The 71,425-nt window shown below is 33.8% G+C and overlaps 7 protein-coding genes and 1 pseudogene across 8 annotated transcripts; 4 read left to right on the top strand and 4 right to left on the bottom strand.

Moving 5' to 3' along the window:
- Window positions 1–4,792: 4,792 nt before the first annotated feature.
- Window positions 4,793–7,180, top strand: LOC108478449 (3-hydroxy-3-methylglutaryl-coenzyme A reductase 1-like). The gene is made up of 4 exons (XM_017780909.2): window positions 4,793–5,899; window positions 6,008–6,189; window positions 6,278–6,624; window positions 6,715–7,180. The coding sequence occupies exons 1-4, from the start codon at window positions 4,914–4,916 to the stop codon at window positions 6,955–6,957; spliced, it is 1,758 nt and encodes a 585-aa protein (XP_017636398.1). The 5' UTR covers window positions 4,793–4,913; the 3' UTR covers window positions 6,958–7,180.
- Window positions 7,181–17,229: 10,049 nt separating this feature from the next.
- Window positions 17,230–18,218, top strand: LOC108484991 (uncharacterized). Its single transcript, XM_017788862.2, has one exon. The coding sequence runs from the start codon at window positions 17,326–17,328 to the stop codon at window positions 18,046–18,048; it is 723 nt and encodes a 240-aa protein (XP_017644351.1). The 5' UTR covers window positions 17,230–17,325; the 3' UTR covers window positions 18,049–18,218.
- Window positions 18,219–33,187: 14,969 nt separating this feature from the next.
- Window positions 33,188–36,904, top strand: LOC108477818 (probable L-type lectin-domain containing receptor kinase S.5). Its single transcript, XM_017780304.2, has 2 exons — window positions 33,188–34,708; window positions 35,802–36,904. The coding sequence occupies exons 1-2, from the start codon at window positions 33,391–33,393 to the stop codon at window positions 36,614–36,616; spliced, it is 2,133 nt and encodes a 710-aa protein (XP_017635793.2). The 5' UTR covers window positions 33,188–33,390; the 3' UTR covers window positions 36,617–36,904.
- A 1,552-nt stretch (window positions 36,905–38,456) lies between these two features.
- Window positions 38,457–43,698, top strand: LOC108479734 (AP-1 complex subunit sigma-1). The gene is made up of 8 exons (XM_017782494.2): window positions 38,457–38,569; window positions 39,548–39,634; window positions 39,817–39,908; window positions 39,982–40,090; window positions 40,178–40,213; window positions 40,694–40,780; window positions 40,869–40,936; window positions 43,428–43,698. The coding sequence occupies exons 1-8, from the start codon at window positions 38,567–38,569 to the stop codon at window positions 43,429–43,431; spliced, it is 486 nt and encodes a 161-aa protein (XP_017637983.1). The 5' UTR covers window positions 38,457–38,566; the 3' UTR covers window positions 43,432–43,698.
- LOC108479733 (phototropin-2-like) lies at window positions 41,563–49,116 on the bottom strand. 2 transcript variants are annotated; one of them, XM_017782493.2, is made up of 24 exons: window positions 48,746–49,116; window positions 47,600–48,302; window positions 47,171–47,353; window positions 46,983–47,074; window positions 46,610–46,883; window positions 46,219–46,435; window positions 46,033–46,103; window positions 45,804–45,910; window positions 45,669–45,718; window positions 45,456–45,560; window positions 45,301–45,360; window positions 45,109–45,198; window positions 44,934–45,010; window positions 44,751–44,835; window positions 44,458–44,538; window positions 44,102–44,205; window positions 43,950–43,999; window positions 43,744–43,850; window positions 43,517–43,639; window positions 43,096–43,147; window positions 42,874–42,986; window positions 42,426–42,566; window positions 42,199–42,317; window positions 41,563–41,853 (listed from the first exon to the last, which is right to left on the bottom strand). In XM_017782493.2, exons 2-23 carry the CDS (start codon window positions 48,286–48,288, stop codon window positions 42,201–42,203), a joined length of 2,988 nt encoding a protein of 995 aa, XP_017637982.1. In that variant the 5' UTR covers window positions 48,289–48,302; window positions 48,746–49,116; the 3' UTR covers window positions 41,563–41,853; window positions 42,199–42,200. The 2 variants fall into 2 exon arrangements, with proteins under 2 accessions (XP_017637982.1, XP_052879478.1); XM_053023518.1 differs by having other exon boundaries at window positions 48,638–48,754.
- A 2,298-nt stretch (window positions 49,117–51,414) lies between these two features.
- Window positions 51,415–56,128, bottom strand: LOC108477743 (tetraketide alpha-pyrone reductase 1-like; annotated as a pseudogene).
- Window positions 56,129–57,923: 1,795 nt separating this feature from the next.
- On the bottom strand, window positions 57,924–59,964 carry LOC108478868 (tetraketide alpha-pyrone reductase 1). The gene is made up of 5 exons (XM_017781325.2): window positions 59,670–59,964; window positions 59,411–59,580; window positions 58,861–59,049; window positions 58,503–58,665; window positions 57,924–58,408 (listed from the first exon to the last, which is right to left on the bottom strand). Exons 1-5 carry the CDS (start codon window positions 59,815–59,817, stop codon window positions 58,050–58,052), a joined length of 1,029 nt encoding a protein of 342 aa, XP_017636814.2. The 5' UTR covers window positions 59,818–59,964; the 3' UTR covers window positions 57,924–58,049.
- A 283-nt stretch (window positions 59,965–60,247) lies between these two features.
- Window positions 60,248–64,514, bottom strand: LOC108476907 (chloride channel protein CLC-e). The gene is made up of 6 exons (XM_017779275.2): window positions 63,704–64,514; window positions 63,417–63,620; window positions 62,859–63,325; window positions 62,150–62,695; window positions 61,485–61,693; window positions 60,248–61,099 (listed from the first exon to the last, which is right to left on the bottom strand). Exons 1-6 carry the CDS (start codon window positions 64,380–64,382, stop codon window positions 61,042–61,044), a joined length of 2,163 nt encoding a protein of 720 aa, XP_017634764.1. The 5' UTR covers window positions 64,383–64,514; the 3' UTR covers window positions 60,248–61,041.
- Between the last annotated feature and the right edge of the window lie 6,911 nt (window positions 64,515–71,425).

Here is a 71,425-nt window from a genome sequence, read left to right as displayed (position 1 = left end):
GAAAACAATTTCAATGAGCTTCCTCTCGGTTATCGAACAGGAAATGATAGATTGATTGCTAGGTGTGACATCGGTAACAATAACCAATTTATCAAAGAAATAGAGATTATCTTTGGATTGATGATCAAATTCATGAATCATGAATCAAAATTGAGATCTTACCTTTAACTAGATTTTAATTATATTGATTTTTCAAACTTTATTTTTAATTTCTCTTTTGGTAATTTTAATTTTGGTTATTTTATTTTATTTTTAATTTTAAATTTCAAAATCCCATTTTTTATTTTGTTTTGTTTTACTAAAAAATGGTTTATTTTACTAGTTTTTGTGAGTACGATTTTGACATCCTAACTCTTAGATCCCTTCATCTATATTATTAATGAAACTCTCATATAGGCCTTCTAGTAGGAGTAGTTTGACCTATTTAAAAAGGGTAATCAAGAAACAAAAGTCCCTTCTTTCATGGAATCAATGGCTATTAACTAAACACAAGATTGCACCAAGTATCTTTGGTGTTAGGCTCTTATACCTATTGAAAAAAAAAGTTTGGCCGTGTAAAAATTGAACGTCGATAATGATAATGAATCGCAAAGAAAGAGAAAATAGAACATATAAAATTTTACATGGAAACCCTTTTGGAAAAAAACACGAGCAGAGGAGAATAAAATTTACTATGTTGAATTTGAATGATTCAAGAGGGGTATAGACTATGTCTATTTATGGGTTTGTAAAACCATATTCTAATCAAAATCTAATAGAAGTAATGCAGTAATGTTAAAGCACCTTATTCAAATCAAATATCAAATAGAGGAAGTAAACTTCTATACGGATTTCACTTCGGGTCTCGGCCTTTGCCCTCGTAGATCCCCTTATCTTGCCACTTGTATTTTATTTTAACAGGAATTTAGGTCACACAACTCTAACAGGTTGTATAAGTGTCAAAACGAGATTCACTTATCAGACCAACACATTTAACAAGAGAAACCACAAGAGAAGAATGCAAGCACACGCACACTAGAAATGTTTACTTAGTTACCCATATATGTGAGCCTTACCCAAAGAATAAATCTACTATTGATTCACAATTCAACTTCTGATTACTACTCAATCAGTCAAAGAATCATTGTAGCCTTAAAGTTGCACTCATTCGTTGAACTCTCGCGGAAGTGAAATTACATCTGATAAATTCCTTATTAAACAAATAATTCTCTCTCCCTCTCTCTAAAGTTGAGGATGAAAAACTCTTTAAATAAATTCGTCAATGTAACTTCAAATGATGAAAAACCATTCTTAAAATAAAGATGAAGTTGACTTAAATCATCCTTGCATTACTCAATCATCTTGATTGGTAACTTTCGCGAAATATGAAGTTAAAATATCTTGTTTCTTATAATAAATCAAGTTGAGATTGTCAAAACATAAACACAATGCCTCCTAATGTTGTTGAAATTGTTGCAACATATGACTTAACATAAACAAAAAACAAAAGCAGATGCCTTAAATCAAAAGATTGCTCACTAAATTAAGAAACCCTACGTTATTTATTTTATTTTTTATTTTTACAAGTTTGCTGGTAAACCTTGTATATATAATATACTAAAATTTGGATGTCTTTAAGATATAGTCACCTTAATTTACCAACATTAAATAATTGTGATTCAGAATTGACTGAATGGTTGTTTCTTCACAAACACTTCCACTTTTATGCATGGATTTTTGTGGAGGTTTGAATCACTTGTGCTAACTTTGCCCAATTATCGATTATTATATACAAATATTTATATATATATATATATATTAGGGTTTCAACAAATTCATGTTGAGTTTTTTCAAAGATAAATGCTTAAAGTAATAGCCTTTTTTTTCAAAGGATGAAGTGTACAAGAAAACAGTCAAAAGTGACCATTTTCAAAATTAGCATTCAATAATTAAGTTGAGTAGTTCATGCACACATGTAAATTAGGGTTTTCTTTATTCAAATGGCACAACTTCGTTGAATTCTTCTTAAAATTGAAAGAAACCAATTGTAGTGTCGAGAAAAAGAATATTATAGTTAGGGAAATGTTAACTGGTGTTTAGTGGTATTGATTAATTATGATTTATATTTAAATATATATATATATATATATATATCTAGATAATTTTTATTTCAATAAAAAAAACATGTCACTTTATATGGTTTAGCCACTTGAATTTTATCCAACTATATATATTATGCCACTTTTGATATTTTTCAAATTTTGTTTAGGTTTGAAATATTATTGAGTTTAAAATTTAAAATTTATTTTTAAATAAAAAGAGTACTTATTATGAGTTATAATAATATATATATTCAGAATAAAATTAATTTTAATTCTAAAATTACTTCTATTAACAATATTTCTAAAATTAATGGAAGGTTGTAGAGCTGTTCAATTGGTTAACCGACCGAACTACCATTAACTGAATTAACCGATCCTTTTAAACCCTTAACCGTTAATCGAACCGAACTTTTTCAGTCCTAAATTTATATATATATAAATTTATTTTTGGTTAAAACAAGTATAAAACATATAAAAATTAATCGACTTAATCGATTGATTAATTTATATTTCTAAAAAATTAACCGAATCGACCGAATACTTATATATTATAATATTATTTATTAAATTTGGTTAATTCGTTTAACCGACCGATTTCGAACCGAATTAACCGTTAACCAAACTTCTAAAAAATTATTAACCGACCCCCGACTGAGTTAATTCAATTAACCAGCCGATTAACCGTATTAATTCAGTTTTACCCGAAATTTGTACACCCTAAAATATTGAAGGGTGAGATATAAATGCATATATTAAGTTTAATAAAGAGTAATCATAAATATAATATTTACCTTAGTTGTTGTTATAGAAAAGAAATTTACCCTTGTTTTGTTATACTAGTGTCCAAAGCTAAGGGAAAAGTCAAAGTTTCAAACAAATGGGAGTGAATAATCGAATATTATTGTAAAAAGGAGAGTAACCCACTCAATTCATATTTTAACAACTTGTATATCTAATATTTATTTATATCAATAAGTAAAAGTTATATTTTTCAAAATCATCCAACAAATAACTAGAATTTTTTTATTTAGTTTAATGTATATTTACTTAAGTAGACTATACACCAAATTGAACATTTTTATCATATGAAAATTACAAAAATAAATATAATTAATTGAGTCATACAATAGTGTAAATGGGAAATCATTTAAATCTCACCCTTTATTTGTGTTTCGTTTAGTTTGTGAATTTACTGAATTTTATTTTATCAGTAAAAAGAGAAAATAGCAAACAAGAGAAAAACGTTAGATCAAATTGACCTCTTCTAAAGGCCACATGATTATAAAACTCGCAAAGTAACCTTACACTCTGAAAAACACTCGACCTGAGACAAATAACCTCCACTCAAACAATATTAATAGACAACAAACGAAATTCACCACTAGGCTTTAAATAATAAAGGTCTCGTTATACCTGCTTTCGCTAGAGCATCAGCCATATCATTACCTTGCCGGTGAAAAACTATGAATTGAACTCGAACCAACTGGTTAATGCCGCAATCTATATCAATAAATAGATTTCATAATGTCCGTCTATAATTCCTTTTCAACAAGCAGTCTAAAGCAACACACAAATTAAATTCAATTACTAATGGGATTTTCACATGCCAACCCAAACCAATAAACAATTCCAAGGTTATCTTAATGGCTATTATCTTAGCCATTTTATATCCCCTAGTCACTATCAACCCAGAGAATAAAACACAAGCAACTCCTTTATCGTCTCTTAATACCTCACCACAACCAACTTTGTCCTCAAATGCTACAATTGTTACATTAAACTTCATCCACCCAAAAGGAGGTGGCTCCCAATGAAAAACAATCTTGTTTGTTGTGCTTCTCAAAGAACTACAATTCAAGGGGCCAACACCACCAATATCCCTCCATAAATTGAATATCTTCATGAACTACCCTTGCCCACATCAAAGATCTCATTTTAGAATGGTACAACAGTGTATCAAGAGTCGTCAATGTCTTGTCGAACACTTTATCGTTCCGTTCCAACTACACTGTCCAACATGATACCGAAATCGATATCAATCATAAGTTTTTTTAGAGCCTTGTCAATTTCACATCACTACATAGTGAAAAAATTTAACAAAATTCGTAACATATTTCTATTTAATACCCCACCAATAAAATTTTTTTAACCAAAATCCATCAACAAATTTGCATTGAAAGAAGGGACGATTTGCGTTCTCTATCTCTCCATCACACCAGGAACAATTATATTTTGACAGATCCAATCATACACCCCAACTAATCAGAAAATCCTTAGTTTAATTAACTATTCATTAATGTAACTTTTTATCTAAAAATATGTATTTCTAATATCATTTATATAACTATACAATTTTAACTTCCAAAGAAGTACAAATATATAAATTCAATCTAGTTGGCTCAAACATTTGAAAATTAAAATTTTTATTTATTTCTATTGAATAATTTAAAAGAATAAAATAAAAACAAATGCCATTAGTAATTATAAAATGGAAAATAAAAACATCCAAATTAGGGGTCGAACATGAAAGTGAGTTAAAATAATACTGTGCTGAATTCAAACCAGAACTCTCTTGTGTTGACCCCAAATGAAACACCCAAGAATCTTGCAACATGCATTGCCCACGTGCCCAATATTGTCTCTTTTCCCTCACGTGCCCCTTTGTCATATTTCATTTTGCTTCACGCGCTCTCACTTCTGCTCTCCACCCATGTTCCACCTTATATATACTCTTCCGCCACCTCTCCCTTCTCCACTCAACTCAACCTCTTAAAACCGAACCGGAACCGTTTCTAACTCTCGCCGCTCCCCAGCCACAAACACCCATCCAAAATGGAGGCCCGCCGGCGATCATCGACTAAACCGTTTCAATCTCTGAAGCCAACGAAGACGGTTTCAGTAGACGAAGATCTCACCAAAGCCTCCGATGCATTACCGCTTCCTTTGCATCTATCCAATGCTGTCTTCTTCACCCTCTTCTTCTCTGCAGTTTATTTCCTTCTTTCCCATTGGCGTGAAAAGATCCGGACCTCCACGCCTCTCAGCGTCGTTACCTATTCTGAGATCATCGCCATTCTCGCCTTCGTCGCTTCCTTTATTTACCTTCTGGGATTCTTCGGGATTGACTTTGTTCAGTCTCTGATTCTCCGACCGCAGACTGAAGTTTGGAACTCTGAGGACGATGATGAGGTAGCTGATGTTTTGCTTCGTAAAGAAGATGCCCGTAAAGTCCCTTGCGGCCAAGCTCTTGATTGCTCACTTCCTCCTTTGCCTCCTCCGGCACCGATTGTAACTGTTCAGAAAGTGTTGGATGAAAAGCCTGTGACAGTTTTAACCGAGGAAGACGAAGAAATAATTAAATCCGTTGTGGCGGGAACGACCCCTTCGTACTCTTTGGAATCGAAATTAGGTGATTGTAAGAGAGCGGCAGCGATCAGGCGTGAAGCATTGCAGAGACTGACAGGGAAGTCATTAGAAGGATTGCCTTTGGATGGATTTGATTATGAGTCTATTTTAGGGCAGTGTTGCGAGATGCCGGTTGGGTACGTTCAGATTCCCGTGGGAATTGCAGGGCCTTTGTTGATTAATGGAAGAGAGTACTCAGTTCCTATGGCAACCACGGAGGGGTGCTTGGTGGCTAGCACTAATAGGGGTTGCAAAGCTATTCATTTGTCCGGTGGAGCTACAAGTACTCTATTGAGAGATGGGATGACTAGAGCTCCTGTTGTAAGGTTCGGTACAGCTAAAAGAGCAGCTGATCTGAAGTTGTACTTGGAGGATCCTGACAATTTCGACACTTTGGCTGTTGTTTTTAACAGGTTTGTTTGTATTTTTTTTTTCTGGATTCCAGAACGTAATATTTAAATCAAGTTAATATTTGTAGTACTAGTTTGTCGAAAAATGTTGGATTTCTGGGTTTCTTGCAGATCGAGTAGATTTGGTAGGCTGCAAGGGATCAAATGTGCAATTGCAGGGAAGAATCTATATTTGAGATTCACTTGCACTACTGGTGATGCTATGGGGATGAACATGGTTTCCAAGGGAGTCCAAAATGTTTTGGATTTCCTTCAAACTGATTTCCCAGACATGGATGTCATGGGCATCTCTGGTGAGCTTACTTTTCGTAAACTTATATAGATACTATTCTTTTTTTTTTTTTGGAACTAGATCACTGAAGTTATGGGTGATGGATATAGGAAACTTTTGTTCCGATAAAAAGCCAGCTGCAGTGAACTGGATTGAAGGGCGAGGCAAATCTGTTGTGTGCGAGGCCATAATTAAGGGTGATATTGTGAGGAAGGTCTTGAAGACTACTGTTGAATCTCTGGTGGAGCTTAACATGCTTAAGAACTTGACTGGTTCAGCCATGGCTGGAGCTTTGGGTGGATTCAATGCCCATGCCAGTAACATCGTGACTGCAGTCTACATAGCTACTGGCCAAGATCCAGCTCAAAATGTCGAAAGCTCTCACTGCATCACAATGATGGAAGCTGTTAATGATGGCCAGGACCTTCACATCTCTGTCACAATGCCTTCTATTGAGGTAATATTGATTGTGTAGCCCTCTGATTATCAAACACAAGGGATTTTGATGAGCCATATTGTCTAACTATTATCTGATTTATGTTGTTAGGTTGGTACTGTTGGTGGTGGAACTCAGCTTGCATCACAGTCAGCCTGTTTGAACCTGCTAGGGGTGAAAGGTGCGAGCAAAGAGTCAGCTGGAGCAAACTCTAGAATGCTGGCGACCGTTGTAGCAGGCGCTGTACTTGCTGGGGAGCTATCACTTATGTCGGCACTTGCAGCTGGGCAACTAGTTAAGAGCCATATGAAGTACAATAGATCCAACAAGGATGTTTCCAAGGCTTCTTCCTAAACAACACATAATTGGACTTTCAAGATAGCACAAGGCAGCTTTGTGAAACCTGAATGAAATTAGCATAAAGCTGCAGGTCCCATCAAAGCCAAGGAGACATCATTTCTTATCAATTTTCTTTATTCATTTTGTATCTTCTTTTTCTTTTAATAAATCCATGTAATCTGAGATTTGTGTAAAATGATAAATTAAAATTTCCCTTCCATCATATCTTAGAGAAGAATTATGATTTTTGCAAACATAGATTGAGATCAGTGTCCAACCAGCCCATCTGACCAGTTAAGAATCGGTAATGTGTCATGGTCTGATTCATTGCACTTGGTTTTCTATATTTTCTTTTAAACTACTGAAATTTAATTGAGCTAAAAAACAATATATTAGTTATTACCTAAGTTTGGATTTAATTTCTTTTTTTCTCAACTTCAGTTTAGTTTCGGTGTTCAATTTAATGTCTAAATCAAATAATATCATGTGACTTAATTAATATTTACCACTTGTGCTCTATTAAAAAAAACTTTTTAATTAGGAAAAAAAAAAACCCTCAAGTATCAAATTTAAAAGCCGGAGTATCAAAGTGAGCATTAAACCTAAACTTAAGTACTAAATGGGGACAAAAACAGCTAAGTACCAAATAGTATATTAAGCCAAAAATAATTATAAAAATAATATTATTAAAATAAATAGTATAAAAATATGTATTTTGATATCATTATATTTATAAAAATATATAACTTATTTTAAACAATACACAATACATAAAACAGTTCTCTACCAAACACTACTACTATGAGGACCGGTATATTTCTAGTTTAATTTTGAGAAGACATAATAATTTGTTTGCTCTCAATTTTACCAAAAAAAAAAAAGTTATTTTAGTTTTTATTTAATATTTTTTGTCTCTTTTAATTATTGAATTTATATTTTTGTTAATAATCTCAAAATGGATGAAAAATTGACGTTTTTAACTTCTTGACATAGATTGTCACATAGATGATACGTAATTATTTAATTAATTTTTAAAATTTTTAAAATTATAAATATATATTTTATATTTTTTAAAATTTTAATTTTTAAAATAGTTTTATATTTTTGAATTTTAAAATTTTAAAAATTAATTAAATGCTAACGTGTCATCCATGTGGCAGTAATGTGTATGCAACGTCAGCAAAGTTAAGAAATGTTAACTTTTCCATTCATTTTGGGATGATTTGACAAAAAATGCAAGTTTAAGGGTTAAAAAATGTGAAAAATTAAATGGAGGGCTAAAATGATATTTTTTGTAAAGTTGAAGGGCTAAAAAATTATTATGCCTTTTGAAAAAGAAAAGAAAACAATTTTTAGATGCATAGATGGATTAAAATTTACCAATTTTTACAAAATCTACCAATTTTCAAGTTTGAAAAAAATCAGTTGACACAAGTATTTTTAAATGGGTCTAGGCATTTCTAGATCAATATGTCTTCTGACCAATTATAGAGTCATCATTTAGTTTTGAATCGCACTTTGAATCACCTGATTTTTAGTTTGAGATCTCAAATTATGACTATTTTAGTTAAGATTGTACGAACAAAATTTATGAACAGAATTACTGTGAGGAATTATGAGTTTCGATTTTAAGACTTAATTTTAAGTATACATGAAACTAATATTGTCTTTATTAGTTTTTTTTTTTTGCAAACTCTATGCATCACAATCATCCCAAATTTATGCAAAGCACATCATATAAGAAAGACACCATCGAAGCACAAAACCACCAAACCAAAGGTGATAACTACGGCAAGAAACTCCAAAGCTTAAACACCCGACCCATCAGACCACGGAAAACAACACACGGTACTCAAGCAAGAAGAGCGCCCATTCAAAGCCAAGCAACAGACACAATCAGATTACAAGGTCAGCAGCATTGGAACTTAGAGAAGCTTATATATTGCAAATACGACCCTTTGAAACTCCTATCTTCATGTTCAGAGATTCAGCTAACCAACCATCGCAAACCATATATTTGACACCTTCAGACTTTGACAAAAGATGTTCTACTGGGAAAAGCAGTCAACTTTCCCGTTGGAAGGTAACGACATTCCTTAAAGAGCAGCTTCCTGCTCAACTTCTAATCTATCAAATTCCTTTATCACCTCATTCTCATCTCCAATCCTTCTAATGGTGGGATTGGGTGGGTACTACTCCAATCTTTCTAATGGTGGGTTTGGATGGGTAGTACGTTTACTTACGGTTAGTATTAAAATAATTGTGACGATGAGATTAAATACTGTAGCGTGAGACAAAAAGTAAGCTAAACACATCACCTGTAATCACCCATTCAAACCCACCCAAAGTGCCAACATCTTTCCAATTTCTTGTTCAAATACGATTTAAGGTCAATTTAGTATTATATCTAAGAAATACTTTTAAGACAAAAAATATGTTTTGCAAATTTTTAACTTTTGCTTAAAAGTGTTTTTTTAGCTCAAAAATTATGAACCAATGCTAAACCAAGTTTTAAAACCGCTTTTAACCACTATTATAATATATTTTGAACAAAAAAAATTACATAGTATATTTAAATTTTATTCAAGCTAATTCTTAATTTGTATCATTATTTAAAATTATTTACACCAATATTTCATATACTTTATAATTAAATTAAATAAATTATTTTATATATAAATAATTTGAATGATTTGTAAAAAAAAAAAACTTATTCAAATACGACTGAATATAGACGGACTGAATAACTCAAACGTTTGAAGAGATCTAATTACATGTTCTTGGGCCAGATTGAGTCAAGGCCCAACCTCCAAAAATTTTTCAACCTTGAGCCAGTTTTGCCTAAATGACATATTTCACTGTTTAAAAATAATAAGAATTTTAAATTCATTATTAAAAATATTAATATATATTTTATAATTTTTATTATTTTAAACAGTAAAACAAGCCAAGTCAAGCTAGTACGAGATTAAAAATATAAGTCTGACTCTATACAAAAAAGATTAGGTTCAATGAGTTGTGCGGTCAATTAACAGCTTTAATTACCATTTAAGGAGTAAATAATATGTTACTGGAATTTTTTATTATTTTAAATTTTTAAAAAATGAATTTATTTTAAAATTTTAAAGAGTTTATTTTTTCATAAATTTTCAAATAATATATTATTTTTAAATTTTGTTTAAAATATGGAAATAAAACTTTTAATTTCAAATTTTTTATAATTTTATCAAATTAACAAAAACTGTAAATCTTGAGGGCTAAAAAGTAATTTTGTCGCTTTTTAACTGCTATACGAAAGTATGTGTATCAGATTGAATATTTGATGGAAGTTTATACTAGAATCACGCCGATAAGTGCGGATGTTTACTTTGTCTAGCTGAGATGAAATCATTGTGGAAAAGTTTTGAGAAGAAATTGAAAATCATGCAGGGAGTGACTGGTGAATTGCAAAAATACAAGAGATGCTGCCATAGATGGTAAATAGTTGGGTAATTAAACATCAATGCTGGCTGCTGGCCGCCGGCCGCCGGCCGCTGGCCGAGAAGTGGACTACACATCAAAAGAATCTCTATTATCATCTAAAATCCTAATCTATTTCCATCGATATTTGGGTTGTTATTAGCATAATCCAGATGATGCAATTGAAAATTCTCTTGAAGTTCAAGTCTGCTAAGTTGAAAGAAGCAACAGGTCGATGTTTTACACCTCTGAATCATGCTGCTACAACCTAATTTCAACACATCTATGGCCACAAACTAGTACACAAAATGATAGGAACCTTTTTGTCTTGTGTTGAAAACTAATTGACTGCACCAACCGAGTTGCTGCATTAAAAATATTCTAAATCCTGTTTTGGTCAGCACCACTTGTGCTTGTACAAATGTCTTGGCAATTTCGGCTGCTAATGTATCGGTGTCTAACACATATACTAAGATATGGGTATAAATTTGATTTTCAAATATATCAATTTTTTTTTTTTAAATCTTGACAAGTTTTTCGACATGGAATTTTGATTGTTAAAAGCCCATTTTCCTGTCTTAACATCCAAAAGCTCCGGATTGCAACAGCATTAAAACTTCAGACAAATGGCATCTACTTTGATGCTTCATCAACTTATAAACTGCAGCTTCCAATTGCTTTGTGATGCCAGACTTGGTTTCATGCTTCAACTGTAGTATAACATATCAGGTTTCAACATGTAAACATTGATGAAAATTGCATCTACATTCTTTCATATTACAAACTAGCTTTGCTCAACTGTTTTCTCCATAAATTGGAATATGGCTACTTTCATTCTAAACTCTCAAATTTCGTGTTTCATCTTTCGACTTCACGGCTGCTTATGTCATGGTGTTAGCATCCATTACTATTCATGATTGAGAATTAAAATTAATGAAAGATTCAAACCTGAGAGATTTAGAAGATATGCTTTGAGAGACAAATTTTACACAAAAAGTAGTGGGTTTATATTCTTTTTTGGGTTAAAATAATAAAAATCCCTAAATTAGATAGGCTTTTATGCTTTTATTTTATTATAGTACTTAAATAAATTTTTAATCTGTAATTTTCATTGAATTGAGTTCAAGTAGTAGATTTATTAATTGAAGTGAATTTATTTGCCTGATATCAAGGTTCGATCTACAAATTCGCCTACGTACTAGTATAGTGTGTGAGTTTTAACTTGTCTTGTATCAAAAATATTTCATTGAATTAACTTTAAATGTAAATATATGAGTATCGATCATGAATGTTTTAAGAAATATAAGAGTCGAATTAACATAATTTAGTTTGTTTTCATGCTCTCCTGGAAAGACAAAATTGAAACTTGATATAAAAGGTAGAAGAAGCTGGTTGAAGGGCGTTCACATAGATGTGTGTGAAAAGCCACTAGTATTAGAGATACATAAACAAAATTAATTGGAAGAATGTGAAGGAGTGATGGTATGCTCCATGCATGAGTTTCTAAATCATCTATATACTAGTCTTTATTGTGATTTTCGTTCTACCCGTTATCCTTTAGTTGGTAAATTTAATGAGTCATGATATCTCTTAAAAACGTACTTTTAATGATTATGTATAATCATGTCTATATGTCAACTTAAATACATTGTGATAGAATCGGATAAAACTTATATAATACAAGATTGACGAAGTATGTGGATTACACAATGTTATACATAGCTCTTTAGATAAGTATAGCTAGTACGATGAGTATCCGCAATGGGTGAAAGCTAATTCTAAAAAAAACCTAGAAACTTGTCCTTACCATGTAGGGAAGCTAATTCTTTTGTTTTCGATTCAATATAAATTATACTGTTTCTGTAAAAGAACCTCCTTTAGATTCACTGAATACATGTTAACCCATGAAAAGCATAATGATAAAAAAAAAATGAAAAAGAGACATGTGAGCTCAGGGAATTTCAGGATGCACGCAATAGATTGACAATGTTATTGTCTGAGTATCTCTTGCATATTGTACTGTTTGACCAACATGTGTGGTCATTATTATTACCTTGAATTTCCAAAAAGAATGAAGAGTTTTCTGCTTGCATTCGTCTCAGATGAACCCCATCCCGTGTCTGGTAGCACTCATCTATCTCCCAAATCCCACTGTTGCAAGCACAAACAAGCAAAGGTGTTTAATTTCCCGTCCATGTTATTAGCTAACAGACTAAAAACACAAAAAACCCCCTACGCATTTCAACAGGCTTTAGGTCCTGACTCACCGTCTAAACCTACTAAAGCGTCCAGGTTCTCTACTATTGGTCCTGAATGAATTAGTAGTAATACGGATGGTTATCTTAAAATGTCATCATAATTCTGTTATTGAAAAAGTTTTTAGAATGTAGTAAAAGCAAGATTTAGCATTCGAGGCTCAATTGTCATCTCTATGAATAGGGGCGAATCCAGAACAATTTGTTAGGAGGCCGAATGAAATTTTAATTTTTTACAGTCAATATTTTTATAATTTTTAAAGGATTAAATCTAATTTTTATAATTTTAGGAAGATTAAAGTACAATTTTACTTTTATTAATTTTAAATTTTTAAAAAAATTTAAGAATTTAAATAATAATTTTATATTTAAAGGGAGCCGAGGCCCATGCCAGCACTCTCTAGATTCCCCACTGTCCATAAATAGTATGCTATTGCTAATATTCATATCGAAAACATTGTTTGCCTTTCTTACATATTTTTTGCACAACAAATTTCTAAAACAATGGCAGGCTTGGACATAAATGATTTTGTTTGAAAAATTGTTATTGCTCGTTCCATGTATTGTTACAATGAAATTGTTTTTCTACTTAAGGTCATCGAATTGGACCATGAATACATTTCGTTTGTGTTGAGCTTGGTCCATCTAAGTGTGGCATAACACCCCTAGCTTGTTTTCCTCACCGAATTAGGATTACATAATATTACGGCATTTAACAATCAAATAACAATATAAACAATTCACATATTACTTTAAATACCAAATATTCAAAATCAATCATCATTCATAGCACATATACAAATATAGCTTTCTATTGAGCTTACAGAACCTAAAAATCAATTTGAAAATAATAAGGAATTAATGTAAAATAAAATAGAAAAATGTAGAAAAATTTCAAAACAGGGTCACATGATTACATAAAATTTATTTACAAGATTTATAGCAAAGGACGGTAGTGAGTTGACTCTAAATAACTATGTGTAACTTGTAAACAATACTAGATTATGGCAAAATCAAGATGTATTTAAAAGTAATTATGTAATAAATTTATTAAAATTTGATATAAAAATTAAATGTGTTGTAGTTGAATTGATAAAGTTGAAGCACAAAAACATTATGTTATCATAGGTTCAAACCTTGTCACATGAATATATTATTTTAGATTTATTAAAATATCAAAATAATATTTGTTGCTTTGTAAAATAAATGGACTCAATTGATGGGTGATATCAACTCAGTCAAACACATTATAATAGTAAGTATAATTTTTTTAACTTTATAAAAGATGGGCTTTTGGTAAATTCACAATTGAATCGAGATTCGATTATTCAAAATATGATAAAATAGTTAATAATACAATATTTAAAAATGAAATAAATTTTTATTGGAGAAGTCAGTAGGAATCAATCTCTTTAAATAGATATATTAGTGTAGGAACAAAGAATATGGTCCTAAAAGCTTTGCAAGAATACGTGAGAAATTGGTAAGTCAAATTATAATATTGAAGGACTAAAAGAGTAAATACTTTTAATTTTATTTTTCTTTCGAGTTTCAATTTTGAGTTTTAAATTTTGGATTTATTTTTATTTAAATTAAGCATAATTAATATTTATTTTAAACCTTTGAATATTTTTTACATCAATAATTATATATCATCTTATTATTAATTGATGGTGTATATATAAAATTTATATACCAATAATGCATTAAATATTCTTCCTAAATATAATAATATAGTATGTTAAAATTTATCGATTCTTATGATTCAATTTTATGATAAAATTTTATATTATTTATTATTTCAATTTATTATAAAATGTCGTTTTAAATTTGATATTTTTATTTTTTATGAATTTTAAATCATGATTTTAACTGCATATTTTAAATATTTTTATGAAATTAAAATGTTTACGTTTATACGTAAACATAAATATAGCTTTGAATGTCACTTTAATGGTTTCAGATGTTATTGGGTTTGAAAGAAAAAAGGTAGCGCCAAGAGAATCGGATGCCCAGCTTGTTTTGTACGTACGAAACACTTCAACAACGCAAACATCTTCTCTTCTTCTTTGGCGATAGTTACATACTTGAAAGAGTAAATCAAGTGCAGACAAGTCATACACATGTTAATCATCACATTAAATGAATGTTTTGTATTTGAAAGAGTATTCATGGCCGGATTTAAAGGCCCACTCGAAAAATGGGAGAATTTAGATAAAAATATAGGCTTGAAAAATAAGTTTAGATAAAAAATAAAGCCTGTTAAAAAACTGACCATGCTTTGAGTAAGACATTTTTTGCCCGGCCTTGGCCCGAATTCACTAAATAACAAAAAAAAAAATTGATTTTCTTTTTTGGGTTATTTTAGTGATATATTCTTGTTGTTTTCTTCTTCTTTTGCTACAATTTTACTATTATATTGTTACTATTTTGTTATTATTGTTTTATTATTAATTTTTTTGTTATTATTTTAGAGGCATTTGGTTGTTAAGTTACATCTACCTTAGTGTTATTTAAGTATACATTTTTAAAAAATTATTTTCAATTTGTTGGAAAATATTTATTTTAATATTTTTATGTATTATATATATAGTGCCTAGTCATGCCCGAGTTTCAAACATTTTATCCAAAGTAAAGCTTAGGCAAAATTTAGCCCATTTTTCGGGCTGAGCTGGGCCTAGTCCTAAAAATGAGCCTAAATTTTTATTTGAGCTTAACTCAACCCGACCCATGAACACCTCTATATTCAACTAAGGAAAAAAAGTTTAGAAAATAAAATTATTTAAATGCTTTTAATTTTAATTTTAAATAACATATGGCTTCATTATGCGCCCTAAGTTGATTCCAAATTTGCAGGCAAAATCATAATTTAACTTTTAAAGTTTACAAATTTTTTGAGTTTAGTTATTAATTTTTTTAAAGTTAAATTTAGTTATTAATTTTAAAATAAACTAAATTATTTTTTAATAAAAATATTGACTAAAACATTAAAATTTTAACAATATCGGTGTGGCAACTCACATGACTATACACTTGTAATTCATATTAACGTGATGTGACACTATTTATCTTACATACAGATTAATAAATAATTTAAAAATTATAAAAAATCCAAAAATAAAATAATTATAAAAATTTATAAATATTCAAAAAAAACATGAAGTACAAATATATGATTTGGTTGACATTATTTAAATATATCGAATAAATCATATATTTATAATTTCGTTTTCATTTTTTTCGTGTTTTATTTTTTTCATAATATTTTATTGTGTTTCAGTTTATCACAATAATTTGAGTGCAATACTATATATATATTTCTAGTATATCAATTTATCTGAAATCATGAATGTAATTTTAATATTTAAATAAAACTAGAAATCCTGATGAATTTTATTAATTTATAAAAATATAAAAGATAAAAGTACTCATATAATTATATAATTTATTTAGCAAATAAAATAATATTTTGATAATTCTGTCGTTGATTTGGACATGGTTGAGGAATTCAGTAATAATAATAATAATAATAAATAATATAGTTAATTAATATAATTAAATTTTAAGCCCGGTGATTGCCGGTAGAAATTTGGCAAGTGTAAATCTAGTCCTAGTAGTCTCACGAAGACACGTATACGAGTGTGTTTGACTCATGTTTTTTTTTTTTTTTTAAATCCTCAATAATCTGTCTTCTTACAAGACAATTTTGGGTTTTTCCTTCATTTAAACAGTGAAAAGTTTACTATTAAAAAAATATATATTTAAAGAAGGAAAAGGACAAAAAGAAACTAAAGCTAAAGCGAAAAACAAGCTTAAAGAGAAGTGGAATAGAAGGGGTTTCTTTGTAGTAGAAAAAAAGGGGTAGAGAAGGTGCTGTGAATTTATGAAGTCCAGGTAAGGCTCTCTCGGAGACCTTGCCCTTGCCCTTTAAATCTGCTTCTCTTATTAAAATTATCATGCAACAAATTGATGGAGATTATAGCTCCATGTCATGCTGATAACACATACACTTGCTTTTTGTTGGTAATCAAGTTTAAAAGAGCTGTGATATGACATCCGAATAATCCACGCTGCTACTTTTTTGTATTATTATGATGTTGAATTCCTTGTAATCATTAAAGAGAAGAGTGGGGCAATTTACGATACATGAAACTCAATTTGTTGAGGTCAGTGAACAGTCTTCCTCTTTATTCTTTTTGTACATTTTAAAGGAAGAGTATAGGTGAATTTAATCAAAGCTATCATTTCCCAAATTAGAATCTTTTGAATTAACCCTTCTCTCAATTCATTCATGCTCTAAACCAAAAAAGAAGAAGAAGAAATCATCATAAACTTACATTTCATCCTTTTCAATTTTGCTTTGTTAACTGTTTAATTTTTCAAATTAAGATCAATCCGAAATTCATATTGGAAAGATAGAAAAAACAGTATAGATGCTAAGATTCAAGCTTCAAAATTATTGTATATTATCCTATAAAGAAAATTAACCCTAAATGGACCAATTGGATCAGCTTAATGTAGTTATATTCTCAACCAGTGAAACTTAAGCAAAGAATCTACCTATAAGACCGTTCAAAGCCAAGCCAAATCAGCCTATCTGCTGCCTTGTATATAAGCGATGCCTGTCTTCCTTGCACCACAACTCATTCAAGTGAAGTGATAAAACACAATGAAGATCGACGAAGGAATCTCTAACCCCATCCATCCACACCACAAACTTAAGCTCGAATATACAGAGATACCCTTCAATTGTGATGGTTGTAAGGAAGTCGGCATTGGCCTCAAATACAGCTGCCGGCGATGTGAGTTCGACCTACACAAGGCCTGCGCTATGCCACCCCCTACCATCACTCATCCATTTTATAAAAAATGTGAGTTCCAGTTCAATTATAGACCCCCAGGGCAACATATGAGGATATGCGATGCGTGTAGAAACGACGTTCTCGGCTTCGTCTACCACTGCAAACGGTGCGATTTCGATCCTCATCCTTGTTGTGCCAACCTTCCCCAAGTCCTGGACGATGGTGAACATAATCTTTACTTGTGCTTCAAGCTATCGAGCTCGTGCCATCACTGCGGCGGAAAAGGGCCCGGTTGGTCTTACAGGTCTCAATGCAAGAGCTATAATCTTCATGTGGCGTGTGTTAAGGAGTTGCTGGTTGAAAGCTGGCAAGCCATGTACTTGAATGCTGATAAGAACAGGATTAGAGAGATACAGACCAGGATCCCGAGCCTCAGTGGGAAACTGCGAAACCATCATGGAGGAAGAGGGGGAAAAGTGATGAAATGTTGTCAAATGGCTGGTGGGGCTGTTCGTCTTATTGTCTCCGCCATTCTTGGCGATCCTACAGCTATAATTGGTGCGGCAGTGGCTGGTTTTATGTCCAAATAATATAAGGTCCAGAAGACAAAATTAAGCCGTATGGTTACTAATCAAATATAGGAAGTTTTGTCATTTCGATGTTTTACATGTAATTATAAGCCCAAGTCTGAGTGTCGAGGGTATTCTTGTTTGAAATTTATGAGTTTGAGTCATAATATGGATAATGCATTTTATATGAATGATTTGAAGAATAATAATTTTATATTAAAATTACAAAAAGTATAAAACATAAATATATACCTTAAGGAAACATCCATAAGGATCTCTAGTGCTTCTCCAGGAAATTAGATAGTAGGCTAAAGAAGAAAATTCTAAAATTAGCTATTTTCAATCTTATTTTTCATAAATATTTTTGCCCCCGTTGGGTTTATTATATTATGAATAAAACATGAATTTTAATATAAATATAAAAATTTCGTCTTCTATATAAAAAAAATACTTTAAAAAAAACATCAAATACCTCCATGTCAACATAGCAGCTCACTTAAATTGGGTAAAGTTATCGATAAGAACAGCCTCCTAGAGTCTCTCTGAACATTTAAAGAATACTAAAAATCTCTTTATACCAGGCAAAGGATTTCAGCCAAAGTGGGATGATAGTATTTCATTTTTACTTAAATTTTTAAATAACCCACTATCTCATTTAATAGGATTAAGGGATTTAAAAATAAAATAGGATATGCTTTTTTATTTCCATAAAATCTATTTTAAATCATTTTATTAAATATAGTAAATCGATTTCTTTTGGTAAAAAAAGACTAAGGAAATCGGTAAATAGATATTTTTTATATACAATATGTAAATTCATTACGGGTGATTTTAAAATAATGTTGATTTTTTTTTGAATTTAGTCACACTAATTAAAATAATTGTTCGAGTTAGTTATTGTCGTTAAAAATTCTGTTTATTCACTAATAATTATTGACGTGGCACATCAACCCGTTGCATAATTGACACGTGACAATTTTTAGCTTTGACTAAAGTTAAGGACTTCTCTATAATTATTTCAAAATAATTTTTTTTTTTGTTTATTTTCAACATGAGGATTTCAATGATGACAACATCATATTTTGAATAATCTTTAAGAAGAGGGAATCCAACGACGACGATGATGAACCATAACCTTATCTTCTTTAATGATCTCAACTACCAGCATAACACTACTGGCCACCCTACCATCACCAACGACGACGACTCTGTCTAAACTGTTACTTGTGGGCCAAATTTGTTGATAAGTACTACTTTTAAGTTTTTTTTTTATTAATTTCGTTATCGATTCTGATCATATATGCTCTTTTTGACACAATGCCTAGAACTACCCATACCCCTCCTTAACCCATAAATAAGATGATAATGTGCCTCAATGCACTCGAACCCACATCCTCCTGCATTGGCAACAATGTCCATGCAGATTAAAAGACTTAATCGACACTTTAAAGTATGTTTAAATTTGAGATAATCTTGATTACTAAAATCTAGGGAAAACAAAATAAATTAAATGCTCATGTTACTGGTTTCTTTTCCCTCAAAAGTGCTTATTGAAATTTACGGAAAAGATCATGGAACCATAGGGATGCGAAATGGAATATACCGTAGAAACCAGGGGCCCTAGATAGTTAGAATTTTCATCTGGTTAGTTTTAAAGCAGCGCGTGCTCACTAATGTGGAGCAGTGGGGTATAGGGTATGATAGTTCTTGTGATTTGTATGGGTATCATTTTGAAGACATCTTGTATGTTATCATAAATTGTCCTTCAACTAAAGAATTGTTTGGAGGCAGGTCATACCATAGATGAACTTTGTGGGCGTTTCTATGCAGGAGATCTTCATAAATGAATAGAGTCCAATTTGCTCAGTTCTTCTAAACCAAGATTTGGCGAGGTTGTTTGGTCGAGCTTGTTCGGATTGCTTGCCAGACGAATTTGGAAGAACCAAAACCTTTTTATCTTTCAGGGGATTCCATGGAGTGCTGACGAGATAGTAAAACTTTCCTTCTCCTGGGCAAAGCAGTACAATGCCTCCTATAGGAGGATTCCGCCTAAACAACAATTGCCGAGGTCAATAGTCCTAGAAAATTGGTTTAGTTTATGTTTTGATGGTGCGATGTAGGTAGGTTCTAGAAATGCTACAGCTAGAGGAGTCTTACTAAATGGAAAAGGCAAGTGGATCATGGGCTACAACAGATTATTAGGTGAATGTTATGTTTTTTATACTGAATTGTGGGGCATCCTTGATGGGTTGGCTCTCATCCAAGATAAGCAATTTGCTAGGTGATGATCCAAACAGACTATTTGGAGGCGGTCAAAGCCATTCAAGTTTCTTCCTTCGATGCTTCGAATTATGCTCTTATTAGAAGAATTCATCAACTTTTAGCCAATATTGGAGTTTAGGGCATGCAACGTATATCTAGGGAGTTCAATAAATTTATTGATTGTATGGCCAAAAGGGCTTTTAATACCAGACAAAATCTGAAGGTTTTTGAAGACATTTAAATGGAGGTTCTAGCAATCACTCTTATTGTTAAAGCAAGCGACAGTCTAGCTCAAAGTCTTTATGTATAGTCAGTTTGTTTATTCAGTTTGTTTTATTTTCACTAAAAAAAATATTAGATACCATTTATACTTAGATATTACAGTTACTAATTTTTTTACCCAATTAATATTTAGGTACTTTCACCAAATTAAACTAAAAATGATACTAATTTTATTAAAAAAAAACTATAAAGTCTATAAAAGAAATGAAGTTAAAAAAATTGGGGCCAAACATAATTTTTTTCCCTTTTTTAAACACTAATTATAATATCAAAATAAAAACTTTTAAAACTTCAAAGGGCTTTAAAGAAAATTTTTAAATTTTAGGGGGGCGAGAGACACTACCACCCTACCCAAAATTCGCCTATTTTGTGAAGGCAATTTTGTTAAGAAAACAACGTTATTCATATATAAAAATATCCTTTTCGCCTTTACGGTTGCACTTTTCTTTGCATTGGATTAAGATTTCACCTTCCAACTTCACATTTGATGTTTCAATTCAAAACAATCTGTGCACTATTTAATTTATGGATTCACTTGAAGAATCGAAGTTTAAACTTGCCTTACTCCGCTACTTTATGATCTAATAACTCTTGGCTTCGCATTTTCATCAGCAATGTCCAAGTTGCCTTTTAAATCCGATTACTTCCACAAATTATGTAATACAGTTGTTTTTTTAGTTTAAGGTTTCAAATATAGCAAGTTTTTTCCCCTTCTCTTTTAGTTGTTCCTTTTTTCACATATGCATGACCATAATATGCTATGATACGAGATTTATTTACCTTTATTTTATTTGATTACTAAAGCCATTGGTGATCGAAAATTGATGACAAATGTCAATTTCGTAAACTTATAGTGTTAAAATGTGTTTTCTCTCTTTGACAAATTACAATTCAGTAGCAATGATATGCCCTTGTTGAGAGTTGAAACTCTGTTGTTGGTAGCCTTTACTTTTACCAATTTCTATTGAATATGGTGATTACAAACTTAATAAAGCAAAATACTAAAATAAATATTTCCCAACAAATTTAAAATAAATTTTATAAATATGTATACTTAAATAACACTAAGATAGATGCAATTTAATAAAAATGCCTCTAAAATAATAATAAAATTAACAATAAAACAAGTGTTATACAATATCCGAAAAATAATAACAAAATAGTAGTAACATAATAGTGAAATGATAGCAAAATATGGCAAAACAACATGAAAATAACATTAAAACAACAAAAAAATAGAAGATTTTTTTGTCTTTTTGTGAATTTGGGTCGGGCTGGGCTAGGCCAAAAATACCTTACCCGAGGCTCGACCCTTTTTTTAAATGGGCCTTTTTTTACCCAAGCCCATTTTTTAGGCCTATATTTTTGCCTAAACCTTCCTACTTTTCGGGCGGGCCTTCGGGATGGGTCGAGTGGCCAGACCCCTGAGTAGGTCTAGTGACATCAACAACTCATCACTGCTACCCAAGTTGCAATAAGTCATGGTCTGACAAACCTTTTTCATTATAATGTTATCATACAATATATCCCTTTGATCATGATATCTAGATTGAACATAGGTTATGAAACAATCACTTGTAATGTTTGATCTTTTGTTTCTTGAATATTTGAGTAGGCTAAAATAAAAAGTGAGTCTAATATCTCATTCCTTACAATTACTAGCATTAGATTCAGTAATAGTCGGGCCTCGATTCTATTTAAAAACAACTGCAGTGTGTTTTTCAACATTAAGTAGACCATATTTAACCCCCACTTCCATTTAATAGGTCCCTCAAAAGATGGACTATAATGCATAGAATTCACATTTAGAGTATCGGGAAGAAGCCCCCTACTTTTTGCATTTACAACAACCTTCGAATGTGAACTCCCCCCTCACAATCCATTTCACCAGCTGCCTTCCCATTCAAAGAATTTGTTTTTCCTCTTTGGATCTTTGTCCGGCCTAAAAAGCCTATTTTCCTATTACCATGTTCATTCGGCTGGAAGGGTTTTTTCCTTTGGGGTTTAGTTGACAAAACATTCCGCTTCATAATGTTAAGAGCTTGTCCACTATTAAGACCTCTATTTGGCCCAGTCGTCCCACAATTTATACCTTTGTCCAGCATACCATTGGATCCCAACTTTAGCCCACATTTCCCCTCTTTATTAAAAACCCCAGAAACTCCTACAACCATATCATCTTCCTACTATCCTTTTAATTTCTCCCTAACATCTTCAATAATGACATTTCCCCTAATTTTGTCAGACAGGATTCTAAACCAAGATCTATAATGTGTCTCATGTCACTAACTAAAAATATGACTAAGGCAAATGCACCTATTGATAAATAGTATAGCTATGGTGAGTAGAGATATCGTATCCACGAGGACTAAAAGTATTAGTAATTACTATTTTTCTATTATTTAGCCGTCAATTTAGAGTGATAGGTTTTAAACTAAAATTACTAATCTAATTTAACTAAACACTCAACAGAAAATAAATCAGTAAAATAATCGAATAATAACTAATGAGAGAGACAATAGCCAGGAAAAAATCCACCTAGACTTTATCATTATTAAGAATCTGAATTAAACGATTTATTCGCTTAGTGTCTTGATCCGTAGAAATCCCTAAATTATGTTAATATCTCTTTCGAGAGTAAGAGCAACTGATTCTAGATTGATTAATTGAAATCTCTTTCTAATTAAAACCCCTATCGTCGCAATAACTCAATCTATGGATTCCCTTATCAGATTTGACTCGAATCCTGTATATTTATGTCATCCTATTTCTAAGATTGCATGCAACTCCACTCAATTATGCTAGATTTACTCTTAAATAGAGACTTTTTCTCCACTGAATTAAGCGCATTAAAAATGAATTAATATCCTGAAAATATTAAAACAAGAAACAAGCACACATAATTGAGAATAAGAATCAAGTATTTATCGTAAAAAAATAAAAATTAAATAATAAGATTTATCATAGGTTTCATCTTCCCTAGGTATCTAGGGAATTAGTTCATAATCCTAAATAAAAACATTTCAAAGTAAACACACACACACACACACACACACACACACACACACACACACACACATGCACAAGAAACAAAGAAACTCATAAAAACTTCAAAAAAACTTGAAAGGAGGTCTTCGATCTTGATGGAAATCTACTTTAGAGTTGGATCTAATAATGTTCTTCGAGTTGTTTCTTTGATTTTCCCTGATGGCTCCCCTATCTCGTCTTCTATTTACTATTTATAGACTTTAGAATGTTCAGAAAGCCTAAAAATTACGTTTTTTGGGTGTTTGGGAAGCATGTTGTGAAATAGACACGGCTTAGCACGTGGTTGCGCGTCCAGCCCGTGTGGCTCACACAGCCGTGTGCCCAACCTGTGTGGCTTTGGAAATCTATTCTTTTTTACCAATTTTCGCTCGTTTCTCTCTCTTTTTTCTCCCAAATGCTCACCTAAGTAGAGGAACATGAATCCAAAGGATTAGGAGCATCAAATTTACCAATTTGCATAATTAATCATCCAAAAACACATTAAGAATGAGATTAAATTATGTTAGTTTTATCATTTATCAATCCACTAGATCTATTTTCCCGATTTTTGCTTCTAAAACCCTGATCTTCCTTTGATTTTTTTCCTAAAATTCTTCTCCACCAACATCCAAGGACCGTATTTGTCGAGTCAACTCCCCTCTCCATCGACTCTGCTGTCGTATTGGATTCTCCGACTCCGACTTTAGCAGATTACTTCTCTTCTTCCACCACAACCGTTCTAGCAATTGGACACAACTCTTTTCTATAACCATACTGTCCCCAAGAAAAACACACTACTGGGAATGACTCATACTCAATACGTTGGAGGACATCATTAATCAAGATTTGAGAAATCAAAGGTTTATTTAAGTTAACAAACACAGTCATCTGAGCAAATTTTCCCCTAGCTCTGTTGTCGATATTAAAATCCAATCTCACTACCTTCCGCACCAACTCTCCAATCTCCCATAGTACTTTGTAATTGTATAAATGACCCTAGAGACCAGGGAGGCGAATCTACGACTTAACCAGGCTTGGGTATAGATTTGCAGAGTTAAAATTCATAGACAAAGGCTGGACCATTAGATACTGGCAAAAAAAAATCCGAGGCCCCTAGGATAAAACTCTATTGTAATCGTCTTTGCTTTAGAATTTAACTGTTGGGAAGAAAACGAACAACCGAAACAAAGCGAAAGCACAACCGGTGTTCTTTCTCTCCCTATAACTCCTGTCAAAAATTATGGCAAGCACAATAGCACAAAATATGTTCTCTAGGAACCTTAATCAACCACAAATCAACTAATGCAACCACAACAAAAATAAATAGAAACACCGATATTTTTACGTGGAAAACCCCTCTAAATCAAGGGTAAAAACCACGGGACTTTAGAGTCCGATAAAGAGCTCCACTATCATCAAATGTTCGACTACAAAATCACAATATCAAGCCTACAACAAGCATTCAACTCCGACAAGGCTAACAATATGTAATCTTTAGCAAAAGAGAGAAAATTGAGAGAACATCACCAAAAACGTAGCTGTTGAAAAATGGGTATTTCCGACGCTACAAGACTCAGATGAAAAATCCGACCGTACAAAGTCAAGAACACCTTATCGCCTAGCTGCTGTCCAAAAATCAGCTCAATCGAACCACGGATGGACCTTCGATCGAAGAGTTGATCACTGCTGCACCAAGCTTGAAAAACTGATTTTTCTATTCTCTCTTTTTCTCCAACGAGCTTCAATCTCACTCTCTGTTTTTCTCTTCTTTTTAAATTGAGAATTTGACACTCAATAATAATAGAAAGGCTCTCACACTTTCTGCCCACACCACCCGTAAAAGCCAAAATGAATGGCTCTCTTTTTTCTTTTTCTTTTTGACAAATCCAAGAAGACAAAGACACTAAATATGTGGCAGAAAATATGGGTTTCCCACATAGTAGGACCCACACCTAACAAATCTCCCCCTCCAACTATGTGGGGAATGCCTCAATGCCGGAGGTCAAACAACATGCTTCAAACTTTCCTCTTGGTAAGGCCTTCGTCAACATATCAGCACCATTATCATTAGTGTGTATCTTTTCAAGCTCTAATAGCTTAGCTTCAAGAACATCTCGTATCCAATGGTACCTCACATCAATATGCTTAGATCTAGCATGAAAAGTTGAGTTCTTACCAAGATGAATAGCACTCTGGCTATCACAGTACAGGACATACTTCTCCTGAGTAAAACCAAGCTCATGCACAAACTTCTTCATCCAAAGCATCTCCTTACACGCTGCGGTTACTGCAATGAACTTTGATTCGGTGGTGGACAATGCAACACACTTTTGCAGTCTCGATTGCCATGCCACAGCTCCCCCTGCATAAGTGATTAAGTAACCTGAAGTAGATCTCCTCGAGTCAATGTCTCCGCCATGTGCGAATCAGATACCCAACAAGAACAGGTTTCTCATTGCCGAAACAAAGTTTCATTTTGGAAGTGCCACGAAGATATCTCATAATCCACTTCACTGCATTTCAATGCTCTCTGCCTGGATTAGAAGGAAACCGACTAACTGTACCAACGGCATAAGCCAAGTCTGGTCTCGTGCAAACCATTGCGTACATCAAACTACCCACGACTGAAGAGTAAGGAATTTTATGCATCTCTTCCTTCTCCTTTTTTGTGGAAGGACTATGCTTAACACTCAATCTAAAGTGCATAGAAAAGGGAGTATTCACCGCTTTAGCTTTGTCCATACTAAACCTTTGAAGTACTTTCTCAATGTACCTCTATTGTGATAACCATAATTTCTTGGCCTTTCTATCACGTGTCAATCTTATGCCAAGAATTTGCTTTGCTGGCCCCAAATCCTTCATTGCAAAGGATTTACTCAACTCTTGCTTCAACTTCTCAATTCTAGAAGCATTCTAACCAACAATAAGCATATCATCAACATAGAGCAAAAGAATAATAAAATCATCACCAGAGAATCTCTTAACAAACACACAATGATCAGAAGTAGTCTTCTTGTAGCCTTGCTCCCCCATAACAGACTCAAACTTCTTGTACCATTGCCTTGGAGCTTGCTTCAAACCATACAAGCTCTCTTCTTCAATCTGCACACATAGTCCTCTTTCCCTTGTGCAACAAAACCCTCTAGCTGCTCCATGTAAAGCTCTTCTTCCAAGTCACCATGAAGAAAAGTAGTTTTCACATCCATTTGTTCAACCTCTAAGTCATAACAAGCTGCCAAACTCAATATAGTTCTGATAGAGGACAACTTCATAACCGGAGAAAATATTTCTTCAAAATCAACCCCATTTTTCTGAGTATAACCCTTGACGACCAATCTAGCTTTGTATCATGGAGATGAAGACTTCTCTTCTTGCTTCAACCTGTAAACCCACCGATTCTTCAAAGCTCTTTTGCCCTTAGGCAGTTTCACCAATTCAAAGGTATGGTTCTCATGCAATGATTGAAGTTCGTCTTTCATCGCTTCAACCCACTGATCTTTGCATCCACTTTCCATAGCCTCTTCATAACATTCAGGTTCTCCCCCGTCAGTTAAAAGAACATATTCATCAGGAGAATACCTGACAGAAGATCGTCGATCTCTGGAAGACCTTCGAAGTGGAACTGCTGGTGGAGCTATAGGTGTTTGTTGTTGATCATTCACAACATCATCCATGGGAGTATCAAAGTCACCTATAGTCTGATGGTCACCACTAACATCACCATGCACATCATCCTGGATAGGATCTGGTGAAGAGTCTAGAGGAACCGGATTCACATCGATCAAGTCACCACTACCTTGTGAATCCACTTTCTCCGTCTTATCAATGTCATCAATGGTCTGATCCTCAAAGAAGACAACATCTCTGCTTCTCACGAGTTTCTTCTGAACTGGATCATAGAGTCTATAACCAAACTCACCATCTAGACCATAACCAATAAAAATGTATTGTCGAGCCTTAGCATCCAACTTGGATCTTTCATCCTTTGGAACATGAACAAATGCTTTACAACCGAACACACGTAGGTGATCATATGACACGTCTTTACCAAACCAAACTCTATCTGGCACATCACCTTTCAAAGGAACATTAGGAGACAGATTTATCATATGTGCCACTGTATTCAAAGCTTCAGCCCAAAACGATCTTGGCAACTTTGCATCTGACAACAAACATCTGACTCTCTCAATCAATGTTCGGTTCATTCTTTCAGCTAACCCATTTAACTGTGGAGTCTTTGGTGGTGTTCTCGATATCGATTCTCGTCGCAGACAATACTCATGAAACGACCTCAGATACTCGCCACCATTATCGATCGAATGCACTTCAACTTCTTCCCAGTTTCCCTTTCAACTGATGCTTGAAACTGTTTAAACACCTGAAAGACTTGATTTTTAGACTTCAAAATGTAAACCCATAGCTTTCTTAAACAATCATCAATGAAAGTTACAAAATATAATGCACCACCATGTGATCTTACTTTTATCGGACCACAAATATCTGAATGGACCAACTCTAGCAATTCTGATTTTCTATGAGGAGGATGTCTTCTAAATGAAACTCTTCTCTGTTTTCCTGCTAGACAATGAGCACAATTCTTCAGTGTAGCATTCTTCAAACCCGAAAGTTGATTCTTCTTCGCTAAACAGTTAAGCCCCTTCTCACTCATGTGACTGAGTCGTTTATGCCACAACTCAATTGAGCTGTCATTCACTGTCACATTCACCGTTTTTCGAGAAGTCAAAGCTTGCATCAAGTACAAATTTGAGCTCTTCTTTCCTCGAGCCACAATCAAGGAGCCTTTAGTCAGCTTCCACTGCCCCTCACTGAAGGTGTTACAGAATCCCTCATCATCAAGCTTTCCTACAGAAATCAAATTCAAACAGATATCCGATGCATGTCTGACATCCTTGAGAGTTAACTTTGTTCCATTGTTACTCACCAAGCTAACATCTTCCATACCAATAACCAAAATTAAACCGTCATTACCCATTTTCAATACCCCAAAATCACCAGGAGTATAAGATGTGAAGAATTCCTTCCTCGACGTGACATGAAGTGATGCACCAGTATCAATCACCCAACTAGTCTCGTGCGCATGCTAAGTTGACCAAATTCTCATCACAAATAACTAATGAGATCTTCACGAGCAGCAAGAGTAACACGCCGGATTTTTCATCGTCATTCCGATCGTGTTTATCACCACCACCTTTGTTCTCTTTCTTCCACTTGAAACAATATTTCTTGATATGACCTTTCTCACCACAATGATGACACTCAAGATTCTTGTATCTCGATCTTGACTTGCTTCGGCTTTTATATCTACCCTTTCCATCTTCGTCTCTGTTTCTCCTCCTGTTCTCGATAACCAACACCTCGGACTGTGATGTAGAACCCTGAGATCTTCTTCTAACCTCTTCATTCAACACACCACTCTTAGCCAAATCCAAAGTAATAATACCCCCGTAAGGCGAGATTAATGAGCGAGACCGAAAGGTCTCCCAAGAGTCTGGTAGAGTAGCAAGCAACCAAAGTCCTAAAATCTCGTCATCAAATTTGACACCTATACCAAGCAACTAATTCATCACACTCTGAAATTCACTAACATGGTCAACTATAGACATTCCTTCTTTATATTTCAGCGCCATCATTTTCTTTAGCAAAAACAACTTGTTATTGCCCGACCTCGAAGCATACAAGCTTTCAAGCTTCTCCCACAATGTTCGAGCATGTGTCTCCTGATCAATGTGGTTGTAAACATTTTCTTCAACAAATTGCCGAATAAAGCCACACACTTGTTGATGCTCAAATTCCCATTCTTCATCACTTTTCGTATCGGGTTTTTGAGTAGTAAAGACCGGAAGATGCAAAGCCTTCACAAACAACAAATCCTTCATTTTATTCCGCTAAAGTTGATAATTTGTGCCATTCAACATAATCATCTTGCTCGTATTAATTTCGATAATTATTTGACACAATAACCAAGCTCTGGTACCAGTTTGTTGGGAAGAAAACGAACAACCGAAACAAAGCGAAAGCACAACCGGTGTTCTTTCTCTCCCTATAACTCCTGTCAAAAATTATGGCAAGCACAATAGCACAAAATATGTTCTCTAGGAACCTTAATCAACCACAAATCAACTAATGCAACCACAACAAAAATAAATAGAAACACCGATATTTTTACATGGAAAACCCCTCTAAATCAAGGGTAAAAACCACGGGACTTTAGAGTCCGATAAAGAGCTCCACTATCATCAAATGTTCGACTACAAGACCACAATATCAAGCCTACAACAAGCATTCAACTCCGACAAGGCTAACATTATGTAATCTTTAACAAAAGAGAGAAAATTGAGAGAACATCACCAAAAACGTAGCTGCTGAAAAATGGGTATTTTCGACGCTACAAGACTCGGATGAAAAATCCGACCGTACAAAGTCAAGAACACCTTATCGCCTAGCTGCTGTCCAAAAATCAGCTCAATCGAACCACGGATGGACCTTCGATCGAAGAGTTGATCACTACTGCACCAAGCTTGAAAAACTGATTTTTCTATTCTCTCTTTTTCTCCAACGAGCTTCAATCTCACTCTCTGTTTTTCTCTTCTTTTTAAATTGAGAATTTGACACTCAATAATAATAGAAAGGCTCTCACACTTTTTTCCCACACCACCAGTAAAAGCCAAAATGAATGGCTCTCTTTTTTTTTTTTTGACAAATCCAAGAAGACAAAGACACTAAATATGTGGCAGAAAATATGAGTTTCCCACATAGTGAGACCCACACCTAACATTAACAAGGTAATATCTGTTTTGAATGTCTATTAGATGGAATAGAATCATAGGTCTCCATAGATTGGATATCCTATTTTGGAGAATTGTAAAACCAATATTTCGGCCAAGAAGCTTAATCACAACTTTCAAATCCATATCCTTAACTAGTAATTGATTAACCCCTTTAAAAAAGTCAATTGATGAAATTTCATTAACAGTTGATTTCTTGATATCCCGTCAACAGTTATATTTTAAGTTAATATTTTTATGTGTTTAAAATCTTACCGTAATGCAACAAAATTAGGATATTTATTAGTATTATTTATTAAAGAAAACTAGATTGTATTAGAGCTTACAATTTCAAGGATTAACTTTCCTTATTTGTATCTCTAAGCATTTGAAAAAGATATGTGTTTTAATATCTTTTTTTTTATTTTAAGGATAATTTGGAACATCAAAACTTATATTTTGAAGTTGTATTGATGTGTGATATTAAAATCTCTATAAAAAAGTCTTGATGATTCATGTTTTAGCAAAGTTTAAGAAAAAAGCTAATCTAGGAACATTGTTAAGTGTAATTACTATTTATCAAATTGTTTTATCAATTAGGCAAATAAGCTTTTGAAGGGGAGATTTACTGGGTGAGTGTATTCATTGTGACTGTATGAGCGTGAGGTTGTAACATTATAAAGATGGGTTAAGATTAAATCATATCTTATATTAAAATTTATAATGAATTTCATACTTCACATATATAGGGTTGTTGAATTAAACTACGAATTTGATAACTTAATGAAAGCTTTTTATTTTATTTCTAAACAAAACTCGTAATATTGCTAAATAAATCCTTTTTTTATATTTTCAATCAAATTTAATTATTGAATTTTTTTATCTTTTTCGATGAAAGGGTCACAAAGAAAAACAAACCTACAAAAAGAGCAAATTACACAATATGTAAATGTTGAAGATTAGATTTTAAAATCAAAACTAAATTGACACAATATATAAATATTGAGGGTTGAATTTACTATTATGCCAAATTTAAAAGCTACTATTGTTAGCTAGTTGGTAATAAAAAAAAGAAAAGATAAAATTGAATAATTAAATGATCATTTTATAATTTTTATAATTAGGTAACCAAAAAGAAATTTATTAATAGTGAAATAACTAATAGTACAATTTACCTTAAAGTTATTGAAAAGACCAATATTTTATTTTATTTTTCTAAACATTACCATTTTTAATAGGATTGAAGTTAAATAAATTTATACATAAATGGTTTACTTGTTCTAAACATACACATGCATATTTTAATTAAAATAATTTTCTTTAATATTCAGAATTTAACTCTTTTAGAACTCTTTACATATGCAAGATCGAATAATAATATTTGAAATTAATTATATTATTTTATTATAAGAGAATTATATTAGTTTATAATTTTAATATTATATGTAATATTTAAACAAGCTCGAATAATAAGAAGAAAGAATTGATTTCTCGATATCTAATCCAACTTGTTTAGTCTTTAAAATTTGTTGAGTGTTTGCGTGTTTGTATCCTTCAAAATGGTTAAATTCTCTATATATATGATACGGTTACTGTTCATGGATGTCACATTGTAGGTAAGTCTCTATGCATGCCAAAACATACCCTATTTTACGATCAACATGTGTTCTCTAAGTGCGGATTCGCTTGCATGGAGGTGTGATCCCGCCCCATGTGGGATCATGAGAGAATGTGAACTCATCACGTACAAACCCCTAGACACGAACTATATAAGTTGTGAGTCGATTTCAATTGGGTAATCGAGTAACGAGCAGTGGGTCGGTAACAAAGAACACCATAACAAAATTAATTTTATATTAACTTTTTATTTTTCTTAAAAATACATAATATTTTAAAATTAAAGAAATTAAAAATAGAGTAAATTGGATATAGCAGATATGAAATTACGAATATACTATTTGAAATATAGGAAAAATAATTATATGAAATAGTCATCTTTTATCTCTTTTAATAGTTTAATATCACTTCTGCAATTCAGAATAAAATTCCTCCATTTTAGCATCTTCTACGAAGCATGGGAATTGGAGTCTCCTACGGTAGAAGATTGGTTGTTGATGGGGATGCCGTATTTCCCTCGCTACCTACTCCGTTCGCATGCTTGGAAGCTTCCTAATTGTTTTTTATTTTTTATTTTTGGAAAACCGTTAATCTAGGAAGTAAATTGGAATAAAATAACTTCATTTAACCAATCACTTCACATTTATTTATTTTTTATTATTCACAGTTGACTTACAAATTCCAATATTGCAGCATTTCAATTCTTCAAACTGTTGCCGTCGCAAAAACGAAGTATTTAATGACAAAATGTGATTTAAATTCTTTTTAGGAAGAAAATTAGTGGTGATAAAATATTGGTGTTTGGTTGATCAGTACAGAATGAATTTTTAATTTTTATAATCTAAATTTTTATACTTTTAAAAAGATTAAATCAAATTTTTATAATTTTAGAAGGAGTTAAAATATAATTTTACTTTTTATTAATTTTAAGAAAAGTCGGCCCCATTCACCTCTGCATAAAATTATAATGCATAAAATATATATTTTTATAAAAAATTATTAATTTCTAAACTTTTAATTTTACTAATTAATTTTAAAATTTTGAATAAATTAAAATGTTAGTGTTTTTGGTTACGTAGTTTTTTAAGAAATATTTAGACAACTGGGGTTAAATAATGGTAAAAGAATAATATTTGTATTAAAAATAAATAAGGGGATAATTTAGATTTACAAAAAGAAAAGGCCTTCAAAAAAAGGGAATTCGGTTAAAGTGTAGAGGAACGGATCAACCAAGGGTGAAGTTTTACTTGGTTTGTATTGGTAAGGGAAAGTTTACTTGTTTATATATATACGTAAGATAGATATCGACTAGATCTGCTGTCTACTTTCCTTCCCGCCTACGACAACCCTTCTCACTCGTATGAAATAGCTAGCTAAAGCTTAGAAGAAGATGAGGTTGTTATATCATAATTCCATCCCAATCATCGTAATCTTGTTAACCCTTCTACATATAGCCCCTGCAACAGCAGCAGCCTCATTCATCAAGAAAAGAGTGATTAATTTTGATAGCTTCCACGACACCGACCGATCATACCTCACCCTCTTGGGAACGGATTCATCCAGCATCGATGGCGGAGCTCTTCAATTAACCCCCGATACCACCAACGACGACATGATCGAAATCCACTACAACAAGTCTGGTCGTATTATGTACAATAAACCCTTCAGGCTTTGGTCCAACGACGAGAGTTTGGGTTCTTTCTCCACCGCCTTTCTCATCAATATCTTCAGGGACAAAAGCTGGACCCCCGGTCATGGCCTTGCTTTTCTCATTGCTCCCAATATTTCAGCCATGCCGCACAACAGTTTTGGTCAATGGCTTGGTCTCACAAATGCCTCCACCGATGGTAGTCGAGACAACCACATCGTGGCCATCGAGTTTGATACCCTAAGACAGCCAGATTTCGAAACAGATGGCAACCATATCGGGCTCGACATCAACTCCGTGGAGTCAAAGAAAGTCGCTTCTCTCGATGAATATAATATTACATTATCACCGAATGAAGGCACCAATTACTCAGTCTGGGTTGACTACAATGGTACCTCGAAGATGATGGAGGTTTTCATAGTGAAACAGGGGGAAGATAAACCCTCAGATCCCATTCTCAGTGACATCATCGACCTGAAAGAATACGTGAAACAAGATTCCTACTTCGGTTTCTCTGGTTCAACAGGCTATCCACAGATCCAGCTGAATTGCGTGTTGAAATGGAGCTTGGACATAGATATCATGCCCAAGGATGAAGGAGGGAATTGGTTGAAGATTGGTCTAGCCATAGGCGTCCCTGTGGTGACAATCACGATCTCGGTACTGGCCATAGGCGTCGTATGTATTGTTAAGCACAGGAGGAGAAGAAGAAAAGGATCGGTTGAAGGCGGGGATGATCGGTTCGGGAAGTTGAAATGGTTGCCTGGGATGCCGAGGGAGTTCAAGTACAAGGAACTGAAGAAGGCAACCAATAAGTTCGATGAGAGCATGAAGCTTGGGGAAGGTGGGTTTGGAATAGTATACAAAGGCGTCCTTCATCTCCAAGACACCAAGAACATGAATAACAATGTGAGTGGTAGAAGTAACAATCACAATCAGGACATCCAAGTAGTGGCTGTCAAAAAGTTCTTACGGGACAGTATCAAAGGCAAGGATGATTTCTTGGCTGAGCTCGCCATAATTCATCGTCTCCGCCATAAAAATCTCGTCCGCTTAGTCGGTAATTTCCTTCTTTATTCTTTCATTTATACATTAATTATTAACCTTCCATAAATTCATATGGATTTACAACTGATTTTTTTTTCCTTGCACCAAACTATGTTGACCGATTAACTATTCTAATAAAAGAATACCTTGATTATATTTATAAAAAAAGAAAATCATCCACGTTTATCACGTAAATCATTTTTTTACATATGAGCAGTACGGAACATAAGTTTAAAAAATTCCGATGGGTGGAAGGATTCAATGTGAAATAGTCTTTTTTGTTTCTTTGTTCTTTTTTGGTGAGATTAGGAATAACTCCACTTTACATGGTCAGATCAACGTTCATTCCGTTGATTTTTTAGTTCATTTTTAAGAAAAATTCATTTATAGTTATTCCATTTTTAGATATTGGGATTTGTTTTTTTTTTTTTTTATGTATATTGTTTTGTTGACTTCGTCTTAGAAAGTTCATTATTACAAGTAATGATGAGACGCAAGTTGCTATATACAAACATGTTTATCCCAATCTCTATCCATGTACGAAAATGAAAAAACAATCTTTATCTAAGTCGTAGCCTCACCACTCTTCCTACTCCTATCCAACCAAAAAAATTAAAAGTTGAAAATTTTAAAATATTAAAAGAAAAATATTAAAAGTATACAGTTTATAATATTATACGATTAATTTGTATATACAAAATTTTAATTTTGATTCAATTTTATATTTTTATTTTGTTATTTATGCGACATTATTTTTATTAATTAAGTGTAATAACATTTTATTAATCTAGGTGGAAATAAATTAAATTATTTATTTATTTTTAATATAATAAAATATTATGTTTGTAATATAGATAATTGCGTCACATAAATAACGATGTTAGTAAAATGTGAAAATAAAATGTGAAAATTGAATCACAATTAAAATTGGATGTATATTGTTTGGACGTATTTTTATATTTGATGCAATATAGTTAATCAGGTGATATTATTTTATTAACATCAAATATAAAATTTTATAACAGACGCGTGTCTATCGGATTTTCTTTTACTTTTTCTTTGGGGGTATTTCTTAATTTTGATTGATGTTTGTATTGAATTTTCAGGTTGGTGCTACGAAAAAGGGAAGCTTCTACTAGTGTACGATTTCATGCCAAATGGCAGCTTGGATGATCACCTCTATGGGGAGTCCAGCCATGGAACCCTGAATTGGAGTCATCGTTACAAGATTCTAACCGGAATTGCATCAGCTTTGCATTACTTGCACAATGAGTATGATCAAAAGGTGGTGCATCGAGACCTCAAGCCTAGCAACGTTTTGCTTGATGTCGACTACAATGCTCGCCTCGGTGATTTTGGTCTCGCCCGTGCCCTTGAAAACGAAAGGCATTCCTATTCTGAGCTTGGATTAGCTGGTGTCCCTGGTACGATAGGATATGTTGCTCCAGAGTGCTTTCATACAGGGAAAGCCACTGTTGAATCCGATGTTTTCGGGTTCGGGGCAGTTGTGCTTGAAGTTGTTTGTGGCAGAAGTCCTGGAATCAAAATCCCACACCAGCAAGATCTTTACACTTTAGTTGATTGGGTTTGGATGTTGCATCGCGAAAGGAGAATCATAGAAGCTGTCGACGAGCGCCTCAACAATGAATTCGACGTCGATGAAGCAAAGAGGTTGTTGCTGTTGGGGTTGGCATGTTCACATCCTACTGCTAGTGAAAGGCCTCAAACTCAAGACATCTTCCAAATTATGAATGGAACCTTGCCAGTCCCTCATGTACCTCCATTCAAGCCAGTCTTTCAATGGCCCTCTGGTGTTCCATCACCTATTAGCTCCATTGACAATTCGCTTTCTAGCTTGGCATTGTCTTCACAAGATAGTGCCGGAATGTCAACATCGCAGAAGAACTCGATGCGTGCATAGGTTTAAACTCCTTCAGCTGTATATGAATGTCTAGTCCACAAGGATCAGCTAAAAGTATTGACTTTAATGAGCCCTGGAAAATTTAAGGCATTCCCAGTCAGAGCTTAGATTCTCTAGGGTCCTCGATACGATACGAAAACAGAGTAGTACCTAAGAGAGGTACCAGCAACAAGATCCCACATTACAACATCTTTGTAATAGGTTGATGTTGAATATCAATTAATCATTTGTTTATTAACAAGACGATAATGCTATGATTTTAATCTGAGCTTACATTTGTTAATTAAACGGTTACGCTCATGTAAATGCTTAGAAAAATATACAAAAGATGCATTTCATGTACCAAGGTGACAATCAAGCTACAGTACATAAAATGATAGATCAAGTGAACTGGAATGTGGTCTAGTATATCATCAGGCTAACACTTTAGACAAACCAAACTTCCGTAAAAACTTCTTCTGATTGCAGCCCAACATTTCACTTAAGCTACAGATGACACCCTTCTCTTTCAAAAGCCTGTGCAGCAACTCCGGTCGCTTCTTTAAACCGTGCTGAAAAAAATCCGGGTAATCAGCTACTTCATCAATTGGTCTCCCCATCACCTCAACCAAGAACCTAATCCTAGGTTCTAAAGAATTCTTGTTGCTGTTGATAAGAATAGGGGGATAGCCAGTCACCAAAGTAGCTATTTCTTTAGCAGAATAACCAATGAGTTAGGCTTAAAACTGCAAGAAGAGGAACAAAAGGGAAGCATGGAACACATGATGATTTGTTTTATTTTTGCTTGTTTTAGCAATTAGGAATGTTGACAAATATGGAAACATTCTCCTGTTCTTGAAAATTACGTGGAATTATGCAATTTGTCACAATCACTAAAATTGAAAATCTACATACAGGTTTTGCATTTCACGTATGTTGATATTGTGATAAGAAAGCCCAATTATGGCCATTCACTTCCGAATTCTCTTTACTGTTTAAGCCATTAGAAATGGAGATCCTAACCTTGTTCCTGCATAAGCATGTAGTAATAGATTGCGAGTGTTGTTGATGTAATTAGATGAAAGGTGCTTGTGTGGTTTCAACAAACAGTAGAAAGACATAAGTTTTTAGGTCAGGCTTGGTGAAGTGATGTGTTCTGTAGTCTTGTAACAGGTGTTGGCAATATTTACTACTTTCAGATAAACCAACTTTTGGTATTGTAAGGTGTTGTGTGTAAAGTGACAAGATTCCTATAGTGGAGGTGGGTTAGGCGCTTAGCTATTAGCTCTAGCAGCAGATGAGTTAATGATTCAGAAAAAGGAGTAAGGCCTTTGTTGGAAAGAAATGGAGATGGCAATGCCGTAGTTTAGGTCCTTCACAAGCACTTACTGCAAATGAGTTAATGGTGGCTTTAGAGTCGAAGCAGGGGGAGGTCTGAATCATAGTTTCAGTTGCAGAAATTTTCAACTCTACCATGACTTGTGGGGTTTGAACTTGTTGCAGGGTTTGCAACAATGAATTTAGAATTGAAATTGCGTCTAAGTTGTACCCAAAAATAAAAAAAAAAGTGATTTTTCGTCATTCGTTAGTACACTCCAATCAATGAGTTATTCTCTTAGACAATAATATACATATAAATTGAATTAAGACTCAATCCAATTATCCCCGAATGTAATTTATGCTGATGTGGTTAATGTTTAGCTTAATAAAATTGATATTTTTATATTAAATTATGAATGAGAAAGAAAAGCAGAAAAGTATGGGCTACGCAAATATTGGGCCATGAGTTGCTTCCCATTATGGGTTGGCTCAACTAATCGATGCTGACCATAGGTTTAAATATTATTGTTTAATAAATCTACAAAATAAAATTTCAAATAACTATAAAATTAGTTCAGCTGCACGACTTGGAAGGGGAAACCGTTTCCTGAGCTTTTCGTTTTGAACCCCCAGAGCTGCCTATCCTCAACCATGGTAACCAATCTCGCCTTTTCATATTTCTGATCCTCTTCTTATGATTTGTTCGCTGAATTGTAGTCGAATTGCTTCCTCATTTTCTAATCCTCATTATGGATCTGCTTTTCCTTCTTGGCGCTGTTTACATTCATCATTCACTTGGCTTATCATGAATTTTATTATATATGCTATGTTTGTGTGTTTGTTTCTGTGACCTTCAATTTCCTTTTCCTTTTTCATACTTGATTGATTCTATGCTTTGCTCCTCTTCGTATCTCTTTGGATCTGCCACTTGGTTCAGCTGTTTTTTTTTTCACCCGTAGTTTACGTATTGTAATTGCTTCATTTTGATGCTACTACCGGTTTATTGCTAGGTCCAGCTTACTTATTTTCTTCAAAATTGTTTCTGATTTCTTATGATATTTGATCATACTTAAACATTTCAATTTGTGCTTTGTTGTTAGTTCTATTGATTCTTTTGAAAGTTTTCTGTTTGCTATTGTTACGATGATTACTTATGGCGCATTAACTTGTTATGTCTATTTGTTCTTCTTCTTTTGTACTAGTAGTGGGATGAAACTACCGTTGATATATATAACTGATATTGTCATGATGTATACGTTAATTATCGAAATAATTGTAAACGAAGCACAGACTAGAGGATGAATAAGCCAAATGTTTTAATTGTAATGTTGTCTAGGAAGTACAAGTTCATATAGTTCAGATTTGGAGCTGAAATTAGGGCTTCATCAAGATCTGATAGGAACTAGAAATCTTTTATGTTAATACAGCCAAGTTACACGATATATAGGGTGACTCAGCTCTCATGGTACTGGCAAAATGCGATCTTCATTTTACCTTTTGATTATTACAGCTGGTATTATCCGCTTCAATTGTTGAATTTTACTTTAGAAACTTAAAATCAAGCTTCACTTTTAAGTTGCTGTACTGCCTCTATCTGGAAGACTGGAATCAATGAGCCTTTTTGTGTTGCAGATTCACTTTGTACTTCTAATTAGTCGACAAGGGAAAGTTAGATTGACGAAATGGTATTCTCCTTATTCTCAGAAGGAAAGAACAAAGGTATGGCTAATACATTTGTTTCAATCCAGTGTTATTTATGCAAATTGCAAAGTTTGCACATAAAGGACAAAAGTCTTTTTAAGTATTTAGTTCTTTGTCTTTTTAGTACCTTTGTTGATGCTTTTTTGAAGCTGCTCTTGTCTTCATTGTATTAATGCTTTTTGACAATGCATTTTGAGAAGGTTATCCGTGAGCTTAGTGGACTAATTCTCACAAGAGGGCCCAAACTCTGTAATTTTGTGGAATGGAGAGGACTACGAGTCGTTTATAAAAGGTAATGCTACAATATGTTTTTAGCAATTTTACCTTTTCAAAGATTATCTACTAAGCTGGAATAAATTTGGCAGATATGCTAGTCTTTACTTCTGCATGTGCATTGACGAGGATGACAATGAATTAGAAATTCTAGAAATTATTCATCACTATGTGGAGGTTCTTGATCGATACTTTGGCAGTGTGAGTGAACATTAAACCTGACCTTTCATGGGAGTATTAATGGCCCCTTCATATTTTCAACTGACTGCAGTTTAATTTTATATCCAGGTTTGTGAATTGGACTTGATCTACAACTTTCATAAGGTATGTACAGTGTCGTTAAGAGCACATGGTGTACTCTAGGTGCTAGATTATATTGTCCAAGGCAAAAGATGTAAAAAGAGCTCTCGTGGAGTAAAGTTTAATATGTGTGTGTATGTGTTCTTTTATAAATTTTTCTTGTGTAAAAATATATTACTTTTATGTTTTGGAATCTATCCTTCATGTTGCGGTGTGGACTGATAATTATGTGTGGGTTTTTTGGGTCTTCCAAATAAGTTCCGTGTTATATCAACTCGTGAATTTAAGTTCTGTGCTATATCAACTGGTGAATTTAGATCATGATGTCAACAAAAGTATTGGTGTCCGAATAGTTGCATCCATCAGGAAAATACGGTTGATGAAAATAGGAGGTACATGTGGAATTTTGATATAGATTCAAGGGTATTGGTGATTTCTTTTTTACCCTTTTTCTTATAGATAATTTATAAATGCTTTAACTTTTGTTTCTGTTTGACATTGAAGGCCTACTTTATATTGGATGAACTCTTGATTGCCGGTGAACTTCAAGAGCCGAGCAAGAGAACTGTTGCACGTTTAGTAGCTGCACAGGTAAAATTTAATTTTTACCGTCAAACTGTCTTGGCTTTGATATAATTTTGGAACTTTTCTGAGGGAATTTGGGTTTGTTGAGTTATAGGATTCACTGGTGGAGACTGCAAAAGAGCAGACCAGTTCCATTACCAATATAATTGCACAGGCCGCGAAGTAAGTTTTGATGACTCCCCCTGCCTTTTTGTTTTTATTGATTTTTAAATTTTGCTCTGAGTTTTGGAATATCTACGAAATACTTTTCGAGTTCTGTCTTTGAGAAATGAATTTTTGTGTTAGGAAAGTATACTGTAAATTGACTGACGGCGTTTCATATACAGATACTATATTATGTATATGGTCATACATTTTGGTTTCAATTATGAATTTCTTGGCTACAACATTGAAAATGACAATTTTGAATACAACACACTATTTACACGAATATATAAATACGATTATAATAAAATATAAATATAAACATGACATGAATACTGTGGAATGTTTTATTGATTTTGCATGAGTTTAACCAGAATTTTCAACAGACTTGTATATTTTTTTAAAATAAACATATTTCTCATATTTCCGAGTATAAATTTTTATGTCATTTAAGTTTAAAAACTTAGGAGATTAATGTTATGTTTCTATATCTCAAAGATTTATATTTTTCCGTCTGACTGATCAATTTTACTAATTTATAAAACAGAAATTGATTTTTTCGTATGTACAAATATGGATGGGATTGAAGAGTTCTTATATTATTAGTCCTAAACAGAAATATTTACAATCAGAGTCGGGCCTAGTTTGGATTAAGAAAAGCTTTAACATTGTTTTATTCTCTAAATTAATAAGGATATTTGATACAATAAATTGATTGGAAATCATATAATATCGACAAGGATTACTATTTTTTTCATTAATCAAAATCTCAAAAAACTTTTTATTTATAGCACAGCTTCACTATAAAAATGTTGCACAAGGGCTATGGGCCATGGGGCTCCAATGCGCTTCATCTTGAATCCCTCTTGTTGGTCGATGTCAGTACCCGCTTAGTCGATCAACATTAATCAGTACACTATAATCTATCCTCTTTCCTGTTTCCAAAATATTGCAAGCAAATGAGGTCAATCTACATCTGTATCTGTGTTTTGTTTTATATTAAAAAAACTAACTTCAGCCACTTTTTTTACATTTCTTTCATGAAAAATAGGAATATCGATTTCTATTGTAAATTCTTTTGTGAGACTATCAAATAATCAGCAAAACTTAAGGTAGAGTTATTCAAGCAACATAAAATATGAACATTTAACCCTTTTTTTCTTTTAAAAAAATGTTTATTTTTCAAAACCCATTATCGGAAATAAACAAGACCAATGAAAATATCTACCTAACAATGATAGTGACACAAAATTTAATAGTAACAAACTTTTTATACCAACCTTTAGAAAATATCCATGTCAATAGAACTAAGAAGCACTCCATCATCTTCCCAATTTACTTCTTTGGCGTCACTGTCTTTCCCGGCAAATTCAAGAGGCACCTCTAATGGCGGTGGGCTCTGACAAGCGAAAATGTCAATCATTATGGCAAAAAGCTTTGGCCCATCATTAGTATAATAGACAAGTTTCCAGTCCTCTAATGTAAGAAAGGAAATTGTACGTATTACCATGCAGCGTATAAGAGGCCAATGGATGCCACGGAAGAAAGGGTGTTCTTTGATTTCATTGGCACCAGTAGTCGACCCGAGTCGGCTGGCCGGGTCTCGGTTCAACAACGCATTAATCAACTGCCTAGCTGCAAGACTAACCTGCATTCACCAACGTAGCTGTGTTTTCAGACAACGAAATGAGTCCATGATGCTAGCCACCCTTTTTTTTCTCTACTTCCACCTTTTGCTAGTTACCCGAACAGATACTTTCTAAATATATGAAAATCTTGAAGAAGAATTAACCATCAACCAAATAAAGATTTAGTTGGGGTAGCTAGCATTCATGCTGAGCAATCTCGTTCGAACATCAAATCTAATGAATGTTACCTCTTAAAGAACTAAACTGAGGTTGTAAGTTATGTCATGTGTTTCCTATAGTGAGCTACAACTTGGTAGAAATTATTACCGGAATGCTACTGGGGAAGGAGAGATCCTTGTGCAAGATGTTGGAGAATGTCTTCTGCCTGTTTTTACCCCTGAAAGGCGTACGCCCATATAGCATCTCATACAGCAAGATACCTGAAACTCCAAACAAAGTTCCATGAATGTTATGTTTAACACAATATTAACATCTTTAGAATAATTAAAATGCAATTGGGAAAAAAGAGAGAATGAAGAATCTACTTACCGAGTGCCCACCAATCAATTGCACTACTGTGTCCTGCACCTGTAATAATTTCCTGAAACCAAGTAAATTACAACCATGTTTAATAGATACTAAGAGTAGACATTATTTTCTAGCATCCTATCTCACTCCCACTCCCTTTTTTTTTCACTGAAAGTACTGATATCCGATTCATTTCTGAAACATAATATTCTAAATATATGAAAATCTTGAAAAAGAATCAATTATATTTGTATTGAATACATACTCATATCCAACACTCACACCCGAGCCTAAATAATATAGGAAGCATAATAATTATTTGAGTTGATCCAACTGAGCATTGTTTTTTTCAGATGACATGCATGATGGACAAACTCTTGAAGGTTTAAAAATATTATTGATTGCCAACATTAAGCATGAGAAGAGTGGGTGTAATGTATACGGGAGCAATGTATTCTTCAGTTCCAACAAATGAATTTGACTGTGTAGATGGTTCAGCAACAAATGTAGGAGGAGGTTGATTCCTGGATCTCCTTCTCTTGTTAGGCAAGGGATGCTTTAAAACCTGTACATTTCATTTTTCAAACTTTAATCTCATGCAAAACTATATCATATTTTTGTCAAGATCATCCGTATGCCTCTAAATTATCTAAAATCAAAACTACGTACTTGGGGTTTACAGGGAGTCATAAATGATAAATCAAAGTCCGTTAAGACAACATGTCCATCTTTCTGGAGTAGAATGTTTTCTGGCTTCAGGTCTCTGTATATTATTCCTATCGTACACCGTTGAATAATGAAAAGCATAGTCAGCAGTTGTATATATGAACCCTTTGGATATCCGTTATTTAAAGTAGGAGTTTTATCTAACATACCTAGACAATGAAGATATTCCAAACCAATGACAACCTCTGCTGCATAAAACCTGAAACATACATGAAATGTCAGATATCCAAATGATTTAAACATGATTCAGTCATATTCACTTGTAAAATACTAGGATTCGGTCATAGTAGCCGAGTGATACCTTGCAGATTCTTCCTTGAAAAGTTTCATAGGCTGCTTATCAAGCAAGTTAAATAACTCACCACCAGGACAAAAGTCTGTTATCAAACAAACGTGGGTGGGAGTCTGTGGAGTTAAAAGAAATCATTAGTACACAATTTCGATACCAGACAATCATGTATTTTAACTAGATTCAAATGAGATTGGTTTGAAGTTTTTGTTAAACAAAAATTGTTGTTTGAAACTTGCAGACAAAATTGGGTTTGAAAGTTTTTCTTAAGATTTTCTGATGGTGAAAAAATAAAGAGAAAAGTGTATATATATATATAGCAACTTGTATAGGGGAAACTAAGAATTTGAGAAAAAAAAAAAAAAAACCTGAAAAGAACTGTATAATGAGGGAAGAAATGGATGATCCAGGAGTGAGCTGATTTCCCTTTCAACGCATGCTCGATGAACCTGCACAATTTACTCAGTGAGTCAGTTCTTGAACACTCAAATGTTGTCTGTTTTATACACAAGCAAACAATGTGCATCATCAATGCCAAAAGCTTCCATCGACATTCATATACATAATCCACAATGTAAACACAAGACAACATGAGTTATTATAGCAAATTTTTATAGATTTTAATTATGTCTATATCTGAATCCACATACTATAAGCAGACCTTATTACGATTCAACATCATTGACTTCTCCATTGCCTTCATAGCAAATAATTCCCCAGTACCTTTCAGTTCCACCAGATGAACACTGCAACCCAGTAGTTTTAGACATGGAAATCAACTAAGAATTCACCCCATAAATAATGATTTGAGGGTTAAAAAACAATCTGCACTTCTAAACACTACCTTCCAGTGTCACCACAGCCCAAGGGTTTTATGGGTTTAAAATGATGCAACCCAATTTTTTCACCACGAGAAGTGATCTGTTAAGACAAAACCAAAACCCCCAAATCATTTATCCGAGACTTCATCCAAGAAGAAATAATGAGTTAAGAAAATTTTCAATTTGGAAAAAGGGTACCTTCTGAATAGCTAGCCAAGAAGAACTATGTCTTTTATGAGGCCTTGGAAAGACTGGCTGAGAATGGAGAGCCCACAAATCTTCTGGCCTCTGAATATATATATATTATATATATATAATATCATTTTTACATGGATAACTAAGGCAATGAATGCTATTAATATTCCTAAGAGAAAGAAATAAATACCTTACCAAATTGGCATCAGGAAGTTCTCTAACTGCCTCATCTACATTTTCTGCTGTGGCTTTCACCTGATATCATAACATCAAATCGCTACAAGTTATTACCTACCTTAACTACACTCCCGGGTATGTGTTCGATATGATTATGTTCAATGATTACATACCAACTTAGCACTTTGTAGCTCCGTCTGCTCAGAAAGGCGGTTTTGTAGGGGTTCAACATGACCACTTCCATCAAGTTGGACGCCTATGAAATATTGAAGCTCACCCTGTAAACCACCAAGAGTTTCACACAATAATACATTAGAAGAATAACAATAAAATAATAACACCAACATCTCAAATCTGTATACATATCAGATGTAACTTTTAACCACCTTATGATCACGCATAGGTTGCAAATGAAATAAGTTCCAGAATTTCTTGCCTGCAAATCATATCATACAAACTGTAACAATTCAGTCAAATGATGTTTCTTAATAGTATGCATATATGTGTATATTCGTACGAACCACTCTTTGTGTAGTTGATCAACTGAACGGTGATTTCCTTTAGTTCTCTAATAGCATCTCTTATCCTTGAGACAGTCGCTTGATCAGTTTCAGGTCCTTGAAGAAACCTGTAAAAAGAAAAAGTCATTTTGTTGTTTTTATATGTTCATCTGACAATGGAAAACAACATATATCTGACAGTTGATTGAAGTAGGTAGATGATGAAATTAACGTAGTACAAATTATATACCTGCAGTTCCTTCCCAAGATTTCCTCTCGTGTATATTCAGTCAATTCAAGAAAGCTATCGGATGCAAATATCTGCAAACATTGTAGTGGTTTTTCAGATAATATATATATAGACTAAGAGCTTTGATATGTGAATTGAAACTGAGTTTTCGGATGAGAAAAATGGTACTGAAAAAGTCTTCCTTACAATGGGATTATCAGGGAGTCTAGGATCTGTGATAACAAAGTTCTTTTCAATACGTTCCAGGGTGGTTGCTAGATCGATCCCTTGGCGTATGTCCCTTTCTCTTTCAGCACGTTCCCAACTGTCAGTGCGTTCAATGTCTTTGGTCATTAGCTCCTCTGGTTCAACAATTGGTTGTTTTTCTTGCTTGGCTGCAGAGCTGGAAGTCCTGCCTTTAAGCCTACAGGAAGATATCATGCATCAGATATACTGATTTATGATTCACCATGGAGCTAATTGTTAAATGTGTTTGAGTAGCAAAGCTCAAAGCATATCATAGCAAGCTTCAAGATAAACAGACTTTGAGTAGGCATAATAATGAATATTTGTGGGAACTTAAACCAGAAAGACTCACCCCATTAAAGAAACGCGTGCTGATTTTCGACTTTTCTTGTCAAACTCCTGCATAGGAGTAGCAGTACTGAAGTCGGACTGTGGAGTATATCTCCCAGGGGTACTAGTGTTCTCAATTTCAGCAGATTGAGGCAGGACATAATCAAGGTTGAATTTTTCCTGCTCTTCATCCTTGTTAGTGGCATCATTACTTATCGTCTGATTGTGAGAGTGAGGGTGTTTCACAGTTTGGACAACCTCTGTCATGGAATCTAAAGCCTTATCCTTCTGGCGAGCTGTTCCAGAATGTTCGGTTATTACATGTTAAAAACTGAAATCACTCTGTAAAATAACCCCCCCCCCAAAAAAAAAAAAACAACTAAAGTATAATTTACCATCATAACGAATCAACGACTGGGGCAGTCCATTAGGCCTCAATGCCTTTTCAACGATACCTTCTGTGTATTTGCTGACCTCCACCTGCATTCTGCATAAAACAGCATTCAATAGCTATGCATGCATTTGGGAAGGAAAAAAATATCCGTATGATGATAAATTATGCAGAAATGTAAGGAAAACTAACCCAATGAATTTGATGGTTTTCCCATTATCATCTTTTATGGGAGTGACTGTTAGAAGATTCCAGAATGGAGTTCCATCTTTCTTGTAATTCAAGAGCCTGCCGCAATAACTTTTTCCATTCCGAACCGCATATCTAATCCTGGCGACCTCATTTTGGTCTGTTTCTGGCCCTTGTAGAAAACGGCTAAACAACAAATATGGCGATTATAATGATTGCATTGCATATCAGTTAAGGTTGTAGAGTACTTGAAATGATTAGTATTTTACAGCAAGTATAAAAAGAGATAATCTACAATCAATCATGTGCCACTGACTAGCATAGAAAATTGCACTGATTTTGCGCTGCAGAATGATTGCAGATTGTCCCATAGGCAGTCAGAAGACTCAGGACGGCTCCAATATCTGTACATATTTAGAAGCAAGAATTTACCAGTTTCTTCCTATGACCTCCTTTGCTGAATAGCCTGTTGTGGTGAAAAATCCGCTGCTTGCATACATTATAGGGCAGTCGGGTTTTGTGGCATCAGATACAACAAAAGTTTGCTGCAGGGTAGCTAAAGCATCCTTCAGCTCCTGTGACACCCTAGGAAGTGCTCCTTGATCCAATCCATAACTTGATTCATTTGATGTCCTTGCTGATTCCACTGAAAATTTATCACACGAGAATTTGGACCGATCACCATCTCCACTCGGCTTCATTGTTTTGCTGGCCACTTTGAAGCTACCTTCTCCAGCATCTGTCTGCAATGCAATACCCCATTCTGCAGTTCTTTCAGCTATGTTTGCTTCAGTTAAAATTCTATGCGAGGATTTTCCATTTGAATCTTTCCCGCCCCCATTCAAGTTTTTGATGGAGTCATCAAAGCTTATGTTGCTCGATTTGTTGTCAGCCTCTCCTCCAAAAGCCATCCACTTGTTCACAGGTTCTTTCCTTGCTTTAGAAACTGCATCCATTGATGATCCTTCCTCTTTCACTTGGGCTTGTGTGCTATAACCCTGAACTGTATCACTAGATTGTCCAACATTTTGAGTACCTGCTGATTCAAAAACCTCAGTAGATCTCTCTTGCTCTCTACGGTTTGATTGATTGGCAGATGACCCCTGCAGTCCCCCGGCCATTGGTTTCTCTTCAGCTGCATATAATACCAACTCAGAATCAATACAAATTATCCTCAGAAGTAAAATTCAGGGTTCTTTTTCGGCTTATGAATTGGGAAAAATACAGTATAAGAAACCCTTTCAAAGTATCTAACTAGATATGCAGGAAAGTTCCAAATTTAATGCAGTTTATCCTCATTTCTGCACTATATAGTCCTATCTACTTTTAACAATCGACAAAAAACGAAACCAAGCCCCAGAACCATGAGCAAAATTCTAGGGAAAAAAAAGACAGCACATTTCTGAGCTAATAATTAATTGAAAAGGGAGCATGTAGTTGAAAAGTTGAAAAGAGTTTGCAGTTTAAAACCCCTTAAAGTAGGCAGAAAAGTTGCACTCCCGAGTTTAACAGGATAAAAGATACATACGGATGAGGATAATCAAGAAATGAAAACAAAGAGTGGTAATTGGTAACAACCTTAGGAGCAGAAACTTAGACAGCAAGCAATCTCCAACACTACTTTTTTATCAAAATGAAATAAAAACTTGCAGGAATTTGACAACAATGGTGTCAATGGCACTGTTGTTCCATGGGGGGAAAATTGAACCGCTAGAAGCTTCCGGGTTCCTTTTAAGAAGTCAAAAGTTATAAGACCTTTTTTCCCCCTTACACATGCAATCTAACATGAAGAAACATATCTTTTTAAGTTTCTGGTCCTGGATTGTGCTGGATTGGGTGTCAAAGAAATGAGAAGGAAAAGAAAAAGTTAACATCAGGATAACGTTCCATAAATAAAGACTTCCAAGTTCCAACTGCGCCCATTGGTCCCATTTATGTGGAATTTTGTAGTGATGGGATCAGTGTCATCAATTTGCAGTCATTTTATCCAGAATTTTACATGTACTTGCCCAAAAATAGCATCCGGTAAATCCGAATGTTCAGTTTTTCAATTACGGTCATGTGTGTACATATATATTACCATGGAGTTCAATAATGGAAAGAAAAAGACACTTACCATGTTTGTGAGGCTATAAATTCCCCCAAATCTTTGCAATTTTTTGAAGATATATTTCGCTTTCACTTTTTTTAAAACAATTGTTGTGTTGTTCGGGCAAAAAATAAAAGGTTAAATAGTTGACAGCCAAAATGAAGACATCAATGGGAAGGACCACAAGGTGGTGGTGGTGGTGATGGAACAATGGTACGGTTTTGTTAGCATCCACGTTCAATGCTCCATCATCATCAAATGAATTAGCCTTAGGGGCCATTGGCGACATAAACCGTCACCATACCCTACACCCATTTTTCATTTCTCTATTAAACATTTTCTTATTTTCAACCACAAGATTCCTTCACCAGCTAATTGAAATAAATTTGGTATTTACACTTCCTTTCTGATTTGGGGTTAAAGTTTTATAACAACCCTCAAATTTATTCGATCATGTCCGTTCTTGACATTTTTTAACCCTGCCTGTTACTATTTTTTTAACTAAATTAAATAGGAAGCGTCCTGCCCTTCTTTTGAGGCATCCAATGCTTCTCTTCCGTAATGGTATTGGTGACTAAAGATATGTTTAGGGATTTACTTTCTGTTTAGATTTTTTTAAGACATTTTAATTGTCTTCGTTTTTAAGACTCTGATGAGGTAACAACTGGACTATACACAAGTTTAAGTTTATGTATTTAGTCAATTCATTCAATAAATGAATCAAGTATTTCTCTCAAAATATATATATGATAAATAACAAAAATATATATTTTTTTCATAAAACTCATTAAATTATTTTTTCCCAACTAAATAGAAATTTTATTAATGAAAAGCAAAATACATGGACTCTCCTAGTAGTCTTATTGAAGAATTTTAATTGCATATATTGAAAGCGATTCTTTATTTACTCATAGTTAATTTAAAATTCAATACCTTGCTCTTTATTTTTTAAAGAAATGAAAAAATCTTTGAAAACAAATAAAATTTAAATAAAAGAATTTCATATTAATAAATCACCACCAACAAGATTAAAATATTTTAATCTAATAAGAATAAAATTAATTACTATTTAAATAATTAATATTAAAAATTATATAAAAAATATAATTATGGTTTAAATAATTAATTTTAAAAATTATCAAGAGCATATATATCATTCATTATTTATAATTACAGAGTTTGATACTTTTATATATAGTAGACATAAAAGATAGAAATAATTGTCACATTAATCATTTAAATGATAAAAGAGTATAACGATTCATGCCCTTTAAATGGATATTTATTTTCAATGCGGTGCGTTTAGATTTTTTTTTTTTGTCTCATGTTACAGTATATTACAATATTTAATCTCATTGCTGTCGCTGCCCATCCAAAAGGATTTTTTAATAACTTAAAATTAAAATATAAATATAAAGAATAAATTTTAAATTAGAAAGTATGGACATTTCTAAACTATAGCTTTGCTTTGCTTATATAGAAAAGATAGGAGTTAAATGTAGATAAGAAATGCGGGACTTGGGTGTAGAAACAGAAACAGGGGAATTATAGATAAGATATGCGGGGATTCAATGTTCTGCCGTCAAACAAACTATACCTGCATTACTTACATGCATTATGCTTATCAGTATTTCTCCTCATGTTTTGCGTTTGTGGGTGTAGGTGTTGCCACCGCACCATTTGAATGGTCACTATCCCATTTAATTTTTTTTGGCGTTTTGGCCCCCCACTGCTCACTGGCTGTGACTCACGCCACCACGATATTTTTCCTATATTTTTTGAACGTCATACCCTTCCTCTCGCTCCCACATGCTCGTCTTGTCCCTCTTCTTGTTTTGGCCTTTGGACCTTACTAATCCTGCCATATGCTTTGGGGCAGTAGTAAAGATTTAGCATCATATTAATTGAATGGCAAAATCGTTTTACATAACTTACCCATTAATTTAGCGGAAAAATCATTTCACAGTTTTTGGTCAACAAGTTTTTCAAATAATTAAAATACTTGAAAGTGCACATTTGCTCAAAATAAAACAGAATTTTGACTCATTCCTCCCAAAAGTAAATGGTTTATTTTAATAAAGGCTTATCTTAGCATTTAGTTTCTTGGAACAACATCAAACTGCAGACTGGAAAGCCTTGGCAGATTAAGAAAGCGACCTCAGAGAAATAGATGACCTTGCTCTACCAGTGCTTTAATGCAATCATCAAACATTTCTTCAATAAGCCTGAACTTGAATCCTAAACTTGTTATCTTGGATGTATTGAATTCATAGTATGGTCTGTCAAGTTTCGCAAACCGTTTTAACGAGCTGATAAGATGGATACCAACTCGTCGTGGTCGATCACCATTGAACTGCAAAGGTACCGCCCACTTGCACCTTCATGCTTGTAGACAAGGATATGGCAAAGTGCAACATCATCAATGTGAATGTATCCCATCCTCCCATTCCACTGAAATTGTTCGGTTTCCCCTGTTTGTTCTCATGGACGAATACCTTGGTGAACCGATCATGAATGCGGATTATTATAAGAAAACTTTATGACGAAATGTTTTGTATCAATACCTTTGAGCAAGGCAAGGACATCGGATGCAGTGGAACATAGATCAGGTGGAAGACTGGGTCCTACGACAAAGGCGGGAAGGACAGTGACCAGATCAATCTTGTTCTCAGTGCAGAACTCTGTTAGAATTAAGTGACCCAAATTCTTATTTAAATAAAATACGATGGAAAATAAAATAAAAGTAAAATCCATATAGAACTAGACTTCTTTTATTTTATTTTAGAATAAGGTTTTTAAACCTTATTAAACTCCATCTATTTTATATTGATTAGGATAAGGTGTTTCAATCCTACTAGAATATGGCTTTGCAAGCCTATAAATAGACATAGTCTATTCCTCTTGTATTTGAGTAAAAATTTTTCGACATAGTGAATTTTCTTCTCCTCGCGTGGTTTTTTTCCGAAAGGGTTTCCACGTAAAATTTATGTGTTCTTTATTTTTATTTATTTTATTCTATTTTATTTTTCACAAATTGGTATCAGAGCTTCGGGTTATTCATCTCGATCACGGTAATGGCGTCTTTGAAGTATGAAATTCCGCTGTTGGATCGCAACACCAGATTTGTGTTGTGGCAAATTAAGATGCAAGCAGTTCTTGCACAGATGGATCTAGAGGATGCCCTGCTAGGGATAGATAAGATGCCTTCGACATTAACAGATGAGAGAATAAGGAAGAGAGAAAAAAATCTTTACTAGGAAAAGAGAGAGATCAAAAGATGGAGACATGAAAGCTATTCGGGTTATTTGGTAAATTACAGATTCTCTTAGATCGATCAAAAAATAAAAAAATTTTTTAAAGATAATCAATAATCTATGTCGCCAATGGGCTGAAGATTCCATACATAAAACTAATAGTGCAAGTGCAATGATAGAATGAAAAAACATAGAAATTAGCTTTTCTCGTTCCCAAAGGCTTCAAGCATTTGTGTTATCCACTCCACCTAGAAGATTTGCTTTGTTTTGACATAATTGGAAGTAAAAAGGCTCGAGCAATTGAATTAGAATTGCCATGGATTACCTCGGTGTGAACACTCTTAAAAGGTCGCTTATGGCAAACATTTGAAGGCATCAAGTTTTAATGAGTGCAAGCTTGATGCCGCTTTTCTTCGTCTTCTCATTTAGTCGACCAGTTGTTTTACAAATGGGGCACAAGTTTTTTGCAACAACCATTGTTTAATGCAATCGGCATGGAAGTTGTGGCCACATTCCGTGTCCCAAGATTTTCTCCATCATTATATTCTTCCCGACAAATACAACACGGTTACGCCTCGATCGAGCTCCTGGTGTACTAGAGTACTTTTGTCGTTTCAGACGGTTTAATATGGCTTCCTCACTCAACCCTGTGCTTACATTACCAATTCGCTCTTCCAGAGCCAATAACTCCTCATACGACATGTTATCAACATCGAGCCGCATATCCCTATGCCGGTCATGAATATCAGCTACCCCAAGAAATACTGATTGATCAAGGATCATAACATCCTCAAAACGCAAGTTCTCACCCCTACGCATGAGATCCAAGACATTGCGTATCTCAGATGCAAGAAGCCTGCTTCTTCCTTCGATTCAGTGACCAAGGTCCGCAATGAATGGGGAATTCCTTGGAAGCCGACATCTTGTCTCTCCAACCATGAGACCGACCTAGGGTATTGACGATGGTGGCCCGATTAGGTACACCGGAGGAAAGCAAGATTTCTTCCGGGGAAGTAGGAAGTCTTGAAGAAAGTGGAGAATGATTGACATGGCCTCCAGATTCAGCACCAGTGGAAGACATCAATGATCGACGAACAAGTTCTGACAATCTCCGCGGGTATTGCGGCGAAGGGTTGGGATGAGGAACCCATGTGGAAGCAGATGATGCATTGGCACCAGAACTTGAGCCACCTCAAGAACCAACAGTACCCCTTTGGCCTTGCATTACAACTTGTATGAACTTCCAAACAAATTATTGTGCAGTCCTAAAGGGTAAAAATCAGAGACCTTGATAGAAGAAGATCTCTCACAGGTTACGTCTTTACAATCGGAGGTTGTGCAATTAGTTGGAAAGCCACTTTGCAAACTACAGTCGCTTTGTCTACCACTGAAGCTGAGTACATGGCGATTACTAAGGCTTGTAAAGAAGCTATTTGGTTGAAGGGACTATTTAGTGAACTCAATGAAGACCTTCAAATCAAGACAAGATTTTGTGACGGTCAGTGCCATCTTTCTTACAAAAGATCAAATGTTTCATGAGAGAACAAAACACATTGATATTCGGTATCATTTTGTTCATGATATTATTGCTCGTGGTGATATTGTTGTGAGCAAAATTAGCACTCATGAAAATCCTGCAGATATGATGACTAAGTCACTTCCTATAACCAAGTTTGAGCATTGCTTAGACTTGGTTGGTGTTCATTGTTGAAGTTAAACCCTTAAGGGGTTTTTGGAAGAGGTGAAGAACTTGTTTATTGAAAGTTCGCGATGAAGAACTTGTTCATTGAGAATTTGTGTCAAGGTGGAGATTGTTAGAATTAAGTGACCCAAATTCTTATTTAAATAAAATACGATGGAAAATAAAATAAAAGTAAAATCCATATAGAACTAGACTTCTTTTATTTTATTTTAGAATAAGGTTTTAAACCTTATTAAACTCCATCTATTTTATATTGATTAGGATAAGGTGTTTCAATCCTACTAGAATATGGCTTTGCAAGCCTATAAATAGACATAGCCTATTCCTCTTGTATTTGAGTAAAAAATTTTTCGACATAGTGAATTTTCTTCTCCTCTGCCCGTGGTTTTTTTCCCGAAAGGGTTTCCACGTAAAATTTATGTGTTCTTTATTTTTATTTATTTTATTCTATTTTATTTTTCACAAACTCCCATGCAGCCTTCTCAGCTTGGGCTTTTGCTAATGCATACCAAAGCTTTCCACGTTCAACAAGAAACTGTCAGCTCAGCTATTTATGTGTTGTATGATGAGAAACATTAGCAGAAAGTGTAAGTTTAAAGATAATGTATGTATCCACAGAACGTGGTTGATCAATTGCATCAAAAACAAAGATTGTTATGAAAATCCATGTTAAGGTGCAAAATCTGGTTACAAGAGAAATGAAGTTAAAGCATGAAAGCAGTGGTGAAGTGGTTATAAGAAAAGAGCAAATTCAAATGAAAGAATGGTACCTCCAAAGACTGACATAGTTGAAGGGAGCTCCAAGATGAGTCATCAAGGGGTGTATTGGAGTGAATATCATGTTTAACCCTCACAGCTGAGGAAGACGATGTGAGAACCACACGCCTCAGAGATGAGCACATTCACTGTGCCCTTCACGGCCAGTTCCACGATTTCTTCCTGTTGCCCCAAGGGACAACAACCAGGACAAAAAATTTAATCATAAGAATATATCCCTCGCTGTGCTTTTGGATTATCATATTACCATATATAATGACATTTGAACTCAATATAAATAGACTTGATCAATTCAATCAAGATGTCATATGATGAGTATGTCGTAACCTAATTTGAATAGTACGATAGTTTTGAATAAATGATATTAACAAAAACAGAAATACACAAATCAAAATCTATTAACAAACAAAATATTAACAGTTACTACATTTTATTTTTCAAAAAATATATATAATTTAAAAATTATTATTTAAAGGGAATATGCTTTCAGTGTCATGAGTTGTAGTATATTTCAACCCCTTCACAATATTTCTTTTAGGCTTCACCCTTTGTAGAGCAGTGTAGTTAATAATTAGGCCAAAATTAAACGGAAGAACATGCCTTGGGATGAAACGAAGATTTCATTACAGGGGAAGCAGTGTGGAAGACGCCCTGGCAGCCCATGATTGCATCGTCAAAGCTGCCCTCTTCTAGTAGATCAGCCCTCACCAATTTGAGTCTCTCATTGGCCCCTTCCAGCCTCCACAGGTGCGCTACTTTCTTCTCATTTGCTGCTCCATGCACAGATAGCAGCTACACAAATTAAACTCAACCAATTAACTAAGTAGTATGGAGTGGAAGGGTACTAACCTGGATCTCTCACTGTTCCAATCACATGATAACCACACAATAGAAGCCGCTTTACCAGCCAAGAAGCCAAAAATCCCGAAGCCCCTGTCACGCAAACTTTGCCCTTTACCCCTTCCATTTCCACTTTCCTCTACAACCAAATTTGAGAAAGGGGGGGAGGGGGTGGCAGCTTTTTTAGATGTGCACCAATGCACCCATGCATTTACGTAGTATCTTGATGCATATGACCCCACCCCCACTTGTATTTCAGTCCCATTCATCCACGTCTACCCCAACTCATTAATGGACTTTACTCTTCATAACAAGCTAACTTTCTTTCTTTTTTTATGAAATAGGGTTAATAACAAATTTGATCACTAACATTTACATATTTTATTTTATTAGCTTTAACTGTATTTTTTTTAGCCTTTTTTAGGCATCAATCTTTATTCATTTTTTCAAATTGCTTTTTTTTAACTGATTTAATAAAAGTCTCGTTAAAAAAGTTAATGGAATAATGTGGAATTTCATACGTGGAATATTTTTAATGAGATATTATTTATTACTTAGATAACTCAATAAAATAATTACATGTGAAAAATAATAAAACAAATAATTCATTAAGTTAAAAAATAACTTTCAATTTAAAGAAAATAAATGTAATTATCTAAATAAAGGTTTTAAAATGAACGCACACATTCAGTATTTTAAAAACTTAATTACATGATTTATTAATTATCTTTTAAAACCTCTCAAGTAAACAAACATATACATTTATTTTGAAACTTATTTTAAATAATTAAGTTTATTTTCTTTAAATTAAGAGTTATTTTTTAATTCTATGTATGATTTATTTATTTTATTATTTTCACATGTAATTATCTTATTGGATTACTTAAGTAATAAATTACATCTCACTAAACAACAAACAATCGATTCAAAATTACTACAATACTTTTGATGCTTAAGCAAAGAAAGGAGAAAGCAAAAATGAAAATGAGCCAAAGAAGGTAGCCTGAACTAATCTGTATTATTTGCTCCGTCTCTCTCAATTCTTCATTCATCAAAAGATTACAATATAAGTCACTTGTTTTCACCAAACACACCTAACCCCATTAATTTGCCTAGTAACAAGTGAAATATAACTTTTACGCAAGATGTGTAACACTCTTATCCCACCCGATCACCAAATTTAAATACAGACGTAATTATAGAATCAAGTTATTTTACGTACTCATAATTCACTAAAAATCTAAGTTAAACTATATTTCCTATTTATTTAAAAACTGTACCATAGAACCTATAAAATTTCAAATAAAAATTAATTGTCTCAAGTCTAGGCTTTAAATAAGCTATCTAAAGGTGACCCCTATCCAATGTGCATGACCCTTTTCTTTAATCTACCCACTTAGTTCATTTATAACTAAACACCATAACAAAAGAACCAATAATGAAACTAAAAGCCAAGCAGCATACACATGTGCTGCATGTATGTGTGCAAATTGTGACAGTTACATGCAAATACCAAAAAAACAATCAACTACATGGATTGTCATCTTCAACAGAAATTCTTTATAATAGAAAAGCAAAAATTACACAAATTTTGAACTCAATAATATCTAGTTTCTTACTACATAAAATACTTATATTTGTTGTCACTATAAATAAACCAGAATAAGTGCAAGTCAAAATCATAGATACACTGTTGTTTAGCAACAAAAGTTCTAATGTTTTGATTTGTATGCTTTAAGTTTTTGTCAAATATTTATTTAATATGAATTAAAATTGTGTCATCTCATCCCTATTTAATATTTTTAATAGAAATAGACACATATCATGAAAAAGAAGTGAAATATGAAAGTTTAATTTTATATATATATATATATTGCCCATCAACTTTATATTGGAAATTGGAGAACTTCTTTAGCCCTCTTGCTTGCAAATGAAGAAACAAAGGTAAGGTAAATAATATATCAATTAATTCGCTGGAAAAGGATTTTTTTTCTTTTTAATTGTTGGTTAAAATTTTAGAATTTTATTTGAGAGTGATTATCTAAAAAGGTTATAAAAGAAAAAGTGTTGGTTCCCCCAAAATAAAATAAAATCGACTTCTCTTATTCTTCCCCATAAATGAAAAGCTTATTAATAAGAGGAAGTGTAATCCTTACATTTCGTTTCGTAAAACTTGTACCAACATCAAACTTTAAGCTGATTAAAACTGATAAATTTAGACTAAGAAAGTGGTCTCTGATGGGCAGAGTGAAGAGAGAGAAGGCCCTTCTCCACCAGTGATTCAATGCAATCATCGAACATTTCTTCAATAGGCCTGAACTTGAATCCTAAACTTGTTATCTTGGATGTATTGAATTCATAGTACGGTCTGTCTAGTTTCGCAAATCCCTTAGGAACAGGGAGTGATGGATAACGAGCTGATAAGATCGATACTAACTCGTCATTGTCGATCACCGTTGAACTGCAAAGGTATCGCCCACTTGCACCTTCATGCTCGTAGACAAGGATATGGCAAAGTGCAACATCATCAATGTGAACGTATCCCATCCTCCCATGCCACTGAAATTGCTCGGTTTCCCCTGTTTGTTCACATGGACGAATACCTTGGTGAACCAATCATGAATGTGGATTATTATAAGAAACCTTTATGATGAAATGTTTTGTTTTCAATACCTTTAAGTAAGGCAAGGACATCGGATGCAGTGGAACATAGATCGGGTGGCAGACTGGGACCGATGACGAAGGCGGGAAGGACAGTGACCAGATCAATCTTATTCTCATTGCAAAACTCCCATGCAGCCTTCTCAGCTTGGGTTTTCGCCAATGCATACCAAACCTTTGAAACGCACCCAATTTCCATTTTCAGTATCAGAAAGGAACAGTCAGCTTGGTATGATACGAAAACACTAGTACAAGCGTAGACAACAGAACATGTTTTGGTCGATTAATTGCGTAGGAAATAAAGAATCATTCTCGTGAAAATCTGTATTTAAGTTAATTCAAAAGAAATTATGAGAATTGAGGAGGTTACCCGCAAAGTCTCGCAGAGTTCAAGGGAGCTCCAAGAGGACTCATCAAGGGGAATTTTGTAGTCAAAATCATCTCTAGCCCTCACTGTTGAAGACGACGATGTGAGAACTACACGTCTGAGAGATGGGTTCTTCTTACATGAGCCTAGCACATTCAATGTGCCCTTCACAGCCGGTTCTAGGATTTCCGTCTGATGTTGAAAGTGAAAATCACATTACAACCAGGAAATAAAATAATTCCTCACCATTAAACCATTTACATTAATAGCAAACCCGTAAAGTACAGAATAAATTATCTTCTTCTTATGTAGCTGTATACATCTGCAAATATGTATATATATAGTCTAGAACTGACTTCCTTGGATGTTCATGAGCCCTGGAAGGCAAATTTGCTGCTTTCAAAATTACTCTCTGTTCTAGTTTGCGGCACTGACATAATGTTAAGTATTCCCTATGTCCTTTTCTGTTTCATGGATTGAAAAATATCTTTGTTTTGAAAATTCAGGAATATTGGTACTTGATTTACTAGGTCAAAAATGGAAGAATATATGCCTTGGGGTCAAAGGAAGGTTTTATGACGGGGGAAGCAGTGTGGAAAACGCCTTGACACCCCATGATTGCATCGTCAAAGCTTCCTTCTTCCAGTAGATCGGCCCTCACCAATTTCAGTCTCTCCTTGGCTCCATCAAGCCTCCAGAGGTGGGCTAATTTCTTCTCATTTGCTGCCCCGTGCACAGATATAACCAGACAAATGAAAATGAAGCGAGGCAAATGCATTAAACAGTTGAAGGTGTAATGGAAACGTACAGACCTGGATCCCTAACCGTGCCAATCACATGATAACCCGACAAAAGAAGACGCTTGACCAGCCAAGAAGCCAAGAAACCAGCAGCACCCGTAACGCAAACTTTGCCACCTTTCACCCACTCCATTTCCACTTCCCTATAATCAAATATCATGCAATGGTTGCTTTTTATATTTGGACCATTGCACTCAATGCCTTGATAGTTGAGAATTGAGGTTGGATTGGAGAAGGTAAGCCACTCGATGCTCGTGAGCTTTGAACATCATTTTGCTGGTATTTAACAAGTTTGATTTGACTTACCTACTCCATGTTTTATAATTTAACTGCCAAAAACACAAGAAGGATTTGGGCAAATGCCAATGCCAAATACGTTAAATGGGGTATGCTAAAAATCTCTGATTAAAGCGGTTTAGCCACCTGTTTTGTTTTAATGTTTCTGATGGCAAATGAAGAGTTTTACACCTAGATTATACCCTTCATATATGTTACATGAATTCAAACATTGACGTACATAAGAAGTTACATGACAATCTCTCAACGCTTCAGCATGCATCAAGATTTCAAAGTTTTAACGAGTCAAGAAGTTTTAATCATTGTCGACAACAATGGTGATTCATGAAATAACCGTCAATACAAGTCAGCATACAATTAAAAATTTAATAAAGAATGTGTTGTGCATTTACAGTGATTGGTACTGCTGATGCTGGAGACAGTAAAATACTTGTCCCAAAATTGGGTGTTTAGTAGGCTCTCTCAATCGGTATGATTATACAGACATGGAACATCGTGTTTGAATCTCTCCCCCATGATGATTTGCTAAGTCCTTCGATAGAATATTAAAAGCACGACAAAGTATATACCTGTTGTGGTGTAGCTACCTTTACTGAGTGTAGAGTAAGGTAGAGAAATCACGAGAATAGCTAACATAAGAAAACAATTTCGGACAGGACTATTATACCCAATATAAGAATCCTATTTGAACAATTCTCTTTCGCCAATTGTTCGAAGCCCCAGCCTGCAAAATCTTAGACCTTCGGGGCTGTGAACGGTTTGATGGTCCTGAACATCCTACGGCAGCTATGTTGGCTACTCATCTCCCAGCTTGAAGAAAAATAAGTATAACAGAGCCCTTCCAGTTGGTCCAGCCATGCATAGGAAGTCAGACCATATCCCAGCTCCCAGTGGTTATCTGGTGTGTGTTCTAGCTTCCCTCCAACTGATGGCTCTATTTGAGAAAGAAGATTTTGGCCACACAGCCAATTCCGTTTTCCAAGGCTAAATTGGAAGGATCACAAATAATTGAAATCAAAGTACAACAAAAATCTGCCATGTCAATCACTGTCTCGTCCTATATCATGTACGGGGTCAGGCTTCACCCTTATTCTACAATTGCCTTTACAGTGTCAAAATCAAGAGATTCTCTTGTGGCCAAGGCTCTGCAATAAAAAAAATTAAAAAGAATTAAAAGAATAAAAAAACACCCTCCCCCGCAACCCATCCACGGTGTGCGCCACCCATCAGTCAATAAAAGGCATATCCTCGGATTTTCCATTTAAATATAAAATTTAAAACCCGCAATTTGCTCTACTACTGCTACTTCTTTAAGATACAAATGTCTAATATCATTGCCGTAAGTCAAACTATGCCTTGGGAAAGAAATGGATATATAATGAATATGCCACTCTAAAACACGGCCATTTGCAGATCATATAGGCTAATTTGCAAATATGTCTAAGGTTAGCCTACTAAAGAGTCAGTGGACAATCAATGTAATAGTTAAAATAGACACAACAGAAGCAGTCCAAAGATTTAGTTTCAAACCTGCAAGTAAGGCTGATACATTCTCTGTCCAGAAGGCCAATTGGCTGCCCTCTGCAGTCTTTGACACGCTCGGATATCACTGGAACATGACTCAGATCATATTTATTCATGATCATTTCTGCAGACAGAATATCCATAGTAGGTGTAGCTGTCCATGGCACTTTACATTTTGCACCATCTGATGAACATATTTCAGATACCAAAAGCACCTAGAGCAGGGATTATTAATAAGTCGGCGGTGTAAGAATCATAGAAATGAACTGGAATTAAACAACAGTGTGATTTTAACACATCTTTGGGTTGATGTACACCTAAGATGGTGATTTCAAGATATAGTGAAGCAGAAAGCTTTACATATACCAATTGGCCCAGATGAATTTCAATCTTCCAACTTTACCATTGTACCCCCGAAGAAAGAACAACCACAAGACAAAATCCTATGTTGAAGTTAATTCTAATCTATTTTGAGTTGCAAAGGGAACTACTTTAGCATTTGCGTGAGAGGGGACATAGCTCAATTTTTATCACTTCTTCCTCCACCCTTACTGAGTAAATCTGTGTTTTCCTTTTCCCCCCTTGTCCCTTGAATTGTAACATGCCAGACTATAAGTTGTTAAAGCACGCTATTCTTGAAAACTTGAAATAAATTAAAGAGTGCACCATACCTTGGAGTCCAAACTTTTGTCTTTTGCAAATTTGCTGAACTCATGAATATCTGTTAGTGTCAATAAACCCAATAAAAGGTTGTCATTATCAACAATTAATGCACAAGATTGCTTTTCCGTAAGCATAAGAGTCACTGCTTCCGTAAGTAAAGTACTCGTCATTACTGTCACATATCTCGTCCTCATGGCTTCTTTAACAAAAATTCTCTTCTCTAAATCCTTGGTTCTAATGCTGGAATCATCAATGCAGAGTGAACTTTCAACTTCACAAAGGTTATTGAAATAAGGTGGCGATTCGGTAGAAGATAGACTAGTTGTATTATCTGATGCTTCAGGCTGTTGAATTGTATATCTATTTCCATTTTCAAGTGCTCTGGTCCCTTTAACATCCTTTCTTTTCATCTGTCCAGATGTAATCCAAGAAGAAAGCCCAACAGCTCCTAATAAAGGCAAAACTATCCGATAATCCTGAGTTAACTCAAACAGAAGCAGAACTGCAGTGAGAGGTACCTGACAGACCCCTGCAAGCATTGCAGCCATGCCAACCTGCAAAAGGCGCTGCGTAATGGTCAACCACATCATTGTTTATTGTTCTACTCTAATGTAGTTGATTAGTGAACATAAAGTCCAGATCCAGCAATAGATATTTTCTATTCTAAATTTCCTTCACAAACAAAAATTCATCTAACCACTATTCACAGAAAATTACCAGGCCATATGCTTGTGGTGAGGCCACTTCCAAGATTGAAAGGTGAATAGCTGGATCAGACTGAGCAATTGCGAAACTAAAGAATTTCCCATATGCCATCCCAGTTGCTGCACCAATAAAAAGTGAAGGGGCATAATACCCTCCTACTAACCCAAAGGCCCGGCACAAAGAAGTTGCAATAATCTTGACTGCCACCAGCTGAAACAAGAGATCACCCGAAAGACCTTTCACGAATGGCCGAGATTCTAACAAAAGATCGACATTATCGAAACCCCAGTACAGAATTTCAGGATATGCCAAGGCTATTACACCAACAGTTAGTCCCCCAACTATAGGAAACACAGGCTTTGGTATCCCAACATCCTTGTTAAGATTGTCCACAACACCCAGTAAGTAAGATGTCAATTTAGAAAACGCCAATGAAACCAAGCCACAAAGAAGACCCAGCAATAAATAAAGTGGAAGTTCTGAAAATAAGAAAGAAGTTCTGAACCAATTAGCATGAGAAACATAAAAAGAAAAAAGTTTCAAATGATGAAGATAATTTAAGAAATTTACCACCAGGAGACCGGAAATCATACTCAGGAACCTTAAAGGCAGGTTCAGCACCAAGACCAACTTCAGAGATCACGGAAGCGATAACTGCACTGAGAATTACCATCGAAGTTGTGTTAGTAAGTGACACTGATGAATCCGCCGGCGATGATGGCCACAAAACCGACTCAACGGCGAAAAAACAACCAGCAACGGCGGCATTGAAACCTAAAGATACATATAGAACAAAGTAAATTAATTAAAGAGATTCAATTCCAAAAGAATTACTGTATAAAATTTCAAAAACGAACCAGATGAGATTCCAGCAGCTGAGCCAGCAGCCAAAAGGGAGAGCTTGGTTTGAGGATTTTTATCCAAAAGAGAATGGATTTCTTTAGCAATGGAGGATCCAATTTCAACGCTTGGACCTTCAGGTCCCAAGGAATTACCAGTCCCGAGCGTGATACAAGCCGCTAAAGCTTTCAAAACAGAACCCAACGCAGCTTTGGCGTTATAACTAGCTTCCGAAACGGCGTTCCTAGCAGAGTTCAAGACGCTGACAATTAAACCGCCGCAAGCAGGCACAAAAATAACACGTACCCAAACGGAGTCGAGAGGCTCCTCTCGCAACCAGGAAGCACCTCTGTAAGGAATCCCGTCCCAGAAAAAGTCGCGAATCTCATGCACGCCGTTGTTGAACAAAACGACGGCGATTCCCGTAAAAACACCGACCAAGCAAGCCGAAACGATGACCCTAGGATCGTTGAAATCATCTTCGGAGACAACAGAATCATCGGAGACGACGGTTTGTTCGTCAGCGGAGTCGGGTACGGCAGCAGTGACGAAAGAGGAGCGTTGGTTTAGAATGGGAAAGGGGGAAGAGGAGAAACGGCTGCTGTTGAATGGAAAAGGGGGCGGGGATTTGCAGAGAAGTGGGGAAAGGTGTGGTGGTGAGGAGGGAAACAACCGTAGCACGCTAGCTAAAGCCATCTTCTTCCTTCATCCAAATCCGTAACGTGGACTAACTGCTCTCTTAGTAACTACTACTAAATGATATTATTATTAATGGATTTAAATACGTTGTTATAAACTTTTATGTAATTATACAGTTTTTTTCTTACAAATGGTAAGGGGGTGGCAGTGCCGTGGTACCTAAAATGGAAAATTTATCCTTTGAAATTTTTTAAAATTTTAAATTAATAAAAATAAAATTATATTTTAACCCTTAAAATTATAAAAATTTAATTTAATATTTTAAAAATTATAAATATATAAACTATAAAAATTAAAATTTCATTCTAAGACTTATTTAGCTCCGCCCTTAAGGGTAAGCTAAGATTTGTGTAACATTCCTTCTTTCTATTCAACTCACACCTACTTACTAACAATTTATTTATATAAATAATTTTAAATAATAATTAATTTCTTTTCTTTTCTATTAATTAACTATTTTTCAATTAAATATTAATATTTTAAATTTTAAATTCATCTTAAATATTTTATAATTGTTTCTAACATTAATTTTATTATACAATACCTAGAATTACTCATAGCTATGTGCTTTAATACATGCAACAATGCTAATACCAATTAAGTAAAGACTCGATCGATTAATTAAGAAATTTTTTAAAATTTGTTTATGAGTGTATTTTTTATTAAAGATAAAGAAAATATTTTGCTCAACAAACTCAAACATCATATAATTATCCATTAAGATCACAAATCACCATAATTGTTGGATTGAAGACAAAGGATCTCTATTTAAAAGTAAGAGAAAGGAGTCTATGAAATTATAATTTCACGTTATACTTATCCATTTCCAATAGAAGAATACAAATCAAATTTCTCCTCCCGATTTTTAGCATTCTTAGTTGAATTTTAATTTTTTCAGAAGAAAAAATCTGATTTATCATTCTTCTATTAGAAAGGTATAAAAATAACGTGGATTCACAGTTTCATAAAATCTCTTCTGTTAAAAGTAATTGCTTTTTTCTTTTTGGAGAATAAACATATATGAGGGATACAAAATGAAACATTATTGGGTAGATTTCTTGAAGATGGATGGGGTTGAAGACAGGAACTGCTAGGAGTTTTAGCTCAAAATGTTTGTTATTAAAAGATATTAAAATGGTAAAATATTATAAATTGATCCTAAAAATTCTAAAACACAAAATATTATAATAAAAAATTAAATTTTACTAATTTTTAGGGTAAAATATTATAAATTTCTTTTAGAAGTCAAAACAATACAATCGTAACACAATCATAAATATATGGTAGGACATTTATAAAGTAAAATTAAATCAAAATAATTCAAACTAAAATTGATTAACCGAACTACAACCTACATATGACAATAGCATATGGTGGGACTGAGATCCACGTATGACAATTGTACATTATGAAATTTAACTTTAAGTATTCAAAGACCCAACGTCTCAAATTTTAATAATAGTGTGAAAACCTCCTTTGGTAATATTACAATTTCTTAAAAAGTTAACATGGAACTCTTATGCTTTTAAATTAGTTAGTCCCTAAAATTAACAATTATTCAAATATTGGAACCTAAACTTTTATTTAATCTAAATTAATTCCTAAATTTAATAATTATTTTCACATCATAGCATCTAACTTTTTTATTCAATTGTCAACTTCAAGTCTAAAATATTGCATTAGCCCTTTAAATATAATTTTAACTTCATTATTATAAAATAAATTTAGATATTTTAATTATAATGATTTTATACTCGTGCACGTGAGATAATTTCTAATATATATATAGATATTCTAAAGCAATATATTTAATAAGAAATCAACTTATTACATTATTTTTCTTAAATTTGCAATGAATTTATAATAATTTTTATTTTTAAAATTACAATAGTAAATATTGCATAATATACAATTTTCAGCAATATTTGTTGAAAAATAAGCTACTGACAAAACAAACATGTTAACATTGACTGGAAAATAAATAACAAATTAAGAAATCACATAAATTTATTGCGTTGTGGTATATCCATTGTCTTGGAAACAAATTTGCCATGATTGGTGTAATCGTATAGTGAACGTCGTCTCCCAAAGTTAACATAGGACTTTGATATTCGTACACTCAATTAAGGAAGATGGAACTTGATTGGTGTTGCTCTTCTCAAGGAAATCACAATAGAATCAATTCTTAGGGAAGTTTGGAGGGATTACAATTGGTCCCACTTAAAACCAAAGTCCTAGATAGAAGTTTTCTCTAAAGTGATTTAGAGGGAAACCGACAAAGTTTATAAGGAAATTAGAAAGAAAGGAAGAGGAGAAAAGTGTTTTTCAAATAACGTTGTGTTTTATGTTCTGTGTGTAAAATGAGGAAATCAACCCTCTATTTATATTAAAAACAGAAGGGGAAAACGGTAAATAGGTAGGAGCAAAAGAGTAAAAAACACAAAAACAATTTTGAGACAATGATAAGCCAATAACCCAATTATTCAATGAGAACAAAAAGTAAAAGTTATATAAAAACTCTCTTGATAGCTTGTACTTAACCAATGTGAAATATGTTCACTAATAACAACCTTTTTGCATTGCCAATAATACTGATATCCCTAAATTTCATTAATAACGGTTAAGTTAGACCTTAATTTATACTTTATAAATTTTGTTTTCATGCTAAGTGGACTTATTGGACTATACTTTCATGGTGTACAATAGTTTGGAAAAAATAATAGTGTCGCTTATTTATCGAAGGTATGTATATATCGTTTGACATTTCAAGATTTTAAGTGTTACCAACTTATATAAGACAGTTAGTAATATAAATAATAATAATAATAATAAGGAATATATTAAATATATTTTAATAATTAAATACAACTTACCCGTGTATCGCACGGGACAAAAAATAGTTTATAATCTATACGACATCTAAATATTGACCTCAAGTCAAAGAAAGAGGAGAAATTAAAATTTAGGACGTTGAAGGACGGAAAAAATTATTTGTTACAAACCCTTGTTGTGTTTTGCAAGACTCTCAAACGCCATTTCCGGCAGTGGACGTTGAAGCACGTCTTTAGAGAGGCGAACCGCTGTGCCGATGCTACGGCACGAAAAGGAAGCATTTTTCAATTTCAGTCTTCCTCAAATGATCTTACTGTAATATGCAATGAAGCTCTCTTTGAGCTAACTTCTCTTTTGTTAGTTGATTCCACTGGCTTGGTGTAGTACCCTAACTCTATTTAAGTTTTAATCTATGCTTTTTTATGATAAAAAAAAAGGGTCTTTTTACATTAATAATAGATGTTATAATATTATATAAATAATAGATATATGGGATTTTTTTTAAATACGTTTTTAGGACTATTACAATATTAGTGGGTGTTGAGTATACTATGCATGTCCTAGGTATCAAGTTTTCGTGCCCCTTTGAAATAAGTATAATTATTATGATATGAATAAAAGATCTCAACATATATAGTTCTCGAGTTGAAGTGAAAGTATTTGAAAATTAAACAATTAATGTAAATTAAAATTGAAACAGTTTTAGGAGTAGTGAATCTTAAACTTGATATACACATGTATCGATTTAGAATATAAGTTAAAAAACACATAATAAATAACATAATTTGATTTAAGTTCAATAAAAATCTTAATTCAACTCAGCAGTCATGGATGCCGGCTTTACAAAAAAAAAAAGTTCTAAATAAACCCTAAAAATAAAACCTATAAGTAAACAATCATATAGTTACTAGTTTTCAATAAAAAAAACAAACGGTATGTTACATTTTTTCTAAACCCTAAAAGTTTAGAAACTTCGGATTATAATATTTAATCATATTGTAATGGTTTCCAACTTATTGAGATATGAAAAAGGATATATTCTCGAGAAACAACGTTGCAACATTCTCTTGTGGCTTTGTTTTGCAGCAATATGAGTATAGGTTGGCTTGACAAGAGTATCATTGCCTAATTGATAAACATTGTTTTCTATCACGCCAACCAAATTAGAAGAGTTATTTACATTTCGTTATTCCTATCTCTTCTAATTGAACAGCGGAGACTAGAGACCCATAAATCTTATCTCTAATTCGACAAACTGACAATAACTAAGGTTGTTGAAACTGGACTAAACTAGCGGATATACCAATCCAAACTAAGGGAGAATATCAGTTAAACCACGAATCGTGATTGAACTGCTAATCACAAATTAAATCAATCAATTAAAAAACCAACTGAATCAATCTTTTTATATTTTGGAAACCAAAAAAAAAAAAAAACCAACCTAAACTAGGCCCAAACCCAAAATAAGACAAATAAATTAAAAGATTAAAAGCAACCTTAAAAAACTAGTCGGATAAACAAAAAAAACATGTAAAAACTAAAATGTTTCAAATCTTTGTCTCAATCCTTCTTCGTTAGGGGTTTATTACCCAATGAAAATCTTTCTTGTTTCAACTTTAGGTTCTGGAATAACCTTCTTCTCTTCAGTCTTCTCAAGCTGAAATCCTTTTAAAGATCAAGGGAAAAGGAATGACGGCGGGCAGATTTTTTGAAGATCAAAGAAAAAGAAGGTTTTTTTATACAAATGACCCTAAAATTTTGATTAATTATGAAAATAGCCCACTTTTTTTATTATACACATAAATGGCCTGAAATCTACAATAAAAATTGGTGGAGTCAAAGAGTTTGGCATCTCCAACATGCCATGTTAGCAAACCCAATAAAAAATTCATTTTTTTTGTAGAGCCATATAGAATGGTGTCACTTGTATAAATACCAAGGAAATACTACTATTTCTAAAAAATTAGGGGGTCGAAAAATAAATATGGTGGAGCCAAAAAGTTTGGCACCAACACTTTTGAATGTGTCCGTGTAAATTTTTTTAATTTTTTTTTAAATTTTAAATTATAAAATGATTTTTTTTATTGAGTGGAGCCCTTCTAAATGGCACCACTACTTTATGTAAGGTTTTTTTTTTTTAAATGTGTTTTCTTATTTTAAAATCTTAATATTTTTTGTGGGGTCATATAGAATAATGCCACTAGTATACTATGTATGTTTTTTTAATGTGTTTTTTAATTTAAAATTTTAAAAAAATAATATTTTATTTGGTGGAGTCATTCTCTTTGGTGTGATCAAATAGCTATATATATCCCTAACCCAATGGCAGATCACTGTAAGTTGGAGAATTTTTTTTTAATTATATCATGTTAGAGGATGAGAGAGAGAGAGAGAGAGAGAGAGATGAGACGTGTTTTACCTATTTACAAGTGGTTGCGTATATGGTTGGTGCCTAATAGCCGCCAGAAACGACATCCTGTACAGAGGCCAAGATTGCAGCAGCCCTACACAACCAGCCATGTTACTTACCCCGTGTTTTGTTGTCCAGCCATGTTACTTACCCCGTGTTTTGTTGTTCGACAAAGCTCACAGTATAATATGTTTAACATTGTTGATCCCTAGCTGTAAATACCAGTACGATGGAGATCCTCCAATAGAGGCAGGTACTTTAAGTAAATACTATTAGACGTGTTGTCCGGTATGTTACTTACCCCATGTTTTGTTGTTCGACAAAGCTCACAGTATAATATGTCTAACACTGTTGCTCCCCAACTGTAAGTACCGGTACGATGGAGACCCTCCAATAGAGGAAAGTACTTTAAGTAAATACTATTAGACGTGTTGCCCGACATAAGTACCCCTCCATAAGCTGCATAATATAGGCTCGAGCAACTCACATCACCTTGTGCTCAGTGGCGGTGCTCAATAACGCCTTGAAATTTGCTCACAACCATGCCAATGTCAAGTACATGAAGTTTCGTTCCTCATCACCAAGTGACCATCCAAGTAATCAGTGGCATACTATTGAAGGTTCTAACACTTTTCTTCAACCCATGACCACATCACCATCAACTCGTAACCCAAGTTACATAGCGACATCCTCTAATGTGATCGGGTATTCCCCGCACAGCATAATGAAGGTATGGGTCTCTGACCACCATCGCTTAACCAAGGTAGATATTAGGTTTGCCCTTAGATCAATGCGACGTCCCCAAATCTTGCCAACTATAAGTATGGCATGACCCGCTCATCTGGATTGTACTTGGCATAATGGAATTGCGACCTCAAAACTGGGTACCCATCTTATATGGTAAAATTTTTATAAAAATATGATCGGGATGTAGGGTCAATACCGATCGGGATGCTTGCAGGAACTATGTAACAGGAAGCTCAAGAGGGCTTATAACAGGATACTCGTAAGATCTATGGTGTGTCCGCAACATATGGAGGACCACAACTAATACAGGAAATCTTGTATCCATCAAATTTCATTTATTCAAACGAGACTTAATGTTTATCGGGTATTATTGGATATGTGACTGATTTTCATACATAAGACATTTATACAATTCACACATATACAACATTCAATTCAAACATATTAATATACATAATTTAGTTACACGAACTTACCTCGATAATTGTTCGTGTTCGTAGGCTACTAATCTGATACTTTTTGTTTTCCTTAATCCAATTTCGAAATAGGTCTATCTGGATCTATATGATTAAATTTAACTCATTTTAATAAAATTCACATTCAATTTCATCGAATTCACATCCTACGAAAAATTACCATTTTACCCCTATGCTTTTAATAAATGACGATTTCGTCTCTAGGCTCGAAAAATGAAATTCATGCAATTTAATTCTTATTCCAAGTCTAACTGGATTTTTTATATAACATTTACAACCCATGTAATTCATAAAATTCAGAAATTTTCCATAATTTTACATCTTTACAATTTAGTCCCTAAATCACAATTTCATCAAAATTCTCTTTACAAAAGTTGTTTATCTAGCAACAACCTTTCATTTTCTACCATAAATTTCAAAATTTCAGCATACTCATCCATGGAAAACTTTTAATACTTTGATAACTTTACAAATTAATCACCAAAATAGGTAGATTAGGTTACTACGATCTAAGAAATATAAAAATTACTAAAAATGGGACAAGAATGCTTACCCAATTAAGCCAATTTAGCTTG

Source organism: Gossypium arboreum, chromosome 12 (genome assembly GCF_025698485.1).
Source record: "Gossypium arboreum isolate Shixiya-1 chromosome 12, ASM2569848v2, whole genome shotgun sequence".
NCBI lineage: Eukaryota > Viridiplantae > Streptophyta > Magnoliopsida > Malvales > Malvaceae > Gossypium > Gossypium arboreum.
Note: the sequence above shows the minus strand (reverse complement) of the source record. Positions and strands in the feature narration are given on the sequence as shown.

Excerpts from the sequence above, each read along its gene's own strand:
- LOC108478449 (XM_017780909.2), top strand. The coding sequence starts at position 4,914 with ATGGAGGCCCGCCGGCGATCATCGACTAAACCGTTTCAATCTCTGAAG. Across the intron at positions 5,900-6,007 it reads TTGGCTGTTGTTTTTAACAG|ATCGAGTAGATTTGGTAGGC; the intron begins GTTTGTTTGTAT and ends GGTTTCTTGCAG. Across the intron at positions 6,190-6,277 it reads GGATGTCATGGGCATCTCTG|GAAACTTTTGTTCCGATAAA; the intron begins GTGAGCTTACTT and ends TGATGGATATAG.
- LOC108484991 (XM_017788862.2), top strand. The coding sequence starts at position 17,326 with ATGAAGATCGACGAAGGAATCTCTAACCCCATCCATCCACACCACAAA.
- LOC108477818 (XM_017780304.2), top strand. The coding sequence starts at position 33,391 with ATGAGGTTGTTATATCATAATTCCATCCCAATCATCGTAATCTTGTTA. Across the intron at positions 34,709-35,801 it reads AAATCTCGTCCGCTTAGTCG|GTTGGTGCTACGAAAAAGGG; the intron begins GTAATTTCCTTC and ends TTGAATTTTCAG.
- LOC108479734 (XM_017782494.2), top strand. Across the intron at positions 39,909-39,981 it reads CTACGAGTCGTTTATAAAAG|ATATGCTAGTCTTTACTTCT; the intron begins GTAATGCTACAA and ends TAAATTTGGCAG. Across the intron at positions 40,214-40,693 it reads TGATCTACAACTTTCATAAG|GCCTACTTTATATTGGATGA; the intron begins GTATGTACAGTG and ends TTGACATTGAAG.
- LOC108479733 (XM_017782493.2), bottom strand. The coding sequence starts at position 48,288 with ATGGCCGGGGGACTGCAGGGGTCATCTGCCAATCAATCAAACCGTAGA. Across the intron at positions 45,561-45,668 it reads AACCTATGCGTGATCATAAG|GGTGAGCTTCAATATTTCAT; the intron begins GTGGTTAAAAGT and ends GGTGGTTTACAG. Across the intron at positions 43,640-43,743 it reads TGACTCCCTGTAAACCCCAA|GTTTTAAAGCATCCCTTGCC; the intron begins GTACGTAGTTTT and ends TGAAATGTACAG.
- LOC108478868 (XM_017781325.2), bottom strand. The coding sequence starts at position 59,817 with ATGATATTTGATTATAGGGAAGTGGAAATGGAGTGGGTGAAAGGTGGC. Across the intron at positions 59,581-59,669 it reads TGGCACGGTTAGGGATCCAG|CAAATGAGAAGAAATTAGCC; the intron begins GTCTGTACGTTT and ends TGCACGGGGCAG. Across the intron at positions 58,409-58,502 it reads TGTCCTTGCCTTACTTAAAG|GGGAAACCGAGCAATTTCAG; the intron begins GTATTGAAAACA and ends GTGAACAAACAG.
- LOC108476907 (XM_017779275.2), bottom strand. The coding sequence starts at position 64,382 with ATGGCTTTAGCTAGCGTGCTACGGTTGTTTCCCTCCTCACCACCACAC. Across the intron at positions 63,326-63,416 it reads TGATTTCCGGTCTCCTGGTG|AACTTCCACTTTATTTATTG; the intron begins GTAAATTTCTTA and ends TCTTATTTTCAG. Across the intron at positions 61,694-62,149 it reads ACAAAAGTTTGGACTCCAAG|GTGCTTTTGGTATCTGAAAT; the intron begins GTATGGTGCACT and ends TCCCTGCTCTAG.